The 72,089-nt window shown below is 45.2% G+C and overlaps 1 protein-coding gene and 3 long non-coding RNA genes across 5 annotated transcripts; all 4 read right to left on the bottom strand.

Moving 5' to 3' along the window:
• Nucleotides 1-1,730: 1,730 nt before the first annotated feature.
• Nucleotides 1,731-12,134, bottom strand: LOC146755837 (uncharacterized). Its single transcript, XR_014937896.1, has 3 exons — nucleotides 12,069-12,134; nucleotides 2,911-2,985; nucleotides 1,731-1,999 (listed from the first exon to the last, which is right to left on the bottom strand). It is a non-coding gene; the product is annotated as an uncharacterized LOC146755837 (long non-coding RNA).
• An 8,105-nt stretch (nucleotides 12,135-20,239) lies between these two features.
• Nucleotides 20,240-46,614, bottom strand: LOC146755836 (uncharacterized). 2 transcript variants are annotated; one of them, XR_014937892.1, is made up of 3 exons: nucleotides 46,363-46,614; nucleotides 44,612-44,780; nucleotides 20,240-21,401 (listed from the first exon to the last, which is right to left on the bottom strand). It is a non-coding gene; the product is annotated as an uncharacterized LOC146755836 (long non-coding RNA). The 2 variants fall into 2 exon arrangements; XR_014937893.1 differs by lacking the exons at nucleotides 20,240-21,401; nucleotides 46,363-46,614 and adding an exon at nucleotides 40,006-40,494 and having other exon boundaries at nucleotides 44,612-45,023.
• Nucleotides 46,615-47,125: 511 nt separating this feature from the next.
• Nucleotides 47,126-48,444, bottom strand: LOC146755835 (obscurin-like). Its single transcript, XM_085525296.1, has 2 exons — nucleotides 48,182-48,444; nucleotides 47,126-47,536 (listed from the first exon to the last, which is right to left on the bottom strand). The coding sequence occupies exons 1-2, from the start codon at nucleotides 48,429-48,431 to the stop codon at nucleotides 47,202-47,204; spliced, it is 585 nt and encodes a 194-aa protein (XP_085381422.1). The 5' UTR covers nucleotides 48,432-48,444; the 3' UTR covers nucleotides 47,126-47,201.
• Nucleotides 48,445-50,922: 2,478 nt separating this feature from the next.
• On the bottom strand, nucleotides 50,923-52,862 carry LOC146755834 (uncharacterized). Its single transcript, XR_014937890.1, has 3 exons — nucleotides 52,647-52,862; nucleotides 51,917-52,021; nucleotides 50,923-51,032 (listed from the first exon to the last, which is right to left on the bottom strand). It is a non-coding gene; the product is annotated as an uncharacterized LOC146755834 (long non-coding RNA).
• Nucleotides 52,863-72,089: the final 19,227 nt, after the last annotated feature.

Raw genomic sequence — 72,089 nt, 5'->3', positions numbered from 1 at the left:
CTCATCCTATGAATTACACAAATGTTACCTAAAAGTGATCCTCACATGGTGCTTTCCCAGATTTTTACATGTATGTTACCAGTGCATCCAATGATGTGATTTACGTTGGAATGGTTTTATTGGTCAGTTTTTGCAACTTTGGTCTTTTTTCTTGATCAAAGAATTTCCATTCTTCTCCACTAGAAAACAGACACATGAAGACTGCTTCAGTGTCCTAAAGATGTATTGAATCGAGCTAACACAGTATTTTCTGGGTAAACTAAGCACGTGAAAAGTGATCTTGCTTTTTTATTTAAAATTAGACAAATGCTCATGAGCTCTGGGTCTGCTTCCAAGTTGAAGAGAAATAGTTTTATTGATTTTAGTGCTCTCGATAAATTAGGAACGTGCTGAGAAAAATGCTCCGCTCCCATGAGTTTGGAATTTATTTTCAAACTGAAGGGAATGTTTGCTGTGTTTACTGTGGTATTCAGGCACTGGGTTCCTTTCATCTTTCTCAAGATGCAGCTATATACAACTAGAGGATGCAAAGACTGTGAAGCATTTGTTGCTTTGTTTGTTTTGTTTTTGCATATACTGAAGGTTTTATTTCATCACCCACTTTCATGGAAGAATAATTCAGAATTAGTTCAAAGTAAAGGAGGCCTGAACTCCTTCCTTCCTCTAGCTCAGCAGAAACCAACATTTTTGGAAGATTTGCAGAGGAAGGAGCGCAATGAAAAATGATCCCACTGAGTCTGGAGTCCAACCTGTCATTGATGCAATCCACACAAAAAATCAAAGCCAACCTTCCACAGACATTCTTTGACTGAGATGAGCACCACATGCAGATTGAGGAGCAGACCTCGGTGATTACATTGCTCTGGTTGTGATAAAAGAAGGCAGCACTGGGAGGGATTCCCTCTGCTGGTCCTGGGGGGCCACAGTGATTCTTAGAAGGTCATCCTGCCTCTCTGGTCTGGGCTTGAGAGTGAAGGAGAGCAGTGTTGTGTAGATGAGCAAATCTATCTCATTTACCATTTCATGTTTTGAGAATGAATGAAAACAACTGAAAATCTGTCTCCACAACATTCTCATATAAATTATTTATATCAGGATTGTTTTCAGCCCATAGAGACTGCAAAGCAGTAAAGGTTCATCCGATCCCACAGGGATGGGCTGGCTGCTCTGATGGGGCACTGCCTGAGCTCAGCTCCATGCTCCCCCAGCAGCCCGTGCAGGCAGGCAGCAGCCAGTGCCTGCAGTCCATGCAGCCCCAGCACAGCACAGCCGGCGCACAGAAGGCTCAGCAGGTGCCGTTTCCCCCTCCTCCTCCTCCCAGCTCAGCACCCCGCAGTTGTCTCCACCAACTCTCCCGTGCAGCGTTAATGTGAGGGAAAACTGTGGCATCACCATGGTGCAACTCTGACTTCCCCTCATCCCTGATCAGTTCTCAGACAGGTGTCAAAAGAAACATGATTTCAGGAAAAAAGGGCATTAAGATGTCAGTATAGAGACAAACTCAACTTAGACTGTGAGCACATCTGTATATTCTTGATTATCTTTTTAAGAAAACTAAAAGAAATATTCCTGAGTGCTCCACTGGAAATAGTCAGCAAATAAGATTCAGTGTTCATGGAAGAAACCTCTATTATCTCTGAAACAAGTTAGCATAGCACGGGCAGTCAGCAGCCAGTGCTGCATTTACACACTTAGAATGAGAAAAGGAAAACCTGAAATTTCACACAGCATTGAAAAGAAAACTATTTTTGATATCTTAAGGCAGATGCTGGGTCGTGGTCTGATGTGTTGTGGTTCAGAAATAAAATAGGTCTTTAAAAGGAACAACAGCTCTCTTTTCTCTGGAGGAGAAGTTCAGTGAATCCTTTCAATTTCCAAAGGCGTAGAGGTCAGACTGCCCCGTGCCCTCACTGTGTGCTTTCTGCATGAGGCTGAGATGACTTGTGTGATCTCATAGGCATGGGCTGCTTTAAAGACTGCTTTATGCAGTACATTCTGCCTGGAAAAGCAAACTTACTTTTAGTATTCCTTCACACATGATTTTGCACAGACGGCTTCCCAGGGAGTTGAACTCAGCCTGCGCTGTGAATGGTTTGAAAAATGTCTATTATTTAAAAGTTTCGTTGTTAGAACTAAACCCGAACTGTTAAGAAGGAGCCTCAGCCACAACCAAGAACAAGTTCAAACTCAACAAAAAGAATTGCTGGCCATCTCTCCCGTTCTTGTCTTTTAAAGCTACAATAACAACAGAAAAACAATAAAACACTTTCCAAGCTTGGGAGCACTTTAGCATCAGTCTTGCTGACAGGAGCACCTTCCTCAATTATATTTTCATCATCAGAGAAACTATGAGCCCACTGTAACTGGATAAAAGCCCTTCAAAATGAGAGCTTCCTTCAGTGTCTCACTCCCAATCAGAGGTGCTTCCACGTGGCAGCCTCCAGACCTCACAGTTTATAACAACACAATGACACTTAATGACATTTCTCATCGCATTTCTGTCTCACATGGGGAGTGCACCACTGGAGGGGATGCACTAGGCCATGTGTGAACTGACTGGAGAAGAACTGGAAATACGTCATCACTGTTTTGTTTAGAAAAGTACTTCTGACAAAAAATCACAGGTTTTTTGTGACTTCATAGAAAGATTTCTTTCAAAAATATGAAGTAAGACCTGCATAAAAACTTGAACAAGATAAGCATGATTTTCAGGTTAGTGAAAATCAAGCACATTAATAGACAGCTCCTGGTTTCTGCATACAGAGCTGATTTTCTCTCCGTTGTCTCACTTGAGGGAAATTGAGCAATAAATGATGGGAACCAGTGGAGAGCATCCTCCTTCCAGGGCTGCAAACTACATTTGTCTCAGTTGTGCACACAGTCTGCATTCACACTGTGGTGAGTGCTCACCTGTGAGTGTGCAGTTCAAGTGCTTGTCCGGATTTATTTCTTGGTTGTTAATGAGTATTCAGTTTAGTTGTTTACCTGAAATGCAAAAAGTAGAGATTGGAAGTTTATTGTCATGTGCAAAATTATTGAGGGTGCACTGGATAGATGCATAATGCAAGGGGCTTTGACTGGTTTGCCTACAGAGGAACCCACATTGGTGATTCTCTGAGCAGCAGCAGCAAAGCCTCACATGTGGAGGCTGACCAGATTGCAGAAGGGGAACAGGATACAAACAGTTTGAGGAGCTGCTTCACTGACATTTCCAACACTGTTTTGGTAAAGGCCTTCGCTAAGCACAGTGACCTGAGATAAGCACAGAGTCAAGTTTAACATGCCTGAGAGGAGGATCTGGAGAGGAGGATGTCAGAAGTGCTCCAGTGTTACCATGATGACTGGCTTCCCACTTGCCCCCCATTGTAGTTGCACTGCTTGGCACTGGAAGGCACCAGCCTGGAGCTCCGGCTGCAAGGCTCCGCCAAATGCAGGAAACAACAGACACCCAGAGACTGGTGAAGTACAGAAATCTGAATGCTGAATTCGGATTCAGGAAAGAATAGGTCCTGTTTCACTGGGTTACACAGCTTCTGTTGGTTAATAATATTTATTGATATCCTTGTTACCGGAAACAGAGAAGAAGAGCGATTATCTTCTGTGGAGAAACCTACTCTAGGGAACCTGCTGTAGCAGGGGATTTGGTCTAGGGGATCTCGTGAGGTTCAAATGACTTCCAACCCTGTTGATCTGGGATCTCCCCTGGCTTCAGGAGGTGACTCTGGCCTTACCTCCCAGAAGTCAATACAGCCATGGCTGGGAGCCTTGTGCTGCAGGCAGCAAGGTATGCAGGTGAAGCACAGCTGGTCTGACAGCTGCCATCACGCTCCTGTCTTACAGGGCTGTCTCCTTACCTACCAGACCACTCTGTGCCTGCAGGGCTGCCTTGGTTCAACACCCACAGGCTCCCAGCCAAGCCTTTCTCTGTTGGCCTTTGAGAAATATTCCTGCCTCGTGCACATGTGATTTTGCAACATGGGTGATGTATTAGGCGGCACGAACTCACGGGATGTAACGCGATAGGCCTCCCCGTGCTCGGTAATGTATATGTATGAGGCTGAAATTGGAGCCCTATATAAGGGTCTCACACGGTTCATTAAACGCCATTTTACAGCTCACCATATTGGTGTGATCAGCATGTAACTTGGTCATGGGGCCGTCAGATGCACATTCTCAATGATGGACCTAGTTCTTTAGGTTACCTTACACAAGGCAACAATTGGTGCCCCGTGTGAGGCCGTCCTGAGAGTGAGTGTGCGACGGCTAACCGCGAGACGGACGCGAATCCTACGGTTAGATCCCGTGGAAGCGCCGGAGGGGCGATATATTGACTGCAGCTACTGATTATCCTGCGGTGAGACCGTGGAAGACCGTGGGACTTTGGGCCCGGGTATATATACAAAGGGTGCGAGGACGTACGGTGTCGAGCACCAGAAAAAACATGGATTCCGTCACAAAGGTACTATTACGGGTTTGTAAAACCCACTGCGGTAGGAATGCTCCTTCTAAGAAGGAGATTGTTGCTGTTATTACTTTTTTGCAGGAAGCGGAGCTTTCACCCTCCCCTTGTAATTTGCTCGATTCGGAGCGGTGGGAATCTTTCACCGCTGCCCTGCTCCTAAGAGCAACAAACGATTATAAGGCGGAGGAGTTAAAAACCTGGGTTTTGGTCCTGGGTGCGCTTAAAGCGGCTAAGGAGGAGAAAAAGATCCAGGCAGTCGCGAATGGGGTTTTTGGGGTGGGTTCCGGGACGTCTGGGGTCCCGGAGGGTGCGGAGGAACCGCTCCCTTGCGGCGACTCCGTACCCAAGATGGCGCCGACCACGCCGGCCGTTTTCACAATGGCCATGGCGGCGCCCGAAACAACTCCGGAAGGGATGGCGGAAGTTGCCTCATCTGGGGAGGCGCCGCCATATTATCCCCGCCTATACCCCTGTTTGCAGAGCTTTCGTTCACCTGAGGGGGGTGGGTCCTGTCCGAGGGAGGGAGAGTCATGGGGGGAGGCGCGCCGTGGAGGCGTTAAGCCACCCCTAGACCCGCCCCCGGAGGAGGGACCTCATTCCCCGAAAGGGGAGGAACGAAAGGTACTGCCTGCCCCTACCCCTTTGGTTTCGCCTCCCGAGGAGGGGGAGGAGAAAGGGGAGGAACAAAAGGTACTGCCTGCCTTCACCCCGTCGGTTTCGTCTCCCGCGAAGGGGGAGGAGAAAGGGGAGGAACGGAAGGAATTGCCTGTCCCCACCCAGTCGGTCGTGGTTCCCCGGAGGAGGGGGGAGAAGTGGGAGGAGCGAGAGATATCGGGTAAGCCCACTGATTGGACTGACATTTGCGATACGATGCGAGAGGTGGGGCTCAAGGAGCGGGACTGGGCGGTGTTCCCAATTGTAGTCAAACAGGAGGGACCAGTTTGGGTACCTTTGGAAGCAAAAGCAGTTGCTCGGTTTATAGAGGCGATTGACAAAAAGGGATTGAGATCCCCGATGACAATGAGTGCCTTTGAGGCTCTCGTAGCCCCAGGTCCCCTACTCCCATATGATATTGAAAGCCTTATGAGAGTAGCCCTCGAACCAGTACAGTTTACTGTGTGGAAGGAGGAGTGGATAATACAACTCAAAGCTGTTTTAGCACAGGCTGCGCGCGATCCACAGCATCCAGCAAATGGGAAGGAGGGAGATCCAAAAACTGATTTAATGAGGCTTTCAGGTTCATCTGCGGATTTGGCTGGATCTGCAGAGAGGCAGCTTAGGGACCTCCGCCCAGGAGAGCTGCTTGCCACCACGGGGGCGGCTACCTCTGCTTTTATACGCTTTATAAGAAAAGCAGAGCCTGTAGCCCCGTGGTCAGAGATTATGCAGGGTCCCTCAGAGTCATTCTCTGAGTTTGCCAATCGATTGATACGGGCAGTAGAAGGATCGGAACTGCCTAAGGAAGCGCTGACTTCTGTTATAAAGGATTGCCTGAAGCAAAAGGCTCATAAAGAGATTAAGGATATCATTCGAGCGGCTCCTGAAGATCTTGAGACTCCTGGTGAAATTATTAAGTATGTACTGGACAAACAACAAACAACGCCGTTGTCCAGTGAAGGGCTAGCAAGCGCATGGCTTTCTGTTATGGCCATACAAAATGATCGAAAAAATGGCCCTTGCTTTAAGTGTGGCCAGACTGGCCATTACAAGACGCAGTGTACAGCTAAAGAAGAGGGGCATAGGAGTAGAGAAAAGTGCCAGGCCTGTGGCAAGCTGGGTCATGAGGCCCGACAGTGCCGGAAATATGTTATCATGCCGCAGGGAAACGATTTTGGGAGGGCACCTCAGGCCCTGGGTCCCTCCCACAATCAAGCAGTTGGGCCTACCATCCCATCGAATTCGTTCAGGGGGAGAGGCCAGACCTCTCGCCCACAGTGGCGCTAACTATGGACCTCAGCAAGCGCCCCATAGTCAAGATAATCTTGACATATATGGGACAATTGCCTTACAAAAAGATTCCTCGCTCCATCCTTATCACCGCCCTGCTTGATTCCGGAGCGGATGTTACGGTAATAGCAGAAAGGGACTGGCCACCAGCTTGGCCAGTTCTTGCCTTGACGAATTCCATCTCTGGGGTTGGAGGTACAGTGTCAGCTGGCGAGTCAGCGGAACAGGTGGAAATCGCCCTTGTCAATAGGGATGACTCCATAGACAAACCTGTACTGATCGAACCTATGATTGGGTCTGTTCCAGGCACAATTTTGGGCCGAGACTTCCTTGACGCCTTAGGGGTTCGCATGACAAATTTATGGTAAGGGCCACTGTCTACCAATTGGCAATAAAACACGCCATTCCTTTGCGCTGGAAGCAGGATGCTCGTCCTGTTTGGGTAGATCAGTGGCCTCTTCCTTATAAAAAATTAACAGCGCTCAAGGAGTTGGTTTCACGAGAACTCCTTTTAGGTCATTTGGAACCCTCTCTTAGTTCTTGGAACACTCCTGTTTTTGTCATTCGAAAATCATCAGGCTCATTTCGGCTGTTACATGACCTCCGCATGGTTAACGCTCAGCTCATCCTCTTTGGTCCGGTGCAGCAGGGCAGCCCTCTACTATCAGCTGTACCTGAGGGTTGGCCTTTGGTGGTTATCGATCTTAAAGATTGTTTCTTTTCCATTCCTTTGGCAGTCCAGGATCGAGAGGCCTTTGCCTTTACTGTACCCACCGTTAATAACCAAGGGCCTGCTGAGAGGTACCATTGGAAGGTACTCCCTCAGGGTATGGCATGCTCCCCCACAATTTGCCAACTTGTTGTGGGCAAGCTAATTGAGCCAGTCCGAGCAATGCTACCTGCTTGTCGAGTTGCTCACTATATGGATGACCTGTTGCTTGCGGCTCCTAGTGAGGTTCAATTACACGACTTGGAAAGGCGGGTGGTTGAAGCTCTCACCACGGCGGGTTTTACTATTTCCCAAGAAAAGATTCAAAAGGGGCCAGGGATTGAATTTTTGGGTTACCGTTTTGGACCCACAATGGTAGCACCCCAAGGCTTGGATATTAAACCCCACATTAGGACTTTGTGGGATGTCCAGAAGCTGGTGGGGGCTATCCAGTGGGTGCGCAATGCCCTTGGCATACCTCCGCGTATTATGAAACCATTTTATGACCAGCTGAAAGGATCGGACCCCAGAGAGGAGAGAGCGTGGACACAAGAGATGGACTCGGCCTGGCAGGAAATCTTGCAGGCTTGCTCCTCCAATGCTCTTGCTCGATGGAGCCCTGATCAACCCCTGGAGGGGGCAGTTACCAAGTGCCAAGATGGGGCGGTGGGGATTCTCGGACATACTCTGGGTTCCCGGCCACGTCCGCTCTGGTGGCTGTTCTCTGTACAGCCAGCGAGAGCATTCACCTCCTGGCTTGAGCAGCTATCCTCTTTGCTTCAAAAAATCAGGCTCGCTGCTGTGAGGGCATTGGGAAAAGAGCCAGATGTTATATACATACCAAGTGCCTTTAGAAATGTTAACCCTTTACCTGATGCCATTCTACTTGCTTTGCAAGGTTTCGGTGGTAAAATCTTCTACTCAGACTCACTGCCAATCTATGATCTTGCAAAACCCCTTCAGATTTCATTAAAACTCAGGGTATTTGACAAACCGATGAAGGGACCAACTGTATTTACAGACGCTTCTTCTGCCACAGGCCAGGGAGCAGTGGTTTGGCAGAATTCATCTAAAAAATGGGAGCACAAGCTGATAACAGATAAAACGGTCAGTGTTCAGGTGCTTGAAGCCAGGGCTGTAGCAATAGCCTTACGCTTGTGGCCAGAAATTCCATGTAATGTGGTCACCGATTCAGCCTTTGTGGCAAAGTTGTTGCTTCGCATGGGCAATGAGGGTGTGCCTAGCACTGAGATTGCTTTTCTGTTGGAGGAGGCTCTGGCCTTCCGATCTGCACCTGTGGCTATTCTTCATGTCCGCAGTCATTCGGAGGTACCGGGGTTCTTTACAACTGGGAATGCGATGGCTGACCGGGTTGCTGGTGGACAGGTGTTCACCCTTCAGAAAGCACGTGACTTACACTCCACTCTGCACATTGGAGCACGAGCTTTGTCACGAACATGCTCCATTCCTTTATCTGCAGCCCGAGACGTGGTTCAAACGTGTCCGCATTGTAATTCAGCACCTGTGTTGGGGGCGGGAGTTAACCCTCGGGGGCTCTCTCCTCTAGATATTTGGCAGACTGACTTCACTTTCGAACAACGCATGGCACCAAAGCAAAGCAATGGTTGGCGGTCACAATTGACACATCATCGACAATCATCATAGCCACCCAGCATGCGCGTGCTAACTCTCCTGCAGCTCAGCAACACTGGGCCACTGCCATTGCGGCCCTCGGTTTGCCACAACACATCAAGACTGATAATGGCTCGTGTTTCATCTCGCGGTCTACACAAGATTGGCTTGAACGGTGGGGAATATCTCACTCTACAGGCATCCCTGGGAATTCCCAGGGACAAGCAATTGTGGAGAGGGCCAACCGTCTCTTGAAGGACAAGATACGTGTCCTTGGGGAGGGGGATGGTCACAAAGGCAGGATCCCACTAGCTCAGCAGGCTGAAGTATTGGCACGAGCACTTTATGCAGTCAACCATTTTGAGCGAGGAGAGAGTAAGCACACCCCAATACAGAGACACTGGAGACCAACAATCATTGATGAGGGGCCACCGGTAAAGATAAAAAGGGATGATGGTACCTGGGAATCAGGGTGGTCTGTTTTAGTTTGGGGCAGAGGTTATGCTGCTGTAAAAGACAGAGAATCGGGGAGAATTTTATGGGTCCCGTCAAGAAAGATAAAGCCTGATACGACGATCACCCATAGGGGTGATCTAGGAGAAACAAAAAACTAATAGAAAGCTGAGTACTTTCTTTTCAGGCATGGTTGATGGGAACCCGCCAGCCGCAACCGCGAAGTGACTCTTCAGAAAAAGGAAAAAGAACAGATAAAGAACTGCTGCTAGTAGCAACGAGAAGGACATCTGTTGTATCACTTGCTGTGTGTCTTTGTGTAATTGCATTCATTACCAGGGGAGAGGGTACTCACTTAACATCACAACCAGAAAATATTTGGGTTACATGGTCTAATCGAACTGGGCAGAAAGATTTCTGCCTTAGCCTGCAGTCAGCCACATCACCGTTTAGAACATGCCTTATAGGTGTACCCAGGTGGGACCCAAGGGAGTTCAACGGATATGTGCATAAGAACAACTGCAAGAGAGATGCAGTGGACAAAGTTTTCTTTATGAAAGCATTTGAGTCTAAATTCACTGACTGGGCCAGAATGTCTGCATGTTTTATTAGATCCTTGAACACCTCCTTGCCCTGGGATCCACCAGAGTTGCAGCTTCTTGGATCCCAATCGGTTGGTAACGTAACATGGAATAAGAACTCTCAAAAGTGGGAACGCCCGGTTAGATGTTTGTATTTTTCGGGTTTTAGGACACCGGGTCAACTGTCCAATCGCAGGGTATGGGAAGGCCTACTCGGGAATGGGGCACCATTCTCGGGAACAACTGGGTCGGAACCCTTTACTTTACTTAACCCCATTCAATTTGACATATATAGCTTGTCAGGGGCATATTGTGGTTTCTCAGCTGAAAGGGTGGAGGGATTCTCCCATCCCTGCTCCGGGGATGGCTCCAAGAATGGATTTGCAGACCAATGCATAAAGCAGGGTGGGAGGTGGCTCTCTTACAATCAGAAGTATGTGGTACGTCATCCTAACGGGTCCACCTATAATCTCTCATGCTACTGGGGCCCTGACGATCTGGCATGTTCTGGTTGTTGTTCTCGAAAGGAACCTTTAGCTGGGGAAGGAATAAACTGCAATGGTACAGCCAAGGCCCTTCCTAAGGACATATTTTTGATATGTGGGGATAGAGCTTGGCAAGGGATACCAAAGAATCCAGTTGGGGGGCCGTGTTATTTGGGAAAGCTGACATTGTTGGCTCCCAATCACACTGCAATGATAAGTGTTATGAAAAAGATCGATCGAGCTCGACGCCAGAAAAGGTCAATAAAAACATTGGACCAGGATTGTAGTGATGAGGTTCCGCTGTGGGGTCCCACAGCTAGAATCTTTGCATCCGTCTTGGCTCCGGGAGTAGCTTCAGCCCAGGCCCTAAGAGAAATTGAGAGATTGGCATGCTGGTCCGTGAAGCAAGCTAATGTCACCACAGCAGTCCTGTCGGAACTCCTGATGGACGTTAACAACATCAGACACGCTGTTCTTCAAAATAGAGCTGCAATTGACTTTCTGCTGCTTGCTCAAGGGCACGGGTGCAAGGACTTTGAAGGGATGTGTTGTTTCAATCTGAGCGACCACAGCGATTCGATACATAGGAAGTTGGAATGGATGCAAGAACACACGAAGAAGATCGCAATAGATGATGCATTCGGAAGCTGGTTAGAGGGACTGTTTGGTAATCTGGGCCCATGGCTTAAGCAGTTTCTCAAAGTATTAATCATAGGTATTTTATTCTTTTTAGCTTTAATGATTTGCTTACCTTGTTTGTTTCAGTGTGTCCAGGGTTGTTTACAGCGTATGATAGAAAGAATGTTTAATGAAAAAATGGAGTACCAACGGGTATATGATAAACTTTGAGAAGAAGAAGGAACTGTATAAACCCAAGATGCCTTGGATATAATCATTAGAAAACTACTGATGTTATTAGATATTGCACTACCTACCTCTGTAGCTTGTCTACCTCACTTTTTAGATAACTTATTAAGTTTAAATTATAGAGACTAACATTTTTATATTAGGATTAAGGATTAGCGTTCGGGATGTAACGGGGCATACTTTATCGAGCATGGAGAGGGGGAAATGATGTATTAGGCGGCACGAACTCACGGGATGTAACGCGATAGGCCTCCCCGTGCTCGGTAATGCATATGTATGAGGCTGAAATTGGAGCCCTATATAAGGGTCTCACACGGTTCATTAAACGCCATTTTACAGCTCACCATATTGGTGTGATCAGCGTGTAACTTGGTCATGGGGCCGTCAGATGCACATTCTCAATGATGGACGTAGTTCTTTAGGTTACCTTACACAAGGCAACACATGGGGTAGACAGCAGTTGCTCCTGCTGTTTTCTCTACAGCATAAGCTCACCCAAAGGAGCCAGAGCCCATGCAGCTGAAGAGGCTGCTGCACATGTGGGCATCCTAATCATCATTGTTAGAGCCCCTTTGAGCTGCTTGGATCGAGCCATCTGGCCTTTTGCTCAGAGGACGTTCAGACCACCGGTGGCTGAGGGAGCAATCAGCAAAGGGCTGTGTGATGTCAGGTGCTGAGACTTTGACATGACCGGCACTGATCTTCAGCTTTGTTCCCTCTGTGGCATTTCAGCACTAAAATGAGTTTCTGCATATGCTGCAAATTCTTATGTTTCCTCAGGAGCAGTAGTTTTGATTTTCCATTTCTGTCCAAATGATTTTCCAGGGACAGTGTGTTTGGAACATAACCTGTGGGGTGGCACATGAGGAGCACAGCATCCATGGGAAATACCACCCCATTTTATTTTAAAGAAAGGCCCGGGCAGCTCCCACCTGCTTAGTAAAGAGCGTCCCCAGGAGCTCTGTCCAGAGATATGCCTCCAAATTGAGGCAGTGCCGTGGCTCAGTGGCCATGTGCCCACCCTGGGCAGCTGAGAAGGGTGGAGTCGGGCAGCCCATTTGTGACATCAGCAGGAATGCATTGCATCACAATGCAGGGGATGGGTTTAGGGCCACAGGCAGGCAGCGCTGCTGCATTTTTGACCTGGGCCAATGGTGAGTGCAGCAGCAGGGGAAGGTCGGGCTGGACGAGGGATGTGGTGCAAACAGCGGCCCCTGTGGGAGCACCACGGGCAGTGCTTGGAACTGTCCCTGCCAGCGCTGGCCTCGGTCCCTGCTGCCACCCAGCTCCCTCGTACCCACTGCTCCTACCTGAGCACAGGGCCATGCGGCTCCTGGCCCCGCTCCCTCCCAGCCCCACTGAGCCCCTCTCTCCCATCTCTTGCAGATCATGGCTTTGGTGTTTGTTCTCGCATTGTTGGTGCGGGCGCTAAGTGTCAGTGTCAATACTGATGTGCTCATGCTCGAGAACGTGCAGCGGCGCGAGGTTGATCTGCAAAAGCACATGATACCTCCGCAGCACGAGATTGAGCAGAGGAATGAGCAGCAGAGCTGGGTGGACATGTCATCTCTGCTCTTTGCTCTGCTGCAGCACTGGAAGATCTGTTTCAGTATGGGACTGATTCTGTTGCTCTTTTGGAACATGGTGCAGTCCCTAAAAATGAAAAAGCGTGATGAAAGCAGCAGTGAAAATGACAGCTCCAGTGGCAAGGAGGAGGCATCGGGAGTGAAGGAAGAGGAAGAGGAAGAGGTGGAAAAGGAGGAACAGGAGGAACATCAGGAGGAACAGGTGGAACAGCAGGTGCAGGAGGAAGAGGAACAGGTGGAACAGGAGGAACAGCAGGTGCAGGAGGAACAGGAACGGGTGCAGGAGGAACAGGTGGAACAGGAGGAACAGCAGGTGCAGGAGGAGCAGGTGGAACAGGGCGGACAGCAGGAGCAGGTAGAACAGCAGGAGCAGGTGGAATTGGTGGAAAAGGAGGAACAGGAAGAAGAGGAGGATGACGAGGAAGAAGACTTCAAAGATTCAGCACTGACAAAATTTCTCACAAGGCGTGCCCTGGAAAAGGTGGAAGGAAGGGCCACCAGGTGCCCTATAGTGGAGGAGCTGATGAACGAGCTCGTGCAGACCTTCAGATTCATCTGGTCCAACAGCTTCTTCCCGGTGCTGCAGCCTGCCATTGGGGTGGGCAGTGCCTTTGAAGGCTGGAGTCCCCAGGAGTGGGACAATGTGTACTGCCTGCTCGTGCCCATAGAGCCTCCCCCCGGGCACACCTTCCTCCTGGAGCTGGGAGATGAAGGGCACGGGCTGGCAAGGAACTCCCGCGTCCGCGTGGAGCTTCAGTGCATGTGCCAAAGGGAGAAGCAGCTGGGGAATGTGCTGTGCTTCCTCCACCACCACAAGGAAGAGCTGAGCCAAAATCAGGACCCCAGCCTGCTACAGACTCTCTGCACTGACTCCTACCTGGATGTGGAGAGAACTGTCACCTGGTTCACCGTACAGGTGGCAGCAATCTGGAAGACCACCCACCACGCGCACGCCTACAGCCTGAAGGTGCTGCCTTCCAGACGCTCCTGCAAGCTCCAGCTGACAGAAGCCTACAGCGGGGAAAAAGTCCTCGTCGAGCTGCTGTTCGGGGTGCAGCAAGAATACTCGGACATCTACCTGACCAGCCAGAACACAGACGCCGGCTTTACGCCCAGCACAACATGGCCACAGAGCTGTGCTGTGGCAGAAAAGAAGTTCTTCCAGCACACGGCCAGGAGTACCGGACAGGACAGCTCCCACCTGCACTGCCTGACGTTGCTTGCCAGCATCTTAGTGGGCATGGGCTTTTCCACCTATGTCATCAAGACTCTTGTCCTCCACAGTTTGGTCATCATCCCTTTGAAGAAGTGGCGCAGGAAGTATTTCCTGAATCGGATGGAGAATCTCCTGCGGTACCTGCACTTCTGCCTGGATGAGAAATGCCTGAACCACTTCTTCCTTGGCAGCAAGTCGGTGCACAGCACGATTGTCCTGCCGCAGTCCTTCCGATCCGCCAAGCCGCTCAACCTCTTCCAGCACCTGGAGGAGGACCCGGACGCCCACTCCATAGCGCTGCGTGAGTTCAGGGAGCTGAGAGATCGCTACATCAGACTGCTGCTGTTCGGACGCTGAGAGAGACCTTTGTCCGAACCCTTCTCTTGTTTTGGCTGCAAGCTCACATCCTGTGAGCAATAAGACTCTGAGACCTATTTAGGAGGCCAGAGGTGGCTGTTTCCTTGTGGCAGTCAGTGTCACGTTGGAGAGAGCTTACCAGTGGAAGATCCGGCCTGTGACCAAATGACTCCATCTTGGTATGGGAGATCTGGGGATGGAACCATTGTATCTTGTGAAGGCAAGATGCAAACAGATGCTTCCCTGCTCCCTCTGACGACCATCTCTACTGAAGATCAACATCTGAACTACGAGTCATGCTGGAAACCCAGTGGTGACTAATTCTCTCTTGCTTTCTACAAAGACTCCTTGCTTTTATTTCCTATCTCTTTTCTATCACCCGACTTCCCTTCCCCATTTCCCTAAACAACAACAACTTTTAATAAACTCTTATAAACTATATATCCTGTTGTGTCTCAATCTCGCCGTCGTGTGTACGTATATTGAAAGAATATAGAGGCCACTAAGATGGTCAGGGTGCTGGAGCAGCTCTCCTGTGAGAAATGGTTGAGGGAACTGGGCTTGTTTAGCTTAGAGAAGGCTCTGGGGAGATCTCGTTGTGGCCTTGCAGTACTTGAAGGGAGCGTATACAGAGGAGGAATTGCTGTGTCACGGTGTTATCTAGATCAATCTATGTCTGTGACGGGGAGGGGCAGTAGGCTCCTGTTCCCCCTGGCTCCCAGCGTATAGGAAGGGAAAATAAGAAAGGGGTAGGGAGATGGGAGCTGGACTCAAGGAAACAAACAGAGAAGTGGCAACGATCTAAGGAGGAAAACTTATTATTTTACTAATTACAATCTAATGGAAATTGAGGCTAATAAGCCAAGTAAAATAAAAGGGAAAGAGAGAGAGAGGTTTTCCGAAGACCGAGAAGCCTACTTTGAAACTGAAGGTGCCACGGCTTGGAAGCACACCCAGACTCGCTACCAGGCAGTTTGAGAGAGAGACAGCATCACTTCCGTGATGTGTTTCCCTCTCTGACTGTGAGACCCTCTGGGACATGTACTTGTTCTCTGTGCTCTATATGATGTTATGATGTGGAATACCAATAGAAAAATGTACAAAACCATGACATTGTGAGGGTGGGCAGTGATAGGACAAGGGGGAATGGCTTTAAATTCAGACAGGGAAAGTTTAGGTTGGATCTTAGGAGGAAGTTTTTCACTCAGAGGCTGGTGACGCACTGGAACGGGTTGCCCAAGGAGGCTGTGGATGCCCCATCCCTGCAGGCATTCAAGGCCAGGCTGGATGTGGCTCTGGGCAGCCTGGGCTGCTGGTTGGTGACCCTGCACACAGCAGGGGGTTGGGACTGGATGAGCACTGTGGACCTTTGCAACCCCGGCCATTTCATGATTGTATGATGAGTGACATAAATCGCTGTCTGATTATTGTTGCAATATGCTTCTTTTCATGTGCTCTTAACCAAATACTGCTGGTGTTGCCCTGGGTGTCCTGTTTGGGGTCGTATCCTGGTAGATGCTTTACGAATACAAATGGTGCATAAAGGCCTGTATAGTTCATTAGGACCAGATCTCATGTCCATCGATAGCAGTATTATATAGAAATAATATACCTTTACATATATAAAAATGATAGACCTTTCAGAAGGGTATATAAATGCAGCACAGTGGACAAACATATATTACTCTGTCCACCTGTTTGACAAAAATGTATATATTATTTTATACCCTGAAGCAGGGGTTTTAATATTCCTTCAACAATATTTTGATATAATCATCAATGACTATAACTGCTCTGCTCTGGATCTTCTTGTCATCTTTCTAAATGTCTGCTCCATTTTTTCATCATGTTGGACCAAAAATATAGCGTGGTGATGAACTACACAGGTCTGTTTTGTGCTGTAGATGCTTAGCCCTGGAAGTTTATCAGTAAATAAGAGAGATGAAAAATCCACTTTAGAGAGAGGATTAGGTAAAAAATTCAGCTTCTTGAAAGTAATCTGAGAGGTACTACTGACGTATTCGCCAATTAACCTGACTTATCCCAGGACTTCAACTGTCCCGGGGAGAGAGACACAAACATGGATGCCATCATGTCTTCTCTCAATATATTGCTCTGTCACACACCTTATATGCCATCCTAAATCCCGCGCAGACACGTACACCCGCTACGCAAAACCCGATGCACGCGAGAGAACCTATACACACACCTACCTAAACCCGCAGCCCACTAACTCTTAACCTACAGGCCTAACTCAGCTATTCTAGAACACTCCATCTACTCAGAACTACTGTATGTACTCATAAATCCTCGCAAAGACAACTTAGCACCCCAACGTACTACAGAACTCTGTGATCAGTGGGAGGTTGGCACAGGTTTGCTGTTAAAAATGGCACTTTCTGCCCTTCTGTGTCCATGGGCTCCTGAAGGATTTGTAAATCCTTGTGCTAAAGGTGGATGAGGCTTGCACATCTCCTGCCACCTGATTAGGATGGCTGGGGCTGAACAGTACCACAATGATCATCTAATTCCATCGCTGGTGGCACCGCAAAGATGAAAGGAAGAGGCTTTGTGTTATAGGAGCATTGCCATGCAGTGCTGATTGCCTATAGGGTTTCAAGCAAGGAAACACCAAAATAATAGATCAGAGCACCCATGATTTTGTGTTGTGTTCACGACAGTATTTGGCCCCTTATTTGCTATGGTGAGTTTCATTTGCTGGAAACCTTAATCTCTCTTTTAAATGATCATTCTTTGGTTTGAATCAAGCTTTAAATGGGAGTCAGTGAATGCGCTCCTGGATTTCTGTATGTGTTTGCCCGGTGGGATAGGTTGTAGTTAAGTGAAATGCATGGTGTAAGCAAAGAGAAATTGCTGTATGCAAACCATAATTTTTGCGTACTTACTGTTTGGAGTGCTGATGAAAGGGATGTATCACAGCATTTTTATCATGTCGGCTGCTCTCCCTGTCTCACTGCCTGAAGGGTGGCAAAGGGCCCCTTTCATCTGGAGGATTATGAGGCCATCATGGTAAACAGCAACACCTGGTTGGGTTGACATTGTTGGAGCTTTCATCTTTTGTTCGAAGTTTTGAAGTGTTCCTTGTGGTTCTTTTGTTCCCCGAGTCATGACTTGATGTTTAGCGAGATCAGGGAGGAGCAGCTTCTTGCTGGAGTCATTAATGTGGATGGGGAGGGGAGAAGACAGTGGCCAGCTGAGTGCTTCCAGAGTCCCAAGGTTGGGGATGGCCCTACAGGTTTGGAGCTCAGTTCTGGCTGCACAGAGGGTGCCTGGATCTCTGCTTCTGCTGCTTTCACCCCAACAAATGCTCCTTAAGAATGAAATGCAACATGCCGCTTGGCTTCATACCTCTTAATCCCAGAACAGGAGTCCATCCACAAGCGGATGAGAGAAACTGACAACAAAGGACTTAGCAAAGAGACACTGACAGAGTCAGTGGGCAGTGCTGCCAGTTTCTGCCTGCACTTGTAACCAACCACCCAGCCTTGCCACCATCACACTGGCTTCCTGAGCTCATTCATTTACTCTGGGGGGTGCCTGCAGGGCCTGGAGCGTGCAGGAGTGGAACGGGAGGCTGTCCATGAGGCACTGTGCTCGGGGGGATTTCCCTGGCTGGACCATTGCATGTTCTCTGCCTTGCAGCCTCTGAATGCAGACAGAGCCGGATCCTGGTGGGCGAATGCCAAAGAAATCTCTTAGTTGGTAGCCGAGTCTCATACTTGCCTTTATGATATTCTTTTAACATCAAAGTAAGATTCATATATAAAGCAGAGCACCCAAGAATATATCTCTAGTAATGGTGACAGTGAAATGTCATTTTTGGATGGAATGTTTTTATTTCCCTTCCTTTTTAGTCTCACCTTTTTTAGTTTTCTATCCACTGATTTTGCCCAGAATTTCCAACCTGTGGAAATATATTCCCGTGTTTCTTTAGCACTGCTGCTTTTCCTGCGCTAGCAGTATGGATTTAGACATTGGCTCATCCTTTATGCAGTTCAGAAAATGACTTCAGGAAAAGTCCTAATCCAGCAAAGGTGGATTCTTCAATAAGGAAAAATACAGCTCAGATTGCAAGAATAAAGATGGAATGGGTCTTTGCTGTGTTCTGCCTCTTCCAAGCATGTAAGATTTTTCACTCAGGGGTGGTGACCCCAGCACTTGCTCTTGTTGAACCTCATCCCATTGGCCCCAGCCTATTGATCAGCCTGTCCTGGTCTCTCTGTGGGGCCTGTTTACCCTAAGGCAGATCAGCACTTCCTAACAACTTGCTGTCATGTGCAAAATTATTGAGGGTGCACTGGATAGATGCATAATGCAAGGGGCTTTGACTGGTTTGCCTACAGAGGAACCCACATTGGTGATTCTCTGAGCAGCAGCAGCAAAGCCTCACATGTGGAGGCTGACCAGATTGCAGAAGGGGAACAGGATACAAACAGTTTGAGGAGCTGCTTCACTGACATTTCCAACACTGTTTTGGTAAAGGCCTTCGCTAAGCACAGTGACCTGAGATAAGCACAGAGTCAAGTTTAACATGCCTGAGAGGAGGATCTGGAGAGGAGGATGTCAGAAGTGCTCCAGTGTTACATTGATGACTGGCTTCCCACTTGCCCCCCATTGTAGTTGCACTGCTTGGCACTGGAAGGCACCAGCCTGGAGCTCCGGCTGCAAGGCTCCGCCAAATGCAGGAAACAACAGACACCCAGAGACTGGTGAAGGGTCCTAAACCAACAGGCGGTACCACCCTCATTTGTAAATACAAGTCACCAAGCCCTGGCTTAGATGAGCCAGGATCCAGTTCACAGGACTACAGACTTCTATGGAATAGCCATGTTCTTCTTTCTTTTTTTCTTCCTATTATAAATTTTGCAAACAGATCACTTAACCCAGAGCAGAACAAAACCACGTGTAATTAGCTGTGAAGTAAGTGACACCATTCAATTCATGAGAATTTTGTTTTCTGCTTGCTCAGAAGCACAGCACTCAGCACAGGATATGATCTGCAGTAAGAAAGGAACACATCTGACACATTGGAGTCCTACTGTGATTTGGCAGTTTATTTCCATGAGCTGATTGTCAACAGTGGGGGAATTAATGACCACGTTATAAGCAGTGTGCATCTGCACAAAAGCACTTATGTTTGGCATGTATAGTGTCACACGCGCAATGAAATTAATTACAGAATTATGTGCAATTATGGTTATAAGTGTAACACATTAAGCAGTCTCTTGCCAACTATTTAATGTATGTACTCTCAGTAAACTAATTTCTTTCAAGGATTCACAACTCTTTTCAAACATATACTTCAATTTAAGCAGTTCCTGGAGTTAAAGTGGTTGACTTGTGATTTATACTCTGCTGATGGGGACATTTTTTTTTATTTTCATGTCCTTTTAAACTGCTTATTGTAAAGATTTCTTCCCATTGCAGTGTCACTTCTAGTGCCACTGTGCCACTTCTTCTTACTCTGTTCCCTCATTTTTTAACTGACTTTCCCTTTGTATTGTCCTGTCATTATACGTACCCAGAACAAACAAGGTATGGAACAGTGTCTGTGGCCTAGTATTGTTCCTGTGAGTGCTCAGATAAGAAGTGCAGAAGGCAAGCAGCACCCTCACCCAGCATCCCCATGTCTTATCAGTAAGATGAACAGTTACCTAGTTCAAACATACAGCCAAATTTTAAAAAGAATTTAGGTACAAAATTATACATGGCTGCTTAATACTGTTAGGATTTATGGGATGTCACTGGTTGTGCTACATCATCCAGCACAACTCTATCACACACAGCCGTATGCCATTGGTTTGTGTCTTACTGTATTGTGGTTGGGATGGAGTAATTAAGGTGAATGGACCCAGGGTTCCAACACCCCCCAGGGGCAGCCCCAGGTCCTGCAAGAGCAGCTCCGGCCCTGCTTCAGCCCTCACCATGCCACTCACGTCACACTCTCAAAGAGCAGCTGCAATTCCAAGGAGGGTTATTTCATTTGGCACAGAATCTTTTTTAAATGGGTAGCTTCCCAGACTTATGCTGAACAGCAACGAACAAAATTAACTTGTAGAATTGTGTGTAGAATTATCATGACCAGTGTTCTAGCTGTATCAGCCAGCAACTACATCCCTAAGATGCAATCGTTATTTCATTTTTGTAAGCCCCTTCCCCATTTTCAGATGTCACAGAATGACAGAATTGTAGGGGTTGGAAGGGACCTGCAGAGCTCATCGAATCCAGCTCCCCTGCAAAGCAGGCACTCTACAGCAGGCTGCACAGGTTGGCATCCAGATGGGTCTTGAATATCTCCAGAGAATGAGACTCCACAACTCCCCTGGGCAGCCTGTTCCAGTGCTCCATCACCCTCACTGTGAAGAAGTTCCTTTGTATATTGGTGTGGAACTTCCTATGCTCCAGTTTGTGGCCATTTCCCCTTGTCCTGTCCACACAGACAAATGAAAAGATGGTGGCCATGTGCCTTTATCTCCCACACTTAAATGCTTATAAACATTAATCAGATCCCCTCTGAGTCTTCTTTTCTCAAGGCTGCACAGACCCAGGTCACCCATTTCCTCATAGGAGAGATGTTCCAGGCCCTTTATCATGTTTGTGGCCCTCAGCTGGACTCTTTCCAGACGATCCCTGTCTGTTTTGTACTGGCAGCCCAGAACTGGATACAGTACTCAAGAACCGGATACAGTACCATATACGTATTTTTTACTTCCATAACTCAACACAACCTTCTGTTTGGGAGACAAACAGCAACCTGTTTGTGATACACACCTGCAGCGTGTATCGGTGCTTTTGACTGAGTGAAAATTCATACATTCAAAATATGATTGCCAAGAATATAAAAGGGATCTTAGGCAGCTTCTCTTCCCAGAGTTTCATCACTGGCTGCTGAGCTCATAGACAGAGCTGTGTTTGACGGGGGCAGTGCCTGAGCACTTCACACAAAGTGGCCAAGGAGCAGTGCTGCATTTCTGCATGGCTGCATTTCTGCATGGCTGCCTTCAGTGCTGCAGGAGCTGTCAGTGCTGGTTGTCTCCTGGCAGTTGGAGCCATTTGGGCTCCCCAGGAGTAATTTTGCAGAAAGCCTAAGAAAAGAGAAAAAGCAGTGTGTTTTTACAGACAGCCTTCTAGGGAGAACAAAGCGCTTCCCTTGATTTCTGCACATAATTTAGGGATAACTTAATTAGTTTCACTGAAGTCATGCTAATTTACCTTAGGTAAAAGTGATTCTCTTTCTCCTTTTGTGGAAAGGGAACCGTGTAAATTTCCTGATGTTAATTAAGACAGAAGCAGACTATACCTTCATGTATTCAGTGCAAAATAAGCAAGACTAGAACACAGCCCAAACTCCAGATTACAGTCACTGGCATGGTCATCGTTTGGCACAGGCATCCGCAGCAGCTGGGATTTCTGCAGCTGGCTGATAGAACAGCATAAGGAGGAATGTGTTACAGAGGTGCTTGAGAACTGCGTGGGTTTCTTTCCATGAAAATATCAGAGATTTGGGAAAGCTTTTTTGAGGGGCAGGTGCTACAGAGAGCCACTGTGCCAGGACCATGGGGAGCTGCGTGGTGGGGTCACCATAGGACATAGAAGGTTCCAAGTTGGAAGGGACCCACAGGGATCACACAGCACCACCCAGACCTGGTGTCAGAGTGGTGTCCCAACACTCCCTGAGCTCCGGCAGCTCGGGGCTGTGCCTGCTGCCCTGGAAGCTGTGCCATGCCCACCGCCCTCTGGGGCACAGCCTTTCCCTCACCCCCACCTGCCCTCCCTGACACAGCTCCATGTGTTCCCTCAGACCCTGTGGCTGTCAGAGAGCAGAGCTCAGTGCTACCCCTCCACTCCCTGTGAGGAGCTGTAGGGTGCCATGAGGAGCTGTAGGGACGCCATGGGGAGCTTTAGGCTGCCATGGAGCTGCGTTCTGACATGAGGAGCTGCTATGAGGGAGTCATAGGGCTGCCTTGAGGGATAACTAAACACAAAGACTACTAATACATTTCTGTTATTGTTTCATCTGAGGACCTCTATAAAACAGTGTAAGAGATTATTCTTTCACACCATTGTCTCAAAGTTTGCTGAGGACACAGATGGACAAGTCCTGGTCAAGGGTTGAGAAATCCTTTGTCTAAATCATAGAATCATAGAATTACCCAGGTTGGAAAAGATCTTGAAGATCAAGTCCAACAGCAGCCTAACAATAGCACCCTAACACTAACAACCCTTTGCTAAATCATATCCCTGAGCACCACATCCAAATGGCTCTTAAACACATCCAGGGATGGCGATTCAACCACCTCCCTGGGGAGCCTATTCCAGTATTTAACAACCTTTCTGTAAAGAAATGTTTCCTAATATCCAACCTAGGGACACATATGGACAAGTCCAGGCAAATCACGGTCAGAGCTGATGAAATATTTTGTGTGAAGATTTGCAGTCTGAGGGCAGTGATAGAGAAAGAGATAAGCCACAGCTTAGTGGCTGGGAAGCAGTCTTTTCTCAAGGGAGATGCCATCTCGGGGGTTCTGCACATGGCTCTTACCCAAGTACCCAGGAATGCCACATTAGCAGAAGAAGGATAAAAAAGGGACCAATAAACATGACATCAGGTGCTTCACAACATGATTCCTGCATGGTGATAGACTCTCCTGAGCCTGCTACCTGAAACTTGCCCCTTCCTCTTGGGCCTGCTCTGTCTCTACCTGCTTGCTGCCTAAGGCCGGCCACTCTGCTGCTGCTCTTCCCTGCACTTTTGCCTTGGGGCATTGCAATGGCATGCAACAGAACACTGCTAGGTCTTGGTGGTAACTATCCCTGCTTTATGCAATTTTTGCTTCTTTCCTATATTTCCTATTGCCCTCTTTCCCTTCCCTATCACCCTAATTCATAATAGTTGCCAGTCCTCCCCTTCCCCATCTCCCTGATTAAGATTTGTAATAAGCTGGTTGGACCAACATTTGAACTCTTTGTTTCTTAATCTCATGTCAGATATACATATATCAAAGAACCTCCTCTCCTTCCTATGAATTAGAGCAAGACAAACAGCGGTAATAAATAATGGTTTTCCTTATCAACATGTGTGGGATCGCAACCTTCCTTCCTTGCAATTACCCTAGAATAAAGATTTTCTGCTAACTCCAAGTGGGCCTCAGCGTGAGTTCCTCAGATCTGAACTTTACTTGAGGATAATCAGGGTTGTTTAATTTCTGAGCAGCAGCTTCACTGAGGTAATTGATTTGTTCTTGAAATCGTGGTTTCAGGGAAATGCTCTTTGTAATTTCCTCAGCTGATATTTCATGTTGTGTAAAATTGCAGCTGTCACACTGCTTTGTATCACAATATGGTTTTCAATGGAAACATATCACCAGCTACAAGTGATTGTTGAAGGAAGTTTAAAAAAGGCACAGAGAAAAAGAACCCTGGAACTGTGTATTCTTTGAAAAGCTATAGAAAAATTCATGGCAAAATACACTGAAGTCTCATTGAATTATTTCTATTCTACATGGACAGCATCTGTACTAATCGCGGTGCATGAAAGTAATATTTTTTTGATGAATAATGTATACAGAATGAAACTTATTCAGTACAGTTCATCCTTTAAACAATGCCTGCAAAGATATGACAAGCAGCTGGAGAGATCTTTGTGGTGTGTGTTAGCCATGAACACAAACTACCAGTAAGCTATTAGGGAAAGTGCAAATCGTCCTTTACCTTACAAAATCTGTGTATTACAGAAACACACAAAAGGCTTAACTGGAGCTCTGCTAGCCATGCGATGGTACATATTTTCAACATCTATGTCCTTGTGTATTTTCAAAAACCTCCTAATTTGTAGCACTTAGAGACCAAGGCATGATGGGCAATGGGTGGCGTGAAGCAATGCTGCGTGAATGAGTATTGGCAGCTGGGTGAGAGGTGTAGAGTGGGCATTTTATTCCCCTATCCGGTTGCCCTCTGGGATGCCAGGCCCTTGGCAGATGGACATGGAAGGACATAGAAGAGACAGAGGGCACAGCTGAAGTGAGGTACATTTTGAGCAGGCACAAGATGACGCTATTGGCGAGAAGATGGCCAGGCACTCTGCCGGAGCCCAAGGAAGCTGTGGGTTCTCCATCCCCAGTCAGAGTCGGAGCTGGACTGGCCCAGGTCTGCAGTGGAAGCAAACCTCCAGGCTGGCCACATCTGAGCAGAGGACTGGAATTGCATTCTTCCAAAATTTGTCTAACATTTTTTTTGTGTGTGATTTGCTGTTCTTAAATATACGTATATATTACACATGTTATATAAACATTTAATTATTGTGTATTTGTATACTTAGAATATATCATAGAATCACAGAACAGTTGTCTGGAGGGACCTTTCAAGATCATGTAATTCCAGCCCCTCCAGAATTGATTGCCATGTGCATACTAAATATGTATACATCAGCTATGTAGTTGCTCGTTTCTCAAAGGACACCGTTAGTATTGAACTGAAAATCTATCTGTAAAATGGAAGTATGATTGAAAACCACACCAAGATATTTTGAATCCAGTGATGTTTCTTATAATAGAACTAAAAGAAATCAGGCTTGCATGTCACCCACAATCTAACAAAATGTGTTTCTATCACATAATCTCTAATTCTAGGGTCTGACCAGTTTCATTTTTTTATTTCAGCTTCTGCTTTTAGGTGTAATGTTTTAAAACTTCCATCGGAGATCTCTTGGTTTGCTTCATTTCATCTCATTCTATTCGTCATTTTTAGACAGTGACTATAGCAAAGAATGTTTCTGATTTTCCTGAAAGTCGTCATTTACTCACAGTGATTTCTGACAAATGTTCTGTTGTACAGTTTCCTTTTTATGATGATTGCATGGAATGTGCATATCACCATTATTTCCTTTAAGCCATTTGGATGAAGATTTGCTTGTACATAGACAAAAGCTGTATACCTTGGTTTTCTGAGTTTTGGTTGCGTTTATCTTGCTTTATTTTTCCATTTAAGGATTACTCCATGTTTAACCAGCATGGAAATAGCACAGAATTTGGAGGTTTATTAATATCTATAATACAGAGCATTTGTGTCTGTCTCATGCATTGAATAAGACGATATAAATGGGAAAAGATAAATGACAGGATTTTACAACTGATGTAGCAGCTGTTTTTGTGATGGAAAGCAAAGCCATTTCAGTCACTCTTTAATATGATTGGGCGTAGCAAGGTTATGCACTTGAGGAAGAAGTGACAGAGGGAGCACTCTTAATAAGGGACAACTGAATTGTTGTGTACGAAAGAAGTGTGAAGCAGAAAGAGAGCAGTGAGACTGAGCCAGAGGAAAGCCTGGAGCCTGAACCTGTTGAGCGTTAAATCCCCTTCCCAGGAATGTGACTCATTTGTAGCAATCCATGTTCCAAATCAAACCATCAGCAGACACATCTGCCTTAATCAGGGAGTATCTTTTCCAGACATTTTCTGCACTAATGGTACACATTTTCTGTTCATATTTTGATGGACAGAACAGTGCAAAAAACAGTCATCCTAAGTGAATATTTATTGTTGTATCTGCCATTATTAAATGCCAAGCAGACATTATTTTACTGCTAGATTTTTAAAAAGATTCACAAACACTCTGCAGATTAATGCAATTCAAATATAGGTATTTCAAATGCATAGTGATATTCACAGTAATCAGTAGAAAAAAAAATCAAATCAAGTCAAATCAAATCAAATCAAGCATTACTCCTCCGTTTTCACATACTGAGTTTCCTGGTAAGGCTTACAGCGTCAGGATACGATGAAATTCTTTAAAAGACCAAAATGAACAGCCACTTGTTTAATTGCTGTAGACTTTTATGCCAGGTTAGACCTATATTTGTTTCATCATATGGGAACAGTCCCATTCTATCCCAGACAGCCATTTTATTGTGAACATTGCTCTGCACTGCAAGACCACATCTATGCCAGAAGCACTTGTTTTCTTCCTACACATTAACTAACTTTGGTTGTTGAGCAGCATTGACACCAGAGGCTGTTGGGCTCCTTACCACAAAACCATTCCTCAAGAGAGGCTGAAATACAGTCTTACCCATCACTCTATGATACAGTGCACAGAGGGAGAGAACAAAGAGGGAGACAAGAAATTGAAAAAGAGAGCAAGAAAGAATATCCTCCATGTGATCTTCTGCTTTGTGTTGATTAATAGCATTGCTTGTTCTGCATGACAGTTACTCCCAGTGTGAACTGATAGATCATCCAGGGATCTTACCCAAGCCAGTTACCCATTAACTCGTAAACAAAGTATAAATATTAATTAATAATTCTTGGTTTTACAAAGTAAAGGACCCATTAAAATCAGGCAGCATGGAGATTTCATTTAGAAACACCTGCTGTCTCTCTGACTAGGCTCCCATAGGCAAGGTTCAGTGTGACGGCAGTGTCTTTTGAGGGTCGCTGGATGCCTGGGAAGCAGCAGCAGCACTTCTGTACCAAAGTGTTTCCCTTCCCCTATGCATATTTTAAATGAGGTGAATGTGCCCTGTCACTCACCAGCTCCATCAGCTCCTTATCTTAGCAGCTAATCTTGCTACAGGTAGTAAAAAAAATTACTGCAAGCTATTAAGTTTCTACTAAAATGTCAAATTCTGTGGAGTCTTGAAAAGAAAATGAGTGTATAGTCCCATTCCAGCTAGACAGATTGAGTTTGGTGTCCACTATGAACTAAAAGATTTACTCTCCAGATTGGCTAATTCCTTGAGCATTAAATGCCCCAAGAAAGGGAGCAAACATACTATTAATAACTCTAATGGCTAAAAAGCATATTATTTTCAAGTGATTTGTTAATCAGCATGAGTTCTGCCTACAGCTATTGCAATCAGTCATCTTTCTCCAGTAGTAGCTAGTGTCTTAATAAGGAACAACAAGGGATTTGGAGGAGCTAAAATTGTTCAGGCTCGAAGGACGATAACAGAAATTATTAACCAACTTGGATAAAAGCCACCAAACAAGATGGGAATACTATTGGAAGGGCAGATTGTAAAGCCTCATTGGAAACAGATAGAGCCAAAGAATGAGTTTGTGAGAACGTCTGTTCCGAAGCTGCTTCCCTCTGATGAAATTCTCATCCATAGTTTAAAATGGGAAGAGGAATTTTCTTGCATAAGACATCAGTGACTCATGGCTGTGGCTGCAGGAGGGACCTTGGATTTCTGGTTGAGCCTGGGGTGATGAAGCTGAGCCTGGAGTCCCCTGCAGTGCCCTCAGAGCTGCCCGCCAGACCTTGGTTGAGTTCTCAGCTAAGCAAACAAAATGATGATAATTTGTTCCTTAAAAAAAGAAGAAGAAAAGAAAAAGAAAAGGAAAAAAAGGAAAAGAAAAAAAAAGGAAAAGAAAAAAAAAGGAAAAAGAAAAGAAAAAGAAAAAGAAAAAGAAAAGGAAAAAGAAAAAAAAGAAAAAGAAGAAGAAAAAGAAGAAGAAAAAGAAAAAGAAAAAGAAAAAGAAAAAGAAAAAGAAAAAGAAAAAGAAAAAGAAAAAGAAAAAGAAAAAGAAAAAGAAAAAGAAAAAAGGAAAAAAGAAAAAGAAAAAAAAAAGGAAAAGAAAAAAAAGAAAAGGAAAAGAAAAAGAAAAAGGGGGGGAAAAAAAGGAAAAAATAAAGAAGGTTCTTTGCTGTTTATGCTTCTTTTTGTCCTTCAAAGCAAAAAATAAAAATAAAAATAAATAAAAAATTTGGGCTTGGCCCCAAAACTCCAGCATCCAGGAAGGGTTGTTATGACAGATGTGGTGAGCACCAGAATATCTGTGGGCAGGGGAAGTGAAACCATTGGAAGAAATTGCCCAGAAGTTGTCTAATTAAACAATTTGTGAAAACATTGTTGTCGTTGCCTCAGACAGCCTGGTTTGTGTGAGTAATTCAACGTTGTGTGAAGGCTGGATGAATGAATCTAATCTGTTTGAAGCTTCTGGCTTTATTGGTAACATTTTATAAATAAAATAGCAATACAGAGGGCTGTAGAATCCCAGTGCTCAGGTGGGATGCACATGATGAGATGCAGGTAGTGGACTGTAGAACACCTTCTGGGCAGGCACCCAGCACCCAAAGCACAGGGCTGAAGGACACAGCCCAGAACCAACGAGGCCACTTTGCAAAGCACAGATGGGCTTTCTAGGATGTATTTTTTTCTCCTGCACTTTTTAATTACTTCTTAAATCTGGGATCTTTTTAAAGCAAGTCAGGAACATTGAATTACCATTTTAGGTTTTTTGTTTGTTTGTTTGTTTGTTCATTTGTTTGTTTAGAATTATTAAACTGTTTTTATTACATTTTCAGACTTTCTATGGAATAATAAAAATTAAAAAGCTTAGATTGAGAAACAACTCTACAACATTTATTAGATGACTGGCATCTATGAACATAAGATTTCTTCATGAAATTTTGTTAATGAACCCACAACAAGCAGGGGAGCATTTTGGTGCCCTGATGTACACAGGTGGTTTCCCAGCAGGTGGCCAGCACTGGCATTCCTGCAGTAATTGATTAGCTCAGGTGTACAAGTACAGCACTGATTGATTACCTATTAAATAACACTCCATTGCATTTCTTTCAATTATACAACACAGGATAGCTGTTGCCAGCCAAGAATTCCATGATATCAGACATATTGATTACTTATAATTGTTTATTTGCATTTGGAGCTGAGGACTTGGAGCAAACCTCTGTGAATGGCCACGAGGAGCACGTCTGTATCACACAGACAGTGTGCTGGGCTGGAGGACGAGGGCTTGGATGGGTCACTGGGCTTTGTGACAAAGTACTGTGAACAAAGGGGACAGTCCTCCTGAGCAGGGCTGAGCACAGGATCCTGCCCTGGGCTCCAGGTGGAGACACGGCAGCTCAGGACAGGCTCTAAGGAGGTGGTTCCAGTTGGGGAGGCCCTGCACTGCACACCCACCTGTTGATTTAATGCAGCTGAAAGCTGGCACTGCGCCTTGCATTGCTCGTGCAGTTTTAAACACACACAACTCCCAGATACTGGAATTTTACAAGGCCACATGCACATGTAAAGCAATCCTCTTGCTATTCTGAGGCAAAGGGAAGCTCTGTTCTAAAAATCTAACAGCTCTTTATGGCCATGTCTCTCATCTGATTGCTTTGCATCATTTCTGTGATCTCACTTCAGGATGCATTTTGGTTGGCTGTTTGTGAGAGCTTTTGTTAGTGGTGCTATTCTGGGACTGCATCCAACTTGCTCCTCATCAAGACCTCTGAGAGAAGTTTCCACATGAACCAAAGCCCTTAGAAGTCAGAAGTTTGAAGAGGAGATGCTGCAGCCAGTGAGCGGTGGGACATCCAGGGTCAGAACTATCATTACAGGTACAACAACAACTCCACTGCTGTTCCTACAGCCTAGACATGGCTGGGGGGGGGGGGGGAGAGAGAAGGGTGGGGAAAGGGGGATCACACATTCTAGCAGCCCCACTATCTGTACCAGGTTGGCAGAGGCTTGAACCCCCTGAGCAGTGCTGGGTCGGCTGGCCTCTGACACACTCCTATCCAGGGCTGACCTCCAGAACAATTCGGCATGAACAGGGGCACCCAGAGCATCAGCAACATAACGAGAGGAGGGGTTGTTCTACACATGCTTCTTTTTCTGAAGAAATCTTTTCGCCATCATCTCCCAGTGTGCTTTTTTTTCCCCGCAAAGCTGTGATCAAAGTCTTCAAATATATGGCTCCATGGCAAGGCAAGGATTTCCACAAGCTCCTGGACTCATCCTACCGCTCCAGACATCAGCTTCTTGGGCAGTCATACACATGGCTGGGATCCTTTGGGCTGTTTCTACAGAAGGTTGCAGCACTACATTACAGAGCCGAACCACTGCCTTAGGAAAACTATTCAGCAGAAGCAGCTAACTAGTGATAGGATGAGAAGTAATGGCTTCAAAGGTGTGCCAGAGGAAGATTTAACAGCCCTACAAAGTCCATCCTCCTGAAGATAAGAACAGGGGAGAGACCTGAAGAACATTCAGAGCCATACCAGGACTGCATGGTGCAGTGCAGCACAGTCAGGGCGCTCAGCATGGCCACAGTCATTGGGCAATTCCCAGCCCCAGCACCAAGGACTCAGGCTGTGCTGGTGCTACAGAGTCATGAGAGAAGCACTGCAACAGTGGGAGCTCTGCACAGGGGCTGTGCTGAGGGGTGGGCTGTAGGAATGCAGGAGTCATGCAGCCGCAACATGTGTTGGTAGCCATGGCAGGGGGGGATTTGATTCTGCCAGAAGCATCATAGCAGGGTACAGCTCAGGTATGAGGAGACAACAAGGTGTGTGCTGCAGAAGACTGCAAGAGTAAGAATTCATGAGTAGCCATAGTTATACATCTTGCTGAACAGATTCATTTCCCAATTTTAAAATGGCATTTGTTTTGTCATGTTTCTCATCACCATTAGTGCATAATGGGGCACTGTGCATCAGTTTAAATGAATTCATAATGTGTGCTGTAGCAAGTCTATTGAATAGGAGATAAATAGGTGATTATTCTGACTCTGCTCTGATGAATGGGATTACTTATGGAGTTATGTGCCACTTCCACAACCTTTTATGGAGAGAGATACCATAAATCAGAGCAGACTGGGTGACCCATTAGATGTCATAGCCAAAAAAGAGGAGGACTGACTACAAGAAGTAAACCAGAAAGGACTGACAATGCTAGATGCCAGCTAGCACAGATCAAAGAAGACTGATGAAATGTGAAGACATAATGTGGAGACTTGGGTGACCAGGACCCTCTTAAGGGAGTAATGTAAGGATGCAATGAGAAAAGGAAAGAAATGAAGGACTTGAGACTGGTACAAGGCAAGCTCTAGGAGAGTCATGGGCACATTCACAGGAAGGTGCATCCTTCCAGCATTTCCCTCTGGGCTTGAGGGAAATGAAATTAATGGTGGGGAAAGGAAGGGAAAGAGCAGGGAGATGCCGTAATATGTATGTTCACTTTTACACAAAGGTAGAAGAAATGAATTAGTGAGAATTTAGCAATGATATCTAGAAAGTTAGAAGGTAAATGATGTGAAGTGGCCACAGATGTATGATTATTTCCTGAGGACATCAGCTGAATGGATGATGGATATTGTTGCCCAACATTTAAAGAGGGGATGCAGGCTGTAAGAAACACAGAAATGGCTGTGCTTTGGACAGATGATCAGGAACAAGGGAGAATGGACCTGAGGTCCTGGAATCAGAGATGAGAACAGATATCTTGGGTGGAAGGAACACAACAGACAAGGTATAACATCCAGGACACAGTCTGACCTGCTAGCATTAAGAGAAAATGGCATGAGTAGGAGGAGGTGCTGGGCATAAAGTGTGTGATTTGTACCATACAGGATAATAGTTCTGAGAAAAGCACTTCACAGGGAGCATGTCACATTGCAAGGCATCACAGGAGACAGGTAAAGCTGTCATTCAACTACTTACAAAGGCTGACAAAGATAACGAAAAATTTTCCAAAGTACCCTCTGAAAGCAAACTAAAACTCAATTTCAGACAGCTTAACGATATTTCATCACGTTTTTGTGGACACTGAAGCATGATCAGAACTAAAATTCAACTTGGTTAAGAAGTGAGAAGAGAGATGGGAGTTCCTAGGAAGAGCCCGGCTGATTCATCTGCACTTTGATGCTGGAAGGAGAGCTGATACTAATGTGCAATGAGTAGTTTTGGGACAGTCTCTGGAGATACAGAAAGATCGGCTGAACTTTGGTGGCAAGGACATGCCCCAGGGAACCACCATGTGCCAAGGGAGAGGGGACTCAGATCAGGGGATGAGGTCACTTCCCACTTGGAGAGATTTGTTTCACATTTGAAATATTGTAATAAAAACTCTGAAGTTTTTGCTGTGCTGTAAGAGAGATCCTTCTCATATTGGCAATTGTGACATTGTGGGAAACTTCTAGAACAGACTGGGAACAGGTGGTCTAAATGGCAGTGCGGGCTGGCCACAGGATATGTAGCATAGTCTCTGGTGCAAAAAGTAGCAGTGACTTTAGTTTGGCAAATAGCATGGGTGGCATGGAAAACCTGAAACCACAGAAAAATGCTAAATCATTAATAGTAACTATAAATGACTGGAATGAGTGTATATAAGGGAGAACTCATACATATATTTTAAGAAAACATAAGCATTACTGTACAGGCCTTACTAACAATGAAGTTTGGTTGTATAATGCTGAAATTTTATGTTTGACTAAGAGATTCCCACAGGAATGAAAGTAGAGAAGGGTTACGGCTGCAGTCAGTGACTGTCTGGACTTAATGAGCCAGAAGATATGAACAGAAGAGCTTCTGCGTCAACACGATGAGCCACTGGTCAGACTCAGTATGGATCACATTTGAGTCCCAAAGGCACTGAGCAGTGTACATTCCTCCAGTGTCACAGGCTGGGCAAACTGCTCAGATGTTTTCCTTCTGGATGAATGTCAGTTTTCCAGCTGCAGGGTATATCCCATACTCAGAGAGTCGGCCTGGTATTGTCCCCCATAGCACTTCTGACCAGAGCTTCTGTCCTTCCCAAACACTGCTCTAAATACATGTCTGGCTCCTGACCCACAGAGCAAGTGGGTCGCAGTCAGACTGCAGTGATATGCCCCCACCTGGAGATGAGCAGGATCTCATGGTCACAGCAGGAAATACCCCAGACTGCCAGCACCCTGACAGGCAGAAAAGATGTTCAGGCAGAGACAGACAGTCAATGAAGTAGTCCCTCAGAGACTGAATACATGTCCCAGGTGTAAGGGATACTACAAGAGGACCATGAGAGATTGCTTGACAAGTTGGCAGTGCGGTGCTGCCTGAGATGGAGCTCACATCTCCTTACTGAAGGAGTGACAGATACGGTTAAAAAGAGTTGGAAGATGCACATTGCACTGTGTCCTAGGGTCCTAGCAGCAAAGACTGCCCTTATTTCTGTTATCAAATACACATTCTCCCCCAAGGGCAGCTGGTATCTTACATATGCCAAGCACTCAAAAATGCCGCTCTGTCACCGTGTCATGGTCTGGTCTCATAGAGAAGTTTATTAGACTGCCTCTCTGTTCTTCAAAGAATAACTCTGTATCATTTACAGAAGGCTTAGGAATGCCATGTGTAATGTGTGCTTTAAGTATTTGTTTGTTCTTACTTGAGCGTGGCTTTTGATGTAGGTCTACCCGTTACATAAAAGCCAGTAAGCTAGAAAAGGATGAAAGAAAATGAAATGGTCTGTATCATATCATTCTGTATAGTATTTGTGTATACTGAATATTTCATTTATTCTGTAATCTGCAGATAGTTTGAAATTGAAAAGCCAGGCTATTGCAATGGCAGCCCTTTTGTTCTTGGAATGAGTTTGGCTTACTCAAGCAAAGCAAGTGAGCACCTGATTAAAGGCAATATCTATCTTTAAGGAAAAAGGCTGTCATTCTGTTGAGCTATTGAGCAACTCCCAAATTTATTTAGCACTGTACATGACAGGAGCATGAATGGACTTCTTCCTGTGAGATGCAGTCACATCCATGGCAAAGTCAAGTCCCCACTGTCCTGTCACTGGAGGGGAGCCCAGGAGCAGTGGGGGCTCTGGGGCATGTGCAGACACAGCACTTGGGATGTGAGCACACAGAGCAATGCCCAGAGTCCATGGGGTAGGAGAACCATACTTAGGACACAGGTTCAGGGAAAACCCGAAGTGATGTGCCAGAAGAAATACCACATGGGTAGATGAGTGGGATGTGCAGCCTCAGAGCAGTAATCCTCGGGGCTGGAAATGAGAGGATCTGGATAGGAAATGTCCCATCCCTGGAGACAGCCCTGGGAAACCTGATCTAGCTGTGGATTTCCTCATTCACTGCAGGGGGGGTTGAACTAGATGGCCTTCAGAAATCCTTTCCAACTCTAAGGATTCTATGATTCCAAAAAGGAGAACCAAGTCACAGAAAACAACCCAGTGCATGGGATACTGGCTGAGCAGGACCATAGGCAACCCAGTGCCCTCAAAGTCTATGGTGGTAAGAAACTCTTTACTCACTGCAATATTCCTGGAAATCTGGTGTTGTTCCTAAAATGCAAAGCATGGCTGAGATTTCCTGGAATGAGAGAAGAGAGTGAATGTCTGGAGAACAAGTGGTGCTTCCCTCCTCCCATATATATACATATGTAAATAGCTTGTGACCCTGAGAAAGGCAATTCACAAGGAAAAGTGAAGAAGATACATAAAAACCTTTTAATCTTAGCAGGAAAAGATGCATTATGGAGAATGAACAAAAGTGTTCTTTCCATAGCAAGAGCTTCTATTTTATTTACTTACTTCGGTTTAAACAATAACTTGTTGCTTTCTTATTTTGAGACAAGATGTAGGATTCAGAACTATGGTGATCAGAAACGTGGTTAATATTCAGCACAAAAGTGCAGAAGGCTGATTTTTTTCACTGAGAGAACTTCACACACCCCAGCACTTCACTGGAGGCTGCTAACCCTGCAGACAGTCCCACAGCCAGAGTAGCACCGCCCCTCATCTGCTGGGAGGGGCACTTCAAGTTCTGAATGCTGAGGTACAAGTAACCAAAGAGCACAAGGAAGAGGAACAATCCCCACCTTCTGGAATTCGCACCCAGCAGGGGGCCAAGGCACTCTAGGACTCCTCTCTCCACTCATTGCTTCCTTGGCAGCTGGAGAAGAGAAGGAGAGTCACAAGGAGCCACGTGAAAGCACTGCAGCATCTCTCCAGACTGCATTCATCAAATCCCACAAGCTGAACCTAGCTCTCTTCTATAGCGTGAACTGTGTGCTCAAGAGCAATGCTCTATGCAGGCAGGATGCAGAGGCAGGTAGTCAAGTAGAAAAAGATGGACTGTACAGGATTAGCACAAAAGACACCAAGCTGAGTGGTACGGTTGACATGGAGGAAGGAAGGGATGCCATTTGGAGGGACCTTGACAGACTTGAAAGGTGGGCCCGGGTGAACCTAATGAGGTTCAACACAGCAAAGTGCAACGTTTTGCACTAGGGCCAGAAGAACCCCAGGCACCTGTAAAGACTGGGAGGAGTGGTCCTTGAGAGCAGCTTGGCAGAGAAGGACCTGGGGGTCCTGATGGACAAGAGACTCAACATGAGCCAGCAGTGCGCTCTGGCAGCTTGGAAAGCAAATGGGATCCTGGGCTCCATCAGGAGAAGGGTGGTCAGCAGGGATAGGGAGGTGATTGTCTCTCTCTACTCTGCTCATGTGAGGCCCCATCTGGAGTACTGTGTCCAGGTGTGGAGCCCTCAGTACAAGAAAGACATGGAGATTTTGGAAAGGGTCCAGAGGAGGGCCACGAAGATGATCAGGGGGCTGGAGCACCTCCCCTATGAGGACAGGCTGAGGGAGTTGGGTTTGTTCAGCCTGGAGAAGAGAAGGCTGCGGGGTGACCTCATTGCAGCCTTTCAATACCTGAAGGGAACCTGTAACCAGGAGGGGAGTAAACTCTTTGAAAGGACCACTAATAGCAGGACAAGGGAAAATGGTTTTAAGTTGAAAAAGAGGGAAGATTCAGGTTGGATGTTAGGGGGAAGTTCTTTACTAGGAGAGTGGTGAGGTCCTGGAACAGGCTGCCCAGGGAGGTTGTTGATGCCCCGTCCCTGGAGGTGTTCAAGGCCAGCTAGGACGGGGTCCTGGGCAACCTGATCTAGTAAATGTGGAAGTTTGGTGGCCCTGCCAGGCAGGGGGGTTGGAGCTTCATGAACCTTGAGGTCCCTTCCAACCCGGGTCATTCCGTGATTCTGTGAAAAGAGACTGAGTTGGGGTATCTGAGATCCTCATGAGAACCAGCAGTCAGATCTGGCACACCCAGACCAGTCTGGTTACAAGAGAGGGGAAGAGGCCAGAGAAGTCCCATTTTTAATCTCACAGGTTTTATAGGATTTTAGGCAATATCCATGAGATTTTATTGAGCAGAAAGAATTTTTACATTTCTGATTGCAACAGTTTCTGAGATCATTCTGCTCAAATCTCATCAGACCTCTGTATTCAGAAGTTCATCTGCTTGCAGAAAGTGATCAGACTTCAGCAAAGTGAGAGTACAAATGGGAGGAAACAAACATGTCAGCTAATGGACAATGGAGCCAGGAGTCTTAGCAGTAATCAAAGAAAAGCACTGTGAGCAGTGCAGGAAAGTGACATACCCCTCTCAATATTATAGATCAGCTTTTACTGAACTCAGCAGAGCTGTCTCAAGCTTTAACTCCAATGATATCTGCAGAGCTATCACTACTTTCAGTGTACCTTTCAGTGAAGGTGAAATAACGTCCACAAAGAAAGTGTAACTCCAAAGCGAAAGGCTGAGCAGACACTTCATACAGAAGCACAGCTCCTGGCCCATGCACTACTCACTGCTTGGTCCCACTGGGTGCAGGACTCACCTGCAGGCCAGACCTAACACATCTGGCAAGCACGGTTCATCAGACTGCTAATGGAAAGCAAAGCTGCCCATTACATGCTCTCTGATGTGCTGCAGATACAGAAAAATGAACATATAAAATAAGATCACTATCAACTAATTTCCCATTGGTGTTTTTTGTTTTTTTTTTTGTTTGTTTTTGTTTGTTTGTTTGTTTTTTAAATAGAGAAAACTCTCTGGAGAAGGGAGAAAGAATGTTTAAATATTGATTTAATACAGAGAATGGTCTGATGGTAATACATTTTCAGAAACACTCTTAATGGAAGGCTCCATCACAGTCATACACTGCTTCTAACAAATGCTTGGGCAGAGTGTTTCTCTCATTCCTGAGGTATAAGCACACAGAACAAAGCAGAAATTTTTCTCTAACTCCATAGTTATACTATGTTCCATGGGCTGCATCTGGCCTGTGGATTGTTGTTCCTGATCTATATGTTATTTTACCTCACTTTATATTATCTTGCTCCTGTTTCTTTAAGATATTCCATATTTTAAAATGTCATGTTTGTGTCCTTTAGATTTGGCATAAGAAGCAGCTGGAACTGGGCTATCTCCTCTAGCTGAAGTAGGGCTCATTTAACACAACATATTTCACTTCTTCCCATATGCTGCACACCCACAGCATTACACAGCTATTTTTCCTCCAAGAGAAAGCACACCCAACTCACAGCCTCCACACCTGTTTTAGCTCCTGTATCCAGACTAATCAAAAGAGGCTCCACAGAAGATAAGAGAGCAGTCAGACATCCTCTGTTTACTGATTTACACATCACACAGCCTAGCCTTGTGAAAGCAATGTTGAAGAAATGTAATCGGTTTATTTGCACTGTGACAGCCGCGTAAACCACAGAAAGGAATGTGACAAATGAAGCCATCAGCTGTGCTGTGCAGGGAGTGAATACATTACACTTCCAATTACCAAAGTAGATAATACATTCCTTAAATAGGCTGGCACTGAAGCCCAGAGCCATTGTCATGGCACCACTGAGCATCCCTAGCAAGGCACTGGGTGAGAGCACTTCCCCTGAGGACAGGCCCCAGATGAGGCAGGAGGTGATGGCCAATCTGGGCTCATGAGGTGCTATCAGGGATGGGGCTGACACCACACATAGGGGTGGCAGGAGAACAGGGGCTACACAGTGCATATCACTGCTGGAGCAGTTGGGGTTGCTGTAGGGAGAAGTCCTGGATCCAATGATCCTGACATCAGAGATACTCTTGTGGCATTTAAACTGATAGGACCCATATACAAAACGATTCAGGCAGCTTTTGCTCATTAAGGGATACAGTGTGGTACACAGCAGCCCTGAAAAATCTCTGCTTCTGTCTAGCAAACACTAAGGGCCTCTGAGCCACTAATCTGACTGTAAAGTTAAGAAGTTAAAGCATAGTGCCACTTAACCTTGCTGTGAGGAGACTGCATGCCTTCATGCATCTCAGCAGCTATGCTCCTTGGTGCTCTGTCAGTGAACCCCATGGCTATGCAGTGCAATGGGCACTATGTGCTTGGGGCTGCATGGACACTGCACCCACCCGTCTGAAGTAAGAACCCTGACCTCCTAGTAGCCACCCCATGCCCCCATCTCTCCAGCTCCTGAATTCTTCTTCACACTGCACTGTGTTCCTCCAGCTGGGACCCACAGCTCAGAAACTGGACAAGAAATGTCAGAGCCATGTGGATTAAAAGGCACCTCAGGAAATTCCCCCGCTTTGTACAGGCCAGCAAAAGTTCTGCTGCCACCGAAGTTGTCATTGGCTGTGGGGGGTGGAGGAGGGGGGAAGGCTGGGCAGTGTTTCTAGAGGCACACAGCATACTTGTGCTGCTCACAGCAAAGAGGACCTTAGAGAGACTGAAGCTGTGCAGCCTCTTAGCTTCTCGTTTCATAACCCATTAACTTTACAGACACTGTCCAGACTGCCTGCTCCAGATGAAAGGTCTCTGATTATCTTTCCAGGTAAATTAATGCCTGACATATTTTGTTATTAGGCTTTGAAAGGCCTAATAAATAAATTTACTAGACAATTTCTTCATTCTGTATTGCAGTTTAAACCAACAGACAACAGCAGAGAAATGGTTCATTGAAGCTAACTGCCAAATAGCTGGTATCATGATGCAAATCAACCCTGAACAGTGCCCAGCAACACTTCTGGTCCACCTCACAGCACACAGATACAACTCCTGCACACTGCCTTCTTTGTGCACAGGCTGCTGCAGTCTCCATTCAGCTGAGCAAAGGCTCAGAGTTTCTGTCCTCCCCCTTTCAGTACAGTTATCCCTCACTGGGGGCACAGAGCACGTACAGTCCAGTGGTCCAGTGGAGAGGCCACAGCCCCCAGAAGTGTGAGGAAGGGACTGGGCTGCACCACAGCAGAGCTGGGTGCTGTGCTGGGAATCATCTTTTCTAAGCTGATATTGCAAATGGACCACTGAGATGATCCCTCATACATCAAAGCCTGAATTCCCATTAGCTGTTGAAAACTATTTAAAAATTACTCTCAAAATACTTCTCCTTAGTTCAAAAGTAGACAAGGCAGATATTAGAGATGTCAGAGAAGACACTTCTTTATTCCCAGTGGAAATGTTATTTGTACCTTCTAAACACCAGAGCTATTACAATAAACAATTCCATGCAAATAGGAGATATTTATGAGCAAAGAGGCACTCATGGGAATGAAATTATGAACACAGGTTCTTATTCTTAAAATAGTCCCTATTTTATGCAGATTAAAATTCTCCCTTGAACTATTCCCGTCCCTGTTCCCACCCCAGCACAGGTCAGGAGGAGTCAGCCCCAGGCCATGCCACCCAGCCCCTGCCTGGCACAGCTGGGCTCCTACCAGCCGGATCACCAGCTGCTCCAGGCTGCAACCAAACCTGCTGCCTCTGGTGTGCCTGTCATGCTTATCACTGGTTAACAGGCCAAGAGAAGCTGCTGAACCAATGTTCTTGGCCTGTCTCACAGCAGTCTCATGCAAGTCTCAAGTAGTAGTAGCCATAAATGATTAATTTTCAGCAACATGAGACAGGACTCCATCTGCATTGCTCTATACCATGGCTGTTACTATATTCTGTTCTACAAGATTTAGTATTAGCCTCATGCATCTGTGAGAAAGATTAAACAAACAAACAAAAAAATAAAAATAATTAAAATATCAACCAACACAAATGACCATGTCTAACTGAGAAGCAATGATTTTGAAGGAAATGAGTTTTAAGATACCACTGAAAGTTGCTAACAAATCTGAACCCTTACAAATACATCATCAAAATGCATCAGGAAGAGATACTTCTACTCAACAATTCCATTTGATTGTTTTGAATTTGGTTCTAGGAAGGCTGTTTTTTTGTTGTTGTTGTTGTTTGTTTTTTTGAGGGAGAAACAGAAAGAGAGAGGAATACTTAAACAAAATATCTTGATAATCCATGAGCTTATGTTTGGAAGAAAAAAAGGGTACTTTGAAAGAGTGACCTTACAGCAAATTTGCCAGTAACAGTGGTATTTCCCAGGCAACCAGCACTGCACTTGCCCTCAGCTCTGCCCTGGGCAACAACTGGCACAAGCAGGTCAGGACCTGGGCAGCAGACATCCACACTGCCATCAGGCTCCCACCTGAGGGTAGCCTTCCATCCCTCCAAGATGGTTTTTACTTGGGCACCTGCATCTTCACTGTAGAACATGTGCTCAGCTTTGAAGTCTATGGAAGGGGGTGACTTTTTCTGCAACATAGCCATAGCCTAAAAATGAGCATAATATAATAACCACATGAACTTTGTTCTTTAATACCTTTGGTGTTCTCAAAAATCATGCTATTCACAAATAAAAGCACAGTTGACAACATCAAATTACCAAAAGGGAATGAGCTCTGAACATAAACAGAAGCTGGGGGACACAAATACATCTTGATACCTAAGGACATTTTGTACAGACAGAACAGCTACATTCCTGGGACGGGGACATGAAATTAAATGACTTTATGTAGTCAACTACAACTCTGTATTCACAGACAGGGAACAACTGGACATTGCATTTCACCATGCTGGAGTGGACAAGCTGTTCTCCCACACCGTATACTCAGACCTTTCTACTACCACAGTGTTGCTCATCATTCTCTTCCCTGCTTGCCTTGCTGCCCCAGCACCTTGCTGTCTTGGAGATGTGCAAGAAACATTCCTTGGAGACAGTAACTACAAGACAGACAGAGCTCTCCAGTTAAACCTTCAACTTGACAGCTTTTCCCACTGGAAAGATCATTTTGTAGGTCCTTTCCAACCTTGTGATTCTATAAGTCTATGAAAGGGCACAGTGGGAATAGCACAGTATCTCCTGGGCTCAAAGGACCCTTTTAACTCCCAGAGCCCCTGCAAAAGGCTTGGGAGTGTCTGTCACACTGCATCCTTATGGTTGTTCTCCCACAGCAAAGAGGTGGCTTGGTTGATGATAGCACTGTTGGATTAAAGCTCACTGGCCTTTGGTCACTTACACTGCACCTGGTACTGAGCTGGTGTTCAGAAGGGCCACCCACAGTCCCCATTTCTGCCAAGTGGTTTTCCCCATTTATCTGAGCTTGAACTCCTGTATCCATAAAACAGGATTAAAACAGACCTATGCTGTTGTGCACAGAAATCCATAAAGAAACAATGCTGGTTATTGGAAAGACACAAATGCTCTCAAGTATGTGTGCAAAACAGTAGTAAATATTTTAATAAGGTATTAATGGTTGACTTAAAAGGCACTATGCTAATCTACAAAGAGCAAGACCGATGTGTCTACTTTCAACACAGGATTCTACACTCCTAATGGTCCTGTAATTTTCAGCTAAAGCCTGTTTCTGGAGGATTATCAATTGTCTCTCATAGGCATTACTTATAGAAAATTCTCAGGAACACTGTGCATATTTTAGCAGAGCCAGAATTATACAGAGAACATGCCTTATTTTCGTATCTATAGGAATAACTGGCTTCTGTGTCATTGTGTGCATAGGTTTTAAATTGTGGATCATCACATCAGTATCCTCCATGAACCTTAAATGCTTGTAAACATTCTACTTAGTAATGAATCTACATTTAATATAAATGTTTTTTTTCCTGAAGTTTATTCTAGGAAGAAAAGAACAGAAATTCTCATAATAAAAAATAAATTGTAGGTAAATCATATTCTTAAACTTCATATACTATTATATTTCATAACTTAAATTCTACAAATCTTGTATTAATTAAGCAAATTTTAAGAAAATGAGATCAAAGCAGAGAGTACACAAAGCCAAGCATTTGTAGTTATAGCCTATGAAAGTCTTAACAGTTCTCTCCTTATTTCCTTGAGGTAGTAAAGAGAACCATAAAACCACTGGTTGGAAGGGCTACCAGCCTGTTCAGTTGCTCACACTATGTTATGAACTCTCAGAAAGGCCTGATAAGGCATTGCCCAGGCAGACGATCTGCCCAGAACCAGACGATCTATATTAAAATACACGGCCTAACGCCATTGGCACCGTCTGAGAACCCCGGCTCTCTCCCAGCGGTGAACCGAGCCCAGCCCTGAGCCCGGCACAGAGCGATGGAATTTTCTTCTCCTTTGCAAGAAGCTCCGGAGCTGCTGCGCTCCACGAGTGCCATCTGCTGGCACTGCTGCACATTGCCCGGGCGGCCCCGGCTCGGCTCAAGGGCAAATTGTTGTGAACTCCCTCGGATAGACAGCTATGTTAGCTGGATAATCACAGCTGCGATGCCACCAAGAGGCATTTTGCCATCCAGCTGTAATTCTGTTATTCAAAAGGTAACTGTCAAATCACTGAAATCACATCCAGTTTAATTTAAACCAACTCTCTACTGCCCCCACCCTTTATCTGCAGAAGAAATCAATTTAGAAGGCTAGAGGAAACCTAGAAAAGTATCTCATCGCTTTAGTTATGCCAAGAAACTAAAACCTGTTTTGGTAGTCTCTGTTTCACAGACTTCCAAGAGTATTGTGGAATATTACTGCCTTGGAATGGAAAGATTTACAACCAGAAAGCCTACGAGTTATTACAAAAACAACACATTAGTTAGAGGATTTACTGTTGCAATCAGGCTCTCAGATGTGCGACATTCGGGCAAAACAAACAAACAAACCAAAACAGAAGGAAGTGCAATTGCCATACATACAGACAGCCAGAACAACAAGAATACGTTTTCTTTAACAGAAGAAGAATTGCTGTAGAAGGTAAGTAAAATAGTGAAAGAGAATGGCTACGCTCATGTCAGTAGATTTGAACAAATTATACTGGATATGGCTCAATAAATTTGTTAGCGCATTTCTGTATGGAACATCTGAAAAAAGGTGTATCCAAATCCAGAATTATCTTTAAAATGCTAGCTAGCAAACAGCAAAACTATTGCATTTATCTTACTGAAAACACAGATGCAGCACAAGTCAGCATTACACTGTACACAATCAGGAGGTGCTACATTTGATTTTCAGCTTTCCCCTGGAAATGAACCCACAGATTTGCAGACAATGACACACTCATAACATCAGGCACTATCGCAATCACCTCATCCAAGTATAACTCAAAACAAGGCCTGACTTGATGTCCTCCGAGTTCATTTAGAAACGCACTGCTTCAGTAGTATATTCATAGACTGTAGTCCATGATCCCCCACCCCCCTTCCACACATAAAAGACAGAATACCTTCTAAGATTAATGTAACCCATTAATTGCTGATAGGAACCTCCTCCTTTACCCAGCTGCCTCTGAGAGCATCTGTATTTGAAACACCATGCCAGAACAACTTCATCTCACTTTATAGTGAACCTGTTCTGAGGAACAGATGGTACATAGAGGATGTGCTGCACTGCACCCACAAAAATCCACTGCCTGCAAGCACAGCAGATTAATGGCCTTTCACAAATTATTAGTACATCCCCATTTTTCAGGTGTCAGATAGATGTTGCCTGAAATGTTATTGCTAGTACTCTAGAAATCCAACATCTACTCTATTTTCTTTCTTGTTATTTCTGGCAAAATATGTAATTTATGTCTTCCAAGCCATCTAAACTGCAATGTACTGACAGCCAGACAAACAAATGTGCTGGAAAGCAGATGCAAACAGACACATTCTTAATATATCTATAGTTAGGAAGAAAGAGGTCAAGTAAAGCCAACTGTTGCACAAGATACACTTTGGATTTAGTTCAGAGAAAGCTATGAGGAAGTTTTAATGTCACTTTCTTCATTAACTGTAATCTGGTCCACCTGAGGAGAAATGTGGAAGTCAACAAAAGCTAAGGTAAGAGCTTGCTCCTTCAGTCTTCCTGGCTCTGAATGAAAAGAAGAAGAACATACCAAGAAATCTTGCAGAGGAAAAAATAATCAGCTGGGATTTCAGTGAGAATTCCCAAGTGTACCTCAAGTTCAGGTTTCTGGGCATTACTTACACTGAACCCTGTGCAGTCAGATGTACAGTTGGAATAAGGCAAGAATAGTTATGTATGGTTAGAATAATACAAGAACAGTAATGTACAGTTGGAATAACACAAGAACGGTTGTAAATAAATAATCAGATGTTATCTATGGGAAAAACTCATCAACTCTGAGGCCTTCAGACAAGATGGAAAAGGTTGAGTCTTGCCACAAAGGAGCGATCTCCAGAAAGAGATGCTGCCTTAGTGGTCAGCCCTTAAATGAAATCTAGGAGAGATCTCTGTCCTTTTCCTCAAAGGCAATACCAGCTGATCAATAACTGTTCCACACTTTGGACAGCCAGAGCTAATGATATTGTATATAGCTACATAGTATCAACCTTCTATTTCTATCCAGTTATAATCTTATGCGCACTTATTAAAATTAAATTGAATGCAATCACAACTCCTGACCTGAATTATCTCTGCTTCACGTCAGACCTCTTCAGCACAGCACTAGGGATTAACTAGCATTGTAGAAGCACAGTATGGGCAAGGAGTCCAGGACATTGAGAGTGTAGCCTCCCTGACTGCTTGGTGTCCCACTACAGTGCTGTGACCTTCCTGACAGCATGAAGAAATTCTGGAACAAGAGAATAGCTTCACTGCATTAGTAATAGTCATTACACTCCTTTTTCCTCATATATTTCCCTCCTAGCCTTTAGAAATCTACAGGAGTATTTTCAGAGCATCAAGCCTAAATTCATACTTGCAAAATCCATCCACATTTCTCCTGTAATTACAGCACACAGAGCAGTGCTGACAACCTGAAGTCTTTTGAGGCTCCTGTCCCATTGATCTGGACACTAAACAGGGGAAAGCTACTGTGGACATTAGTGGATTCACAGCTGTATACCCAAATTTTCCTGTGCTCAAACTCATTTCTTTGTTTGGGAAGCTGAAAAGGAATTGAAGAGCATCAGTTAAATATTTCATGTTGTGCTGGAATGTATAATTCATGATCAAATCCTTGAGAAAGAAACAGATAAGATGGAGCTGCAAAAGCTTTAAATGAAGTATTTTCTTTTTGTAGTAAACTGACTGCTGAAAAAGTGCTTTTCTTCTTTTCTATTGGTATTATAATGAGAATTAAAAACGTGATAGAAGTAAGAAATGCACTAAATGGATTTGAACAGTTATTCACTTATACATTTTGTTGATTGATGCAATTAATGTTTTATACATGCTTTTCCAAAGGTACCCTGTTGTACTGAGTTCCTCCACATATCACTACCTCCCATAGGAATGGGATGCATTGGCCTCAACGTTTAAACAACCCCATGTGTTGTTCTTTTATTGTAGTAAGCTCGAGGAGTCACAGGGGCTATTTAGCAGTGCTTTTGGAACACAGCTTTTGGAACTGGTTCACTCCGTTAAAGCTGATGTGGTGGTTTCCAAAATCTGAACTTTCCTCCCCTTCTCCAGCTGGACACCCCTATCTCCCTCAGCCTCTCCTGATAGCAGAGTTGCTCTAACTTCTGTATCTTCTTGGTGGCCCTGCAGTGGACTCTGCAGCAGCTCTGTGTCTCTCTTGTACTGGGGAGTAGAAGACATAAGCAGACTACTTCAGATACGGCCTCACCAGTGTGGAGTAGAGGGGAAGGAGCTCTTCCCTCCTGCTTGCTTGAGCACTGAACTTAACAAAAACACTGGGATATGAACATTTCTTGTTTTCTGGTTGTTGGGCTTTTGGGGTCTGTTGTTGTTTATTTGGCTGGTTGGCTTGGAAAGTTCAATACCATTATACATGCGCTGGTAGGATCTCATCTGATAAACTGCATATAGTTTTGATTACACATATTCAATATAGACTAATTCAGATTGCCATCTTTTCTTGGCTCACTAACAACCAAGATCATAGAACCATAGAATGATCACAGAATCATAGAGTGGCCTGAGTAGGAAAGGACCTCAAAGAGTATCTAGTTTTAAACCCCCTGTCAAGGGGCCACCAACCACCAGACCAGGCTGCCCAGATCCACATCACACTGGAGAATCATTCAGTTTCCAGATTATTTTAAGGAAAAGATTTTAATCCATCGTATTTTCTGAAAACTAAGAATTGATCCTGCTCAAGGAAACAGAATAGAAAAACATCACCCACAGGCTACAGATATTTACCTCGACTTCTCTACATGCCATCCCCAGTGTGCTTTTCAACTCACCTTGCACAGTGACCCTGGCTTTTGTTATGGAGTCCTCTGTCTCACAGGTGTACTCCCCACTGTCCTTGGCAGTAGAGTCATGGATGATCAGAATGGCCCCAGTTCCCTCCTGCTGCAAGTCGTACTTCTGGCTTTTACTGATTGCTTTGCCATCCTTGTACCACCTGATGTTCAAATCCGGTTTTGACAGCTCACAGCTCAGGCTGATGTCCTGCCCTGCTGCTGCTGTCTTATCCTCCAGCTGTTTTGAAACCTCAGTAGGTTTTCCTGGAAGAAAACATTGCTTTTTGAGTAACATACACTTAGGGTAGGATGCCTCTCTCAAAATACATGCATCTACATGCTGGAGATAAGTTAGAGAGGCACTTGCAACAGACGCCATCCTACAGCCAGCAGTAATCTGCAAAGTACAGACAATAGAATTCCAGGCAGCATTTATTCTCTCTTAAATCTACCCAATTGAGGATGATGAACCATGTCTGAAAACTGCCTCTCTCTTCTCTCCACTCATCACACTGGGAGCCTCAGATGATGCTCTCAGATGCACATGCTCTAGATAGGAATTTGTTGTACAGCTAGATGATGTGAAGGCCATCCCTTCAGCTTATACTTAGAGGATATTTGCTCCCACAGTTCCCTCAACAGAGCATTCCTGATTTACTGTTAATGGAACAAGCTGTAGTGAGATGCCCATTTCCAACACTACCCCAGTGCTTTGGGTAGTTCTCACATTTGTGTCAAATGTTTCCTCCTTTTACTTATTTTTAAGAGAAATTCTCAGTGCTTTGAGGTTCAAGTAGAAGGTTGCTATTCACTTTAACCATATTATGAGTTAGCTCTCACGGCAATCTTATCAGAAGACAGTTGAAGGAATCAGGCCCCAGAATCTCTCCCATCTCATTACCTTTCACAGACAGAGAGGCTTTGGAGGTTAGACCACGGGCAGTAAAAACGACTTCCCCAGCGTCAGTAGGAGTCACACTTTTGATAATGAGAGTATATTTCCGACCCACGTTAGAAGCTTTAAATCGCCCACCACTTTCCACTCTGCTTCCATTCAGTGTCCAGTTGAACTCATCAATGCTTTCATGGGACAGAATGCATTCAAAAGTACAATCTTCTCCCTCCTGGATTTCAGTGGTTTTCAGCCGTTTGGTAATGCCACTATTCAGCTCTGGAAGGTAAGAGATACATTAGTATGAGGTTTATATGGAGAAAAGGCATTTGTGACTGACATGAGTAGCAGTACTGGTGTTTTAACTCAGGATTTGCAGAACATGGCTGCGTTCCTTACTGATGTATTCTCTAAGACATTCTCCACTCAGAATTACCAGAAAGCTATAAAAAAAAAAGAGACGTGAATCTCTTGTCTTTGCTCTGGAAGAACTACAATTAGAGCAGCTCAGTCCATGGAGCAGAATGAAGATTCAATGAGCTACAGAGGGAACAACCTAACAGAGAGGACAACTCTAGGATGCTGCATGAGAAAAAGGGTTTTGCCTATGACAAGAAATTAAATGTTTCTATTAGCAAATTTCTTACCATCCTACCCCTACTGGTGTACAAACCATTTCTCCATTTTAGGGATGTTTAGAAAGGAAATATTTCCAGGACATTCTTGATGTGTTTGGTGATTTTCATGGCAAAACGAGATACATTTACATCAAAAGCAATGGGAATTTTCCAGACATCACTGTGCTAAATTGCAGTAATACACTTCTATTGTAGAAACTATTAAGGCTCGTGGGGGAATAGGTGTAAGACATAGTGACCACACTGAATGTGCTTTCAGCACTCCTTTACTTTCCACAGTACTTACCCTGAAGGCCGACCTTTGATTTGGCAACATCAGTGCCAATATCACAGGTATAGAAACCTGCATCTGACTTCTCGAGGTCATGGATAAGGGGATATAGGGTCTTCCCAGACTGTACCAGCTCATACTTGTTGCCAGAAGTGAGCACAACACCGTCCTTCTTCCACACTGGTTTGACCTTCTCTTTAGAGACTTCGCATTCCAATTTAATCACACCCCGCTCCTCAACAAAAACATCATCCAAGGACTTCATGAAGACAGCAGGCTTCTCTGCAATTAAAAAGGCAAAACAGAACAATGTGATACAGAAGTTGAGACATTTCCAGTTGCTTTCAGATTTTTAAATAGGGATAAATAAATCTTTACCAGCACTGACGACACCAATATAGAACATAAAGCGGTTTCATGTGTGTTGACTGAATGCACTTTATGGAATTCTGAACTAATCAGTAGGAGAATACAGGGAACAGGAGGGACAGCCTGCATTGCCTTGGGTGGGACTGATATCATATGAAGTAATTGGGATGCAGCTCTTCTAAAGCTGGAGAGCTGGCATTGCCCTCACATGGAGCAGAGCTCATACAGCAGGCCTCAGGATTAAGAGGATAAGCTGCTGAACACTTTTGATTTTCCTATTTTATTGACTCCTTTTATCTATCTTCTATTTCACACATCAGATGTTTATACTGGGGAAAAAACTTCCACCAAATGCAAAAGAAAGGAGAAAGAGGAAATCCTTCAAACTCTGAGCGCATAGAGTAAAAGAGCTTAATTGCTGGGGAGAGCAGATTAGAATCACAGTATCCTTAGAATTGGAAGAGACCCTTAAAGGCCATCTAGCCCAGCTCCCCTGCAATAAAAAGGGACATTCACAGCTAGATCAGGTTGCTCACAGCCTGGTCATTAGTCATCCCAGAGGCAAAACACACACTGAATGATCTCTCCCTGCAGTCATAAATCCTTGGAGACAACAGCATTGACACTGCATGTTACTGAAGCAGTAAAAGAAACTGCTCTTGTAACTCTCCTTGTGCTAAATAAAATGATGATAAAAAGCAATGGAATGCTTTGGCAGGACACCAAAACCATCCTCCTTCGTTGATATCTGCTGCAATGGAACCTTCCACTGGAAGAAAGCCTCTGATGACTTGTCACCCCAGAGAGGTGAGCTTTAGAAGAAGGACTGCTGCACAACAGAATGAACTGGAGCTCCTTAGCATCTCTTACATCCAGGAGGGGTGTGATCAGACCCACCTACCACCTTCAGGTGCGCTTTCTGACACCTTGTCTGACTTCACTGTCACTGTGCCAGCATCCTCAGGCTTAACCTGCTTCATTGTCAGTGTGCAGCAATTGCCAACGTTCTTGATGTCATTGTAATTGTTGGTGTAAAGGAGGTTGCCATTCAGGAACCATTCCACGTCCTCGTCATCATGGGACAGCTCGCAGGAGAAGACAGCAGAGCTCTCTTCTTCAATTTCTACATCCTGCAGGTGCTTCGTTACTTCTACATTGCGGGCTGTGGGGAAACAAGGTGAACTGTTACCACTGTTACTATAAATCATACTGGGATGTGGTAGAATGGTTGGACTAGATCATCTTTGTGTAATCTTCTCAGTGAAGATTATACATTTATAAAGTTAGCAGGAGAGAACGGCAGAAATCAACCTCAAGAAGAGAAATCTGAGGTGAAATAGGACATGGAAGAGGCCACCCTCCCTGCTCATATCTTCAGCTGTCAGCATGGCCTCAGTCTCTGCAATTCCTGCCTTGCACTTGTACACACCAGCATCATCGGGCTTCAGCTTCAGAATCTTGAGCTCTGCTGAATGCTTATCCCTCTTGATCTTGTACTTCTCAGAGGGCTTGATGAGTGTGTGGCCTTTGAACCATTTCACAACCTTTGGAGAAGGCCTGAAGTCACAGGACAGGATGACAGAATGATGTTCCAAAGCTGTCTTGTCCTCCAACTTCCTGGTGATTTCTATATGGTAATCTGCAAAGCAGGGGTGGAAGAGAAGAAAGGATGAGGACAATTGGAAGAAGAGGAAAGTCTCTTGCGTGTATTCCATTCCAATTAATGTCAAGTTCACAATGGTTCTTTGAACGACTCTAAAGACAAAACAAACGATTGTCTATAGGGAATGCCATTGACTACATTTCTATGAAGTAATACTGCACAGTATCTACCAAATGCAAGGTCCAGCTCTTGTTCTGTGCTTATTAAATTGCTCCCAATTGTTGAGGCTTTTATTCAAATAAGAGTGAGTTGAAAATATAACAAGTACTTTAGGATGTGAATGGATAATCTTACGCTGGGGACAACAGCAGATAAAAAGCCTGCAAGTTTCTTTCAGATGAAATCAATGACAAACCGCACCAAATTTAGGTGCTACCAAACTTAACCTTGTCTAGTTCAGAAATACAATTAATTTCACCTGATTTGACTTCTTTGGTATAGCCAAGGACAAAACCTCAGCTCTGTAGATCTGAATAGTAAGCACATCACAGCTATTCAAACAGATCTTTGCGCAGTGCAGTGTTTTCAAAGCCTGGATATGTTACCTCTGACAAGCAGAGTGGCTGTGGATTTGGATTTGCCAATTGAGAACTGTATGGTGCTTGTCATATCAGTGGTGGTTTTCGGTATGGTCAGCTGGTGGATGGTGCCTTCTTGCTGCATAATCAAGTTTCTGCCAGCCTGTAAGACTTCCCCACGTAGGAATACCACTTAGGAGGTTTCACAGAAGGAATGGATATCTCGCATTCAAATTTGGCTTCTTCAGGCTCAGTCACATAGTCATCACACAGCTCCTTTACTAGATTAATGGATTGCTCTTTAAGAAGTATGGAACTAGAGAAAGCAGAGATTTAGAAGGTATGTAAAAAACCCTTACATTATCACCCTACTTACTCATGTCAGCATTACTGCACATGAACACTACACCTATCAGCTCAGAATGCCTTGAAACATCATTAAAAAATAATAGAAAGAAAAGAATGTTGTTAAGAAGTCAGACAATAAGACTGACAATCTGAAAAGAGCCCAGATCTTCTGATTCCCAGTCCAACATCCAAATCAAACCATGACCTTCCCATCCCAATATCAAACTCTCGCATTACGAAATGGAAAAGAGGTTCATTGAAACACGGACATTGATAATTACTTTGGTTAAATACAGCAACTTAGCTCTAAACAACAAGTTTTCACCTAGTAAAGGTCTCTGTAGCTCAAATGTAATGACTCTACTTAGGAGAAATTCATTTTCCAGGAAGTTCTTGCCCTTATAATTTTAACAGTGGCAAAGCTGGGGACTGAACTCTTGAGTAGTGTGCTAACTCAAATGCCTCCCTTTTCTTTATCACACTTAACATCATATATATGCCCTAACATTGTATATATTAAAAAAAAACACAAAACCCTGTGTTCTTTTCAAACAGCAAGAGAAAATGAAGAAAAAGTCAAGCTATGTTTTTTGTCCCTCAACATTCAAACACAAATCTGAAGACTAAAGGTAGAAAATCAACCTCCTAAGAAAATAATCTGTTTTACTTAGCAAAAGTAAATTCCAAAAGAGAAGCTGGATATTTTGTGGGCAGAAAGGTAGGTAGGTAGGAGTTTTTATTTCTGTGAAAGGCCCTGGTGGTGTTTAACTTCCTTGACATTAAAGCAAAGGATGTTAGCTCGTTTATAACATAAGATAATTTAATCAAAATCGTCATCAGAAGCATAATTACCTTTAACTGTAAGATGGGCACGAGATTCTGCCTTTTCTGCTACAGATTTTATTTCTGCTGCATCCTTGACTTGGACAAGTGTGTAAGTCACCGAGTAGGTCTTTCCTGAAGCAGAGAACCACAGAGTCACTAAGGCTGGAAAAGACCACTAAGGTCATCTAGTCCAACCGCCAGCTCATCCCTACCAAACTGTGCTCTTGAGAGCAAACCCACAACTACACTTGGCTTCCTTGAGCAAAGAGCTCTGAGGCACATGGCCAGGCTGAGCATCATCCATCTGGTTTCACAGCATCACTGCCTGTTCTCTCATGTCAATGAAACCACCCATTCCCCCACATCCACATCCCCACGAAAGTGGAATCTAAACATGGCTTCTACAAGGACTGACCAAATGTGGCCGCCGTCACCTTCAAAGTACCTGATACAGAAGGATCACACTCACTGTCAGACAAAACCTCTTTGGAGAGGTGAACTGACTGCCCTGTTCACCCCCACGTTGGAAATAACTGCACTCATTTCCTACCTGCTCCTGGCAGTGTGGGATGGTGGGATAGCATCACACTTCCCACACTAAGCATCCCACCATGTCACTTGTTCCACCTAAACCTCAGTCCCAAAACAAAAGGGGAACTCGCTTCTGAACCCTCTTCACTTCATTTCAGATGTCTTATATGCTTGATCTCCAACCCACCCCCCACTCAGGAGAAAGATCCCCCTCTTTACACCCTACCATCTTGCTGCATTCTAATGTTGTCATCAGCCTTCAGCTTGTTGTCATCTTTGTACCACTGGCTCTGAACCTCATCGTGTGAAATCTCACAGACAAAAGATGCACTCCCATATTCATTCACTTCCACATCTTCCAGTGGTTTAACAATCTTGATATCTCCAGCTGTGAAATACTAGAGATATATTTGTCAGGGTATTTCCAGAACTGAGTGCAGCATCTTTTCCTTACACATATTTGCATAGAAAAAAAGTAGGATTATGTTTTATTCTAAACCATCATCCATTCCTGAGTCATTTCTCTCTTCAACACAGTCAATGCATTATTGCCCTTGAACTTAAAGATAGACTTACTAGCTACAATGGAGCTCCCTGCAAACAGTTTTCATGGAAACCAGAATCTCATTTATTCTAAAACCTTTCAAGCAAAATTAAGGGTAGAAAAACAATAGAACTGACTGAATCTTTAAGGTCATTTAGTTCCAGTCCCCCTGCTATAGGCAGGGACACCTCCCTCCACACCAACTCTTCTCCTCAGGGTCAAGGCTTCTCTCAAATCATTCTCCTCTAAGCCTGTGCCTGTGCTTGGGATTGCCCTGACCCAGGTGCAGGGCCTTGTACTTGGCCACACTCAAGTTCATGAGGCTGCCAAGGGCCCACCTCTCCAGCCTGTCCAGGTCCCTCTGGGTAGCATCCCTTCCCTCTAGCACATCAACAGCACCGCTCAGCTTGGTGTCACCTGCAAACTTGCTGAGGGTTCATTTGATTCCACTCTCCATGTTGCCTACAAAAATGTTAAATAACACTGGTCCCAACACCACCCTCCACCTGGACACTGAGCTATTGACTGCAGCTCTCTGAGTGTGACCATCCAGACAGTTCCCTATCCTGCAACTGGTCCATCCATCAAAACCATTTTTCTCCAGTTTGGTGACCAGGATGTCATGCAGGATGGGATCAAATGCTCTGCACAGGTCCATGTAGATGATGTCAGTTGCTCTCCCATTATCCACTGATGCTGTTACTCCATCATGAAAGGCCACCAAGTTTGTCAGGCATGGCTTGACCTTGAGGAAGCCATATTGGTTACCACCATCACCTCATCTTTATTTTCCAAACTATGCCAAGGAGAACTAGACAGAACTCTACAATGTCGTGTCACTACAAACCTGTCTGAACCATTGGCTTCTCTGCATGCTCATCACTAGTCTCTCCTTAGCTTGTGTGCCCACAATGTATGGGGAATGTCAGCCACAAATCTTACCTAGGGGACATCTTTGCTTCAAAGTCCCTTGAACATCACACAATCCCTTTTAACTCTCTAGGTCTGCACTTATTTATGTCAGAATCAGACCATATTTCTGTGCTGCTATTTCCCTTTCCTTCTGAAGGGCCTGGATACAACTTGGATTAACCTCAGGAGCAGAGTTCCTGCATAAAACAGCCAGTACTGAAACAGCAACCCAGCCTGGTTGCAGACTGAGAGAGAAAATGAGAGTTCACCGCCTGTGAATAATGAGACTTCTCTTATTTCCCTGGGAAGTAATGCCCACTTTTTTACTTTGACAGAGCTCCTTCCCATCCTAGAAGGGAAAATATCAAGTCAAATCTACATTAGTCCTTCCATCTCTGCACTGGGCAAAGGCAGCCTTCAGATCTATGCTTAATTCACCCAATTCCCTAGAATTAATGGAACTGTACTTACTGGAACATATGCTGAAGCTTAAGCACAGTGCAGTGTTTTCAACATGTAGGAATGGCTATAGAACATGCATAAATTCTGGCTGACATATGACAGCTTAAAGCACTGCGGAGGACTGTTAACAAGCCCGTTTGGACATCACCTTGAATAAATGACGTTATCCCCAAGTAAGGAAAGGAACAGCTGAGCACCGGGGAGGTACACAAAGGGCCAGAGCAAATTCTCACACTGTCAGGTGCAAAGAAAACTGAGATTTCACCCTAAAACCCAGTTCACAACAAGGCTACAAAATCCTGGCTGAGAATTTCTGAATGCTCACCAGTTGTTTCCAGCTCGAAGGTCATCTTCTGGCCAGCAGCCTCGCAGATGTATTCTCCAGCATCTTTCTTCTCCAGCTGCTCCACAACCAGACGCCGTGTTTTGCCCACAGATTCCATTCTGAACTTTCTGGAGGAAGCAAGCAGTCTTTCATCCTTGAACCATTTTACTCCAGTTGGATCCTGTGCTACTTCACAGCTGAGGGAGGCACTTGCTGCCAGGGCAGCACTCACCTCTTTCTGCACCTGCTCCTGGTTTATAAACACAGGTTTTGGCTCTGAGGGAAGAAAAGAAAAACAGAAGGACTGAAATGACACCATCTTGCAGGTTTGTATGTACAGGTTGGAACAGGTTTAGGTTACCACTTGTGCCCAAACTAATAGCCTTCATAGAGAATATCAGCTCTTCTGTTGAAACAAAGTGTCAAATCTAGGCAAGAAAGAACCTAGGAACTGAAGGAACCAAGAGGGTCCTTGAACACCAGTCCCATGGTTGCAAGTCACTATGCAAACATATTGAACCCAAAAGAACATCTGACCTGCAGGCAACCAAAACCTGAGTTCCTTTTGCTTAAGACCCACTGTGAAACATCAAAACACATAAACATTTGATAGTCAAACCACTGGCTGCCTTTTCATGACCCAGAACAGTACTCCTGGCTTCCTGAACAGACTCCTCATGGCCTCTACCATTGCCACAACTGTGACTGTCAAAGGCACAAAGGAAATATGCTCACCAACGCAGTCCTTTGTTCTTTGTGTGTGATTTGCAGATATCTATCTTACTTTGAGCTCTGGCAATAGTCAGCTCTACCAGGTCTCTTACTGTGAGTAGCAGACTTGTGATAAAATGTTTGCTCATTAAGACCGGGATGTGGTAGCATTGTGGTGGAGTGCTTGTTCATTAGGACCGGGATATAATGGTGGAATATGGAGGCCACAAAGGTTGCAGAACACTCTAATTTTATGGGTAGATTGTGTACTCTGCGTAGTTACAGGCAAAGCGCGCCCCGATGGATACAAAGTTCCACGGAAGGACCAACCAAGGAACGACACACCAAGTCGCACGATCACAACCGACCAATTAAAGGACAATACGCTCGGGATGGACAATACAAAAGAAGTTGCAAGGGACGGGACGGCGCGGCAGTTGGAGGAACAATAATCCCCCTGTCGCCCAGCGCTGAATTGCCTTTTAGTTTTACCCGCTACAATTAATAAAAGTTTATAATTGGAACATTATTGGCTCATTGCTTATAAATTGATGACAACCTCCATCTTCTCCTGGGCCACCTCGCAGCTCAGCGTGGCATTTTTCTGTTGTTGCAGCCTTCACCACCTTCTGTACCTTCTCCTTGTTTGTAAATACAAATTCTGGCTCTGAAAAGAGAGAGATACATTAGTTTGGCCTCTTGAAAGAAGAGCAGGTTTTGGGGAAGGAGTCAGAAAAATGAATCAGTTCTCCCAGTCTGATGCCCCAAGAGAATGATGTGGAGAGAAGTTGTGCAATTTATGGATGCCCCATCCCTGAAAACATTCAAGTCTAGGCTGGATGGGTGTTAGAGCAACCTAGTCTCAAAGAATGTGTTCCTTTCCAGGACAGAGATTGGAACTGGATGATCCTCCAGGTCCCTTCCAACAAAAGGCATTCTGTGATGCTTCTTGTATGACTCTCATGACTCTTTCGTCCCCTAGCTGCCATTTACTTATGTCTTCAAAACATCAACTTATACAAAACATTCCTGTAGTATTCTCTCCCATGCTAAATGAGCCCTTCCAAGACAAAAACATGTTACATAGAGCACACCCCCTAGTGCTTGACACAAAGCCCCTGTTCTGAAACTTCCTGAGACGCAGCTGCATTGCAGAGTTGTTCTAGTGGTACAGGCACGTGGGAATGGAGAAGTGCAATCAGAACTTTCTTGTCTATGGCCTCATTCCCACAGCAAAAGGAAATTCCTGAAGATTTTAAAAGATGGAGCTGCCTCACAACTGTATTTAGAATAATTTGTTCAATTTCCTCATCAGAAATTAACCACCCCAAGGTTCAGCTCCAAAAATTTTAAGCATAGCAGGGAAAACTTACAAACTAATGACCGTTTTCTAAAACATTCTAGAATGAAAGGCCAAAATGTGTTCTCTCTCACCTGTGACATGAATCTTGAAGGTGAGTTTCTGGCCAGCAGCCTCGCAGCTGTACTCCCCTGCATCTTTCTTCTCCACCTGGCTCACCACCAGCCGACGCTGTTTGCCCTCTGACTCCACCTTGAACTTCTTGCTCGAGGTGATCAGTTTCCCCTCCTTGTACCACTTCACCTCCATCTTCTCCTGGGCCACCTCGCAGCTCAGCGTGGCATTTTGAGTCAGTGCAGCCTTCACCTCCTTTTGTACCTTGTCCTTGTTTGTAAACACGTCTTCTTTCTCTGCAGGGACATCACAACAGTCACACCATTTTGCTGTAGTCTGCTGCAGAGCTTACTCCAGTTCCCCATTTTCATTATACTTGCCCTTCACAGGGACCATCATGATGCCTCATTAAGACAGGAAAATACTTTCCCCTCTATTTTGCCTTGGGAAATGAATAGGCATATCATTTCATATCATATCATAAATCTAAACATTTCGCAGTCTGATAGCAGATTTGGACATGAGATTTAGAACACCTGCATGCACTGCTGAACCTCCTCCCTTCTCTTTGTTTCTTCTGATGTCTCTCTACATTTCCAGTAAATCAGAAGGGAATGGCCCTCTAGAACAGGTTGCCCAAGGAGACTGTGGATGCTCCATCCCTGCAGGCATTCAAGGCCAGGCTGGATGTGGTTCTGGGCAGCCTGGGCTGCTGGTTGGCAACCCTGCACATAGGAAGAAGGGGGTTGGAACTGGATGAGCACTGTGGGCCTTTGCAACGCAGGCCATTTATGAGTCTGATTAGTGGCATTTTCCACCTCATTGTGTCATTCAAATTTTGTAACCAGATCTCATCAAACACCTCCCCTTTTCTCACTCCTTGCATGCCTGGTGTGCTCTTGCACTGTAACCCTGCAGACACCAGCTGACTACAAGAGCTGCACAAGTTACCCTCCTTGCCTATTGTTTGTTGCAGTAATTCATTCCTGGATGGAAAAGCACATGTAGAAAAGTGTTGCTATGACACTAGATGACAAAGAAAGTCCTATAGCCAAAATGTTTTGCACCAGAGAGGCTGTAAGTTGATCCTCCAAATGCAAGACACACAAAATGAAGTGTTCCTTTATCTCTGGGATTCCAAGCATTTTCTCACCTCTGACTTTCACTTGGAATGTTGCTTTGTCATCTTTTGTTTCACAGCTGTAGCTCCCTTGGTCTTTCAGGGTCACATTTTTGACCATGAGCTTGCGGTGCGTCCCCTGGGAGATGATGGTTGTCCTCTGGTCCTGCTTCACCTCTATTTGATCTTTCTTCTATACGACAGCTCCGCTTGCAGCTGACACCTCACACACCAGCTCCAGGTCTTCAGAAGGACTGACTGATATTTCTGGAGTCGTTTTGGACTTGCTGACAAAATTAATGGCTTCATCTGAAGAAAAAAAGAGAAAGTGGTTTACATCCTGACTCAGGCTTATTCAGCACAGCAAGAAGATACAGTTAGAACTGATTGTAATGTCTCTGCTCATTACATCTGGGGGATCAAGTTTCACCTCTGGAGGTACTCACATACAAACGTGTGCTTGATTCTCCTGTGTAAGGAAAGAGTAAGTTCTATGCAGACAGTTCTTATTTCTTTTAATCAATTCTGTATTCTGCACATGTTCTTCTGAAGCTAAAATGAAGGCAGCTAAGTAACCTGTTTGCAATACATGAACAAACCAATTCAACACCTTGTCTCTAAGCTAACAAGCAGCGTTTGATGAGCACATCAGTATTTCATGCCCTTCATTCCATCCAGACTGTATTGGCAATAACTATGCTGGTATTAACAAGGATAGCAATTACAAGCAAAATGGTAGAAATACAGAAGATATAAGGAAAAGGGAACTCACCAGAGCTGAGGCGATCCTCCCTGGTGAGCGATCTCCAAGAGATGCTGCCTCAGTGAGGGTCAGCCCTTAAATGAGGTCTCAGAGGAGGTGGAGTCGAACTCCACCCCTCCAGGGAGCACAGCTACATAACTTTCACCTGTGCTCCCACAGCTGACCCCACACTTGCCTCAGCTGATCAATCAGTGGTTCACATTGTGATCTCCCATACACTCCACCCCTTCACAACGTGAACCAATGATTAGGTGAGTTCCCCTTATTACAGAGACCCAATCACGACGCTGATACAATCTCCCGTCGCATTAGATGTTGATATTATTCAAATGATGATGATTGGATGGGTGTTTATGATCTTCCATGGGCCAGTGCTTGATAGATGTTACCGGAGACAAATCATCTTGAAGTGCAGGTCCGTCTGCATTTCATCAGTCCAGAGTAATGGTCCTAGAGGCTTAGAATCAATCTTAAGGGGAGTAATATAGATGTTTCAAGGGTACTAGGAGGGGAAGATCCGCCCTCCAGGGCAAGATACAGGCCGTATTCTTATCTTGGGTCAATACTTCTGCTTGTACTGGATTATGTCCCGGCCTCCGATACCATACCCTCTGGCCAGATATCTGTGGCTGTATAACTATATCTGGCACCAGAGGAGGAGTCTTGATCTGCCATAGGGACATAATAGGTGTTCCTTTAGCAATAAAGGCCGGAGTATTGACCACGATGTCAGTAGGCCATGTACCTATCACCGAGGGGGTGACTGAACCTCCCACCTCCAATAATCTCCCCCAAGGTGCAAGTAGGCCACACCATTTGGGTCCTACCTGCACCTTCCAAGGCCAATTTATCTTATGGATTCCCGGTTCTAAATTCTCAGGGGCAGGGAGCAGAAGATTATTTTCAGTACCAACCTGCGGTTTTACCTTATTATCGGTGCCTGTAATTTGGATCCTAAGAGGGGAGGCCCATATAGTTTGTAACATTTTCAGGGCACTGGGTCTGCCATCCCGAGGTCTTTCATTCAGGTCCCGCACGGTTTCATATAATCTTTTTGTCCACCCCTGCAGGGACTGAGAGTCTGTTTTCAGGGCAGCCTTAAGGATACCATTATAACGTTCAATAAGGCCTGCCCCTGTTGGGTTATATGGCAGGTGGAATCGCCATTCAATGTTGTTTTCTTCTGCCCAGCGCTGTATCATCGCTCCAGTGAAGTGAGTCCCTTGGTCACTCTCGATAACTTGAGGTGTCCCGTATGCAGACATCAGTTTAGTAAGTGCCTTAATTGTGTATGCTTGATTTGCCTTTGGTACAGGATAGGCTTGCAGCAGTCCACTTACAGTGTCAACGCAGGTCAGGGCATATCTTGCCCCCTCAGACCGAGGGAGGGGCCCAATGTAGTCGACCTGCCATCTCTGAAGAGGACTATATCCTCTAGCAATGTGGGATGTTGTTTCAGGCAACGGTCTCGGTCTCATCTTTGAGCAAGCATCGCAATCCTGACATGCTTGAACGATATCAGATAGTTGTACAGGCAGCCCCCATGCTTTAGCAGCTGCCCACATTATCTTCTGTCCAGCATGCCGTAGCTTCTGATGTAACCAACGGGCAATATTTTCAGATTGTGAATTCTCAATCCATCGGATTCGGGCCAGTGTGTCAGCTTCATCATTTCCTGGTGACTGCAAGGGTTGATGACCAGAGACATGGTAGACACATACTGTCCTGTGTTTGACCGTATTCCAAATGTCTACCCACATGTCTTTACCCCAAATCGGTCGGGCGTGGATAGTCCATTCCTGGGTAGCCCATTGCGTAATCCACAGAGTGAGCCCCCGGTACACAGCCCAACTATCTGTACAGATGTTCAGGACGCCGTCACCAGGTTCTTTAGTTATAACCATCCACACGGCTCGCAATTCTGCCCATTGGCTGCTTTGACCATCCCCCTCATCAAACCAGATGGTCTCAGTAGAGGGATGGTATGCTATTGCTCGCCACTTGCTCGGGTTGCCTCTGCTGGACCCATCCGTATACCAGGCATCTTCAGGAATAGGATATCTTCCTTCCTGAACGGGACTCTTCTCTGGTGGAGCAACCATCGGTTCTTTTGATGTATCACTGTGATACGTCACTGGGCCTAGGATCTTCTGTAGTTCTTCTTTAAGTGGAGATGAAGACAGACTGCTTCTCTGGCTTAGATAGGCGACCCATCGTGCCACCGTTTGTGCTTGGGCCACCCCCGTCTTAGGAAGGTGAGTCAAATCTCTCACCCACCCCTGGATTGGTAATGAAGTCTTAACTATGACCTCTGCTGTTTGCGTTATCGGCTCTACTGCTTGTAATGCCGAATAGGCAGCCAATAACTGTTTCTCAATCATGCTATATCGTTCTTCTGCTCCGTGCCAAACCTGAGACCAGAATCCAATGGGGGTTCGAACAGAACTCTGGCGTTGCCACAGGCCCCAGCCAAAACCATCTTGAGTAACATGAACATCTAGTTCAGCTGGGAGGGTCGGATCAAATATACCCAACGCCTGAGCTTGTTTAACTGCCAGTTTTGCCTGTTGGAAAGCATCCTGTTCTATCTTTCCCCAATTCCATGATTGACCCTTCTTTGTAAGCTTGTATAATGGCCTTAATAGCTGAGCTAAATGAGGTATAAAGGAGCGCCAATACCCCAATATACCCAAACATTCTTGCAATTGTTTTGATGTTGTAGGGACTGGAAACGCTTGGACTTTATCTACTACCGCACTGGGTAGTACTTTGGTTTTCCCGGACCAAATTACTCCCAGGAATTTTACAGATAGCCCCGGACCTTGCACCTTCTGTGGGTTTATAGCCCACCCTCTTTTCTGCAGGTAAGCTATCAACAAATCTGCTGCTTGTCTCACGGCCTCTAACGAATCGGATGTTAACAGGAGGTCATCAATATAATGATATAAATTGACATTATTTGGCTTTTCCCACTTAGCCAGATCACGTGCCACTAAATTATGACAAAAAGTGGGCGAATGTACGTACCCTTGGGGTAGGACCTGGAAAGTCCATTGCCTCCCTTCCCATGTAAATGCAAACTGATCTTGCGATTCTTCACTGATTGGAATACTGAAGAATGCATTCGCCAAATCCAAGACACAGTGATATGTTTTGATTTCCCTGCTTAGTGTGTCCATTAGGGAGGCAATATTGGGTACAGCTGCATGAACAGGTGGCGTGACCTTATTTAATTCCCTATAGTCTACTGTCATCCTCCATGTTCCATCCGGTTTTCGCACTGGCCATATTGGGGAGTTATATGGGCTATGTGCAGGCCTTATAATACCCACTCTTTCTAATTCCTGCACCGTCTTTGTTATTTCATCCTGCCCACCCGGGAGTCTGTACTGTTTCACATTAGTAATCCGGCGTGGCTTCAGCAAACAAATAGGCTCATGTTTTGCATGGTCTCTCAATATTGTCTGGATTGCCCGGATACTAATGCATCTCTGCCGCAATCGGAACTCTCCCACTGTTGTATGGAGAGCCAGACCCCACAGGATATCAATTCCTAATATATACTCTGGAATTGGGGCAATGGATACCTTGTACTCCCGTGATGGAAGACGCCCGACCCCCAGTTTTACCCAGGTTTGGGTGACCGGAATGGTTTGTCCCCCAAAACCTCCAATCATCACTCTATTACCTTTAAATTTAGTTGGGTCTCCATATATTATAGATGTCTCTGCCCCGGTATCAACTAGGGCCATAACCTTCTGTATATTCTTTCGGGACCAGTATATCGTCAGTTCCACATAGGGCCTCCGGTCCCGTCTAGAGGCCCTAGGAGGACTGACATCCCTCGTCAAGCCATGAACTGAGCCAGATTCAAGTCTTTTACCTCCAATACCTCCGGTGTCATAACCCGAGGCACCTGAGGTGGCTTCTTTTTCCTATTTGGAACTATAAAATCTTCTAAATTCCATGTTGTTGTTGGTCGCCGCTCTATAAATCTTATCCCTGGCCTTTTGGGTTTATTCTGAAATTTTTGTTCATCCTTCAGTTGCTTCCACAACTGAAGGAGAACCTGATTGGGCTGCCCATCAATTTTTGAAAACTGAACGCCTGCCCAGAGCAGATCATTAAACATTTGTTTCCGGGATACCCTAACAGGTCCTGCCCGAGAAGTTCGCGGGGCCGATCTTCTGGCTCGCACTATTGGAAAAGCCTCGGCATCCTCAATCACCCTGATATTGCGCTTAGCTCGTAAACGCTCAGTTTCTCCGAGGTCTGCTACCAATTGGGCGGCTTGTTGGACTACTGCCTCTGCGGATACTACTGGATTAAGTATTGAAACCAAGGTTCCATACATATGAGAGGGTGCTTACTGTAAAATTAGGTCCCTCATTCCCGCAGAAAATTTAACCATATCAGGGCTATCGAATGTGTCTTCGTAGATAGCCTCTCTCATACCTAATTCGCGTATATAATTTTGAAGGTCTTCCATAGAAGACCACATCCCTGTGTTTACTGGCATGTCAGTTTTATTTGTCCACACCATGCGGCAAGCAGCCATTATCCATTCTACAATTGAATGGTTTTCTTCAGGGAACTGAGTCCCAGCATACAGTCTCTGCCGAAGGGCAGGATGTACTGTTATTGTGGCCAACTTAGATACTTCGGGGCCACTAACCAGTACACTATCTGCCCCTGAATCCCATAACCGTAATAACCAAGCCGGAACACTTTCCCTTGGCCTTTGCCTAAATCGTTGCACTAGGTCCATGAGTTCAGTAGGCGTATATGGACGGGCTGTTACATGTAAAACAGATTCGGCAGGGGGCCATTGATCAGGAGGCACTCCTGCTGGTCGATCTTGAATTTTCTTTGTTTTTTGAGTTATTACTGGACGGACTTCTAGTGAGTCCGTCTCAGATGGTTTTTCTAGATCAGATTTAGTGATCTTATTTTGATTCATTTCTTCAGGATCTTGATCGTCATTAAATGAAATGTATCTAATTTGAGGGTTGGAGGAAGAAAATGACGGTTTTTTTCCTGTCAATAGATTGATCTCACCCTCCAATTTTTCAATACGGGCCTTTAACAATTCATTTTCATGTGCAATGTTGTTTGATTTTATCTCTGCCCGATTTAAAGCATTTAATAATGGCCAGGCTGCCATAGATGCAGCCATTCGCTTTTCTTTTGTAATTAAGATATCTTTTTGTAGTCCTAGAAAGTAATCAGTTAGACAATAGGCGTCCATGTTATTTGGTACTCTTAAAGGGCCCCATTGTTCAATAATTGTTGCTAATTGGTAATATGGGGACGCCTCAAAACCTGGAATTTGTCCAGGAAGGCATGTCCCTAAGGGGGTGGTCTTCTCCCCCTTGTACCAATTAAAGATTTTCCACACAAAGGACATTTTTTTTTTCCTTATATTTCTAGATGCCAAGTCAGTGGCTCCTGCCTGGCTTGCCAAATGTATTGGCAATAACTATGCTGGTATTAACAAGGATAGCAATTACAAGTAAAATGGTAGAAATACAGAAGATATAAGGAAAAGGGAACTCACCAGAGCTGAGGTGATCCTCCCTGGTGAGCAATCTCCAAGAGATGCTGCCTCAGTGAGGGTCAGCCCTTAAATGAGGTCTCAGAGGAGGTGGAGTCGAACTCCACCCCTCCAGGGAGCACAGCTACATAACTTTCACCTGTGCTCCCACAGCTGACCCCACACTTGCCTCAGCTGATCAATCAGTGGTTCACATTGTGATCTCCCATACACAGACAGAACCTGCCTGAGGAGCAAGCTGATGGCTGTCAGCTACAGGCAGACCTAGCTTTGTACTGCATTTCTTAGAGCAACAACTGTTGCTTTCAGTCACTGAATATACCAAGGCCAATTACTATGCCAGGAACATTTATGGCATCAGTGAACAAAAAATGCGTTAAAAATTGTAATAGACAGGAGCCATTTATTCTTTTATAACTAGGTGACCAAAGAACAACAGTCCTTCTAGAGTCAAGCTGTTAAGAACTAATAGCATCAATCAATATCACATAGATAGATTACTTCCCTGCCCTAAGACCATCTTGCGACCATTTGGTGCTCCTAATTAAGCCCTCTTGATGGCATTTTGTCTGAGCCATGCGACATTTTGTGATAGGAGTTACTGCTAGTGTTCCCTTAACCCTACACCAAAGTAGGAGGTATCCATTCTCAGGGAATCATGCAGGCTTCCTCTGTATTTGATGCTCAGAGACAGCCCCAGAACTTTTTAAATCTTAGCTTAGCTCTCATCCAATAATGTTCATCAAACAGTGCAACTTGTCCTTTGGGGATGCCTTTGTTCTGCATCAACCAGTTCCAACGGAGTCTTCTTGGCTTGTTTTAGATCAGTTTTTCAACAGATAAAGCCAGGGTCTTTGAATTACAAAGTGAAATTGCAGAATGCATGATTCTCAACCAAACAGAACGGGAGGTGGGATGCAGGGTGAATACCTGAGCCAACACCACCTGCAAGCAATCCTTCAATATCTTAGGAATCTCTAGCCATCCCAAATCCAGTGTTGTGCTTGACCTATCATCTCTGCTGAGTTTTTAGCTAAGCTGATGGTGAGCATCACGGTGGTGATGGGTGAGCAGTCAGACTAGAGGGTCTTAATCAACCGTAAGGATCCTGTGATCAGAGGAACGTGAATGTGCTGTTAAAGGTCACAAGCGCTGCACTGCAGCATGAGCATACACAGCGAAAGGCTTTCAGTAGAGCTTCAGTTCATAAATGAGGACTGGGTTATGGAAAATAGGCTCAAGATATAAAACAGAAAACAGATCTTAACGCCAGGTTCTGTGAATGCAACCAGCTGAATTTCACAGATATTGAATTTCAATGACAATTTCTTGTGTTATTTTACCCTCCAGCTCCACCCTGAACAGGAACATGTCAGTGACAAGCATTACTCCTCCAGGCTTGACCTAACAGTGCTTTACTTGCACTATGAGCTAATGGCTGTGCTTACAGCACCTCAGGGAGACACCTCAGAGATCACAATGTCCTTCGGGTACAGCAGGAGACACTCAACTCTCCAAATGTGGAGTTTAATTTGTCCAAAGAGGAGACAGGATTCCCATGCTAATAACTTAGGACCATTTCAGTCATAGGTTTAAAGATGATGTAAGTGCTGAGGCAATACATGAACTAGATGAATGAAGCCCAGATGTCAGGGCTCAAGTCGTGACTCCAGCCCCAGCTGGAGCTAAGGCTGTCTTGAATTCATCACAACACCGTTACATTATTTGCTCATACTGTGGATTTGCATAGGGACAACAGGAAGGTCAGAATTGCTTCAATAGAGCTATGCAATCTTTGTCCTAAATACTGGAAACCCACAGCGTTGGACAAATAAAATGAATTAAGTCTGAAGTGCTTTACATGGATTGTGATCCTATGTTTGCCTCACAAACTTACCTGAGACTTTCCAATCAAAAATCAGAGTGTCATCTCCAATTGTGTAGATGTATGTTCCCTCGTCTTCTTTCGTTACAGCTGAAGCCACAAGCTTATGCAGTTTCCCTTTATCTTCCATTGTGAATTTCTTACTGGTCTTGATTTCTTTGCCATTTTTGTACCACTTCACCATGACATTGGCTTCAGAGCTCTCAGAAACAAATTCAGCTTGTTTTCCAGCAACGGCCCTGATTACTCCTCCACTTGTCTCTTTGATTACGAAGTTTGCCAGTGCTGAAACAAAATATGAAGACACAAAATACATATGATGGTAAAGAACTGCAGGGACATTGGTGACCATGAGGCATTCATTTATCATAAGATCAAACGTGCACGTTTAATCCTAGTTCTAATTGCTAGATTCTAATTCAGAAGCTGGCAAATTGGCAGCTTTTATAAACCACGTACCAGATTACCTTATCTCCACAAGTTGAAGGACGTACACTGGACAGGGGACAGAGCCAAAGGAAGAAGCCCAAGGCTTCAAGAAAATGTCTAAAATAGGAAAACTGAGGAAAGAATTGGAACAAGCAAACTAGAAGGAAATCAATGGAGGGGGTATCTATTACTGCACTGTAACCCCCTGGCAAACAAATCAAGCCTAAAAGATAGAGATATCACTTAGGACTGAAAAGAAAAAAGAAAAAAAAGAATTCCTTTATGGAAATTAATTGGAGTGCAAAAGTTAGATGATAAAACTGGCCCTTATTAACACACAGTGGAATAATTGACTTCAAAGATTCAAAATCTCACCACTGTCTTAGCCAAAAGTTCAAGCCTAAGTCCACGGTCCTATTTTACTGAGGGTAATTGAGCTTGTTTTCCAACTTCTTGTTAACATATCATTTCAAAACAGCGCACACAACTGAGTTGGGTCTGTTGAGACAGCGCAGTCAGAGCTGCTAAAATCAAAGTCTGGATTATGCATGCATTTGTTCTGCAGTTCCAAGAACACGCATGTATAATACAAATTCAACAACGTTCTACAGAATGCCTGTATTTAGGAGCTCGAGAGCCAGCTGATGGACACTGGGATGACTGAGATCCTGTCAATACATTTAACTCCATCCTATCATACAGTCAAATTTCATTCATTTTTTCAGGAACTGTCTCTTATCATTGTAGTCCCGTCACCACTGCTGGATGTGAGCCCAACCACACAAAAGCAGCTGCTGGTTTTCACTGCAGATACTGCAGTAAGGAGAAACAGCCTCCAGACTGGACCAGCTGAGCGTGGCCCTACCAGGATTTGCTCCAAAGGTCTTATTACCAGTAGTGCTTCCCGATGAAATACATGGGGGTCCTCCTTTGATTCCAACCCCAACCCACCCCACCATGCCCCCTGATAACATCCATCAGGGCCACATCTCGACAGATCCTGAACACCTCCAGGGATCCCACCACCTACCTGGGCAGCCTGTGCCAGTTAATTCTATGGGCAGACCTGCCAGTATGAAATATTATGCTAACATGACAAAGAGAGAGAAGAAAAGCAAAATTAAGACTAGCTGACAAGCCTTGGCAGGAAGTTCTGCTCTACATCAATTTAGTCCCTGTGACTCTTCACAGGTGTTTTCTACATTTGGGATCACTGCTACAAAAAGAGATGTTGACATCATCTCTTGTGGCCACCCTGACAGAAGAGCAGGAAGGCTGGGATGCTCTTTTTCCTGTCTTTCCCTTGATTTCCTCTATATCTTAGGGACGAATCACAGGACAGAACACAGAAATCAAATGGCTCTACAAAGCAGATTGGCCAGTTCAAGTCAAAACAGCCACTGAAAACACCCCAGATGCTGTCTGACAACAGCTGGACTGTCGGGGAGTCAGGTGAATGCAGTCTGCTGGCCCTGGGCAGGAAGAGGACAGCCCAGACTGTCACATACCTTTCACTGAAAGCTGATAGAGCATTTTATCCCCCTCACAGATGCACTGATAACTTGCAGCATCATCCATTGAGTCGTTGTGAATTTTCAGGGTGTGTTTCTTCCCCACAATTTGCAGTTCATAATTTTCACTGGCCTTGAGCTCCTTCCCATCCTTCATCCACTCCACAGTAGCACCTGTGTCTGAAAGCTCAGCCTGCAGTTTGGCTTCCTCACGCAGCCAAGTGCAGATCTTTTCTACATCTTTGCTCTTCTTGGTAAATCTCACTGCAGCACCTGTCAGGAGCAAAGGCCTCGTTATTTCAATTTATATCAGGCTAACGTGGTCAATGTTTGCTGCAACATCTCTGAAAAAGTATCACCTTCTGTTCCTGCACTCATCATTGTGTCAGTGCTGAGCAATTCACGATATTTCATTTGGTCTTCTTGCTGGATTTACTAAGTAAAAATCAACCAAACATCTCCTTCTACTGATTAATAATGCTCTAAACATGCTTCTGCAGAGGTTTACATCCAATGACAAACAGGTCCTCCCATCATGAATGTTTATTTGTTCTACTTTGTCATGCAAAGCTGATTGATAGAGATATTATTGGAATGATTGCTCCCCTACTTCTAAACTATTCCAGTGCAATCAGAAAGGCTGTCTGAACCTGCAGCTGAAAGTACTGCTCTATGGTCATGCAGTGGTAAACCTGGTGACTGAATGCACTGGCCAATAGCTGTGAACTGCAGACATTCATCAGCTGGCATGCTTGCACGTTGTTGTAAGGTCAATAGTAAACATGGCATCCCCTCCAGGTACAGCTTCACCAGTTGTTAGGGGGGATTTCACAGCCAGGACTGGGTCTGAGGAAGAACATGTATGTCTTAATGCTCTTTAGATGCAAGTCTGGTATCTCATTTAGAGATGGAAGATTAAATCATAGGTACATTTCTACTTCTCCCTTTGCATGAGTGCTAGAAGAAGCACTTCTGTGCTTAAGATCTGTTACAGAAAGTTCTGCCTCTTGCACATGTGAGATATCAAAAGATAAGGATATTCATGTCTCTGTCACAGAAACAACTCGTATCACTTTAGTGGTAGCTGGAGGTTGATAGGAGATAGGAGAACTAGGAATAAAGGAAAGCCTTTGGTGTGTTAATGCACTGCTAACCTTAAAGTCAAAGGAAGCATCTTTAGGGAACCAACACAGCTGCTCAGCACACACTGACCCATTTCCATTGGGGTTTTTGTGCTTACCAAGGTGCACGCTCCCTGGGAATTCCAGAGACGGGCTCTGTCCATGCGCATTGACTGCAGACACTCGGAACTGATCATCAGCCTCTTCAGACAGATTGCTCACCGTGAACTCTGGGACGGGGACATGAGACTCGTGGCACCTCACCCAGGTGAAGCCAGTTAGTTTCTTGCATTCCACAATGTAGCCATCGACTGGAATGGGGCGGTGCATCTTCGGAGGGGACCATGCCAGCGTCACTGAGGTTTCTGTTTTATTTTTCACCACGGGGTCAGTTGGGGGCTGGGTGGGAGGTTTTCTGGGAGCTGAACAGAAATAAATTTCAGAAATATTAGCATAAGGTCATGTAGGCTGGAAAAGACCTTCAAAAGACCTTCAAAATCAGCAGACTCAACTTTCAGCATGACCTACTGAGTCCCACCATTAACTACTGTGGTACCTGAGGACATACATGACAAGCTTATTCCTGCAGGTATTTACATAGTGAATATATTCACCCTCTGGTTGCTTTGGAACATTTTAGAGGTTAAAATCCCATCAGACTTTTTCACTGTGTGCAGCCACTGATACAGGCAGGAGGCTGGGAATTACCTGATGGGCTCTAGTTACAGACTACTGACACAGTAAAGGATTGATTTCATTTAATTTTGGCCATCAGAAAGTTTGGTGTCTGGTTTCAGTCACCCATCTGGACTCCAATTATAATCATATGGAGAACAGCACATTCAGGAGAACTCATCTCAATAAACCTGAATGAAATCACAGAATCATAGGATCATGGGAGGGCTTGGGTTGGAAGAAACCTTCAAGATCATTAAGTGCTAGATGCCAAAGGTCCCACTAACACAGTATTAAGCCAAAAGCTAGATGCTGGAATCAGATCTCCTGACCTTACCATCAGAAACTGAGATGTCATATTTTGCTCAGAGGTGCCTGCTTGTAGGAGGGACAGCTTCCGAGCTTTTTCTGCTCCAGGAACCAGCTCCAGCTTCAGAATTTAAACAGCAGTCAGAAATTAAACTGAGCTTTGTCACCTCCATCAAATAGAAGGAGTGGTTGGGTGGTACAGCTTTCCAAATCGCTTAGAAACTGTCACAACAATCAGATGCCTACCTTTTCTTTTTTAACTTGTTAATACATAGAGCTTAATAGCATCAGAATGCCCCAAGCACTTCAGACAACAGGACAGCTGTAAACCCTTCTTTAAGGATTCCTTTGTTTAACCACTGAGTAACTGTAATTCAGTGGTGCTGGTAGGAGAAGGGAAGTCCTAATCTTCCCAGATGGTGAACAGAGTTGATGTTCACATGCAGACTGGTGCTGCAGCAGAGCCAGAAACCACTCATTTGGGAAACACAGCACCAAGAAAATAATGGGAATAGCTTCATAAAATCAGGAGCTTCACTCAAATTTCATGTCAGATCTATAATTCTTCCTATTTTCAGGAAGAAATGATTTCCCTTTTTCTTGTAGTTTTATTTTCTTTTCCTTTCCAGCAAGCAGCTTTGTAGCTTACAAATTGTTTTCTAATCACCTCCTGGTGTGGACAAATCACACAGGTCTGACTCCATGTTTTACATAGTTAGCATATTATATTTGTTCCACTATGGAACTGTACAGTCATAGAATGGCCTGGGTTGAAAAGGATCCCAAAAATCATCCAGTTCCAACCCCCTGCTATGTGCAGGGACGCCATCCACCAGACCAGGCTGCCCAGAGCCACATCCAGCCTGGCCTTGAATGCCTGCAGGGATGGGGCATCCACAGCCTCCTTGGGCAACCTGTTCCAGTGCGTCACCACCCTCTGAGTGAAAAACATCTTCCTAAGATCCAACCTGATCCACAACCCCTACACACCCTCAGAGCCCCCTAGAGCCCCTAGTCCTCCTATTGCCCACCACAGCCCCATATGCCCACTAGAGTCCCCCTCAACTCTCTTTACAGGCCCTGCACAGCTCTATATAACAGTCATAGAACTACCTCTAGTAGAAGCAATCTCCACACAGAGATCCTTTCCCAGCACACTGCGCCACGGGGGGAGCAAAACGGAGGGGGGCACATACACACACAGCGCCGGGGGGGCCCGTAACCGACCCCCACCCATCCTTTAAAGGGGTGGGGGGTCCGTTTTAATGGGGGGGGGGGCGAGATCACCTTCACCCCCCACCCCCCCATCCCCACCCCATCCTTTAAAAGGGGGGTGTCCATTTTGGTGTTGGGGGGCAGTGACAATCCGCCCCCCCACCCCATCGTTTAAAGGAGGGGGGGTCCGAGACCACCCCCCCCACCCCATCTTTTAAGGGGGGGGGTCAGGGGCTCATGGGGGGCAGCACATCGTGCACAACATTGTGGGGGGGGGGGCTTTAAAAGGGGGGGGTTACAAAAAGCATAGCTCTCAACTATAGATGGGATTGGGGGGGGCTCAATCGATGGGGGGGGGCCCTTCATGCAGGGGGGGCACAGCGTAAGTCAGCGGCTTTGAGGGGGGGTGTTGGGGCTGTTTGGCCTTTGGGGGGGTTATTGTGTGCCCCACCCCCACCACCCCCACACACAATGGGGTGTTAATGTGGGGGGAAGGGGCTTAGATTAGTTGCGTTCCCTATAGCACTGCCCCCCCCGTCACTAACCCCCCCGCTTTATCCTTACGGCTGAGCCCCCCCCGACAGCGCCCCATTCATCTTGATGGGGGGGGGGGTTTGTCACACGACCCCGGCGCGGCTTACGGCACATCGTCGACCCCACCCCACCCCCCATAACCCCACCCGGGGGGGGAGGGGGCGATGTGGTGAGTGGGGGGGGGG

Source organism: Coturnix japonica, chromosome 30 (assembly GCF_054131305.1).
Source record: "Coturnix japonica strain WE chromosome 30, WE-NBRP24, whole genome shotgun sequence".
NCBI classification, from domain to species: domain Eukaryota; kingdom Metazoa; phylum Chordata; class Aves; order Galliformes; family Phasianidae; genus Coturnix; species Coturnix japonica.
Note: the sequence above shows the minus strand (reverse complement) of the source record. Positions and strands in the feature narration are given on the sequence as shown.

Bases quoted from the DNA above. Each gene is read 5' to 3' on its own strand.
- LOC146755835 (XM_085525296.1), bottom strand. From the start codon at position 48,431: ATGAAGTCCTTGGATGATGTTTTTGTTGAGGAGCGGGGTGTGATTAAA. The intron at 47,537-48,181 runs GTAAGTACTGTG...CTTACCTTCCAG, and splicing joins ATCAAAGGTCGGCCTTCAGG to AGCTGAATAGTGGCATTACC.